Source organism: Ursus maritimus, unplaced genomic scaffold (genome assembly GCF_017311325.1).
Source record: "Ursus maritimus isolate PB19 unplaced genomic scaffold, ASM1731132v1 scaffold_2, whole genome shotgun sequence".
NCBI lineage: Eukaryota > Metazoa > Chordata > Mammalia > Carnivora > Ursidae > Ursus > Ursus maritimus.
In genome coordinates this window covers 45734487-45804655 of record NW_024424452.1, presented here as the reverse complement: position 1 = coordinate 45804655, position 70169 = coordinate 45734487, and the positions used below count along the sequence as shown (strand labels likewise).

Below are 70169 nucleotides of genomic sequence, written 5' to 3'. Positions count from 1 at the left end.
AAAATACTTGTTGCTTAATATCAAAACCATTAATGATTCCTAAACATTGTATTATTTCTCAAACCTCTAGCCTAAAGGATACTGATACCATCATAACATTTAGGCCCCATGATATGTTTGAAAACATAATACAGTTAATTCCTAAATTATGAACATACAGAAAGTTCATTGTTATGTCAGAGATTTGGAATTTAGAACTCATGTTCCCACAGAAACAATGTTATAAGCAGTACTCACTTTACCAGGACAGTTCATATATGGAATACAAATTAATATAAAGCACTGTGGGACTCGGACAGAACGCTAAACTCTGAACAGGAAGAACAGAATATGGAGCCCAGGGCTGGAACATCCAGTGGTATGATCTGGAGCAAATGGCTTCTGTATCTGGGCCCCCAGTTTTTCATTTGTAAAAAAATAACCAATACGCTAACGATCCTCATAGAATTGTTAGGAAATTCAGTGAGATTGTGCATTAAAATACGTTAACTACAAAGTATTAACTGTAAAGCTTTATGTAAAGATTATCATTAAACTTATACTTGTCGTATTAGTAATATTATAGGATGTAGTGTAACTAAATCACTCTGCTTTTTTGGAAATATGTATTTATTCATTTTATCAAGCACTTACTACCCACCAGGCCCCAGGCTAAGGTCAGTAAGTATGCAATACTCACTAGCACATCTGTAGCTATGACAATAAATAGTAGCATTTAAGGTACCAAAAACGCAGGAAGAGGAGTATATTAGAGATGAAGTAAACAGCGTCCCCTATGAGAATCATTATAAACTGAGCACTCTTAAATCAGGATTAAGGACTCCAAACAAAAGCACTGGTATACTTTACCTTCCATTCCTGAGATCTGACTGTATGTTTCAGTTTCATTCCTGAGAACATTTCCAGTAAAATGATTCCTAGGCTCCAAAGATCAACAGCTGAGGTACATTCTGTATCACTCTGCAGGCCAGCCTGGGCCAAGCAATTCTGCAGTTCTGCTTCTGGAGCCCGATACCCGTCTGTCTGAATATACTTCACATCCTAAAGAAAATGGGTAAATATTACAACCAATAAAAAACTGTTCACTTTCCTTCCATTGCCATGGTGTAGTTACTTCTCTAAGAGTACAATAAACCACTGCCAAACTGAATGCCAGAAAATGTTTAGTCCTTGGTTACCCTAATTATTTGGCTCATTAACTGGGCACTTCTCACAGGCAAGCTGTACACAGCAGCTCATTTCTTTAGATAGTCTCTTGTCTGTTAGGCACAGCTGATAAATAAGGACACTCTGCAAAGAGGTGACAAACCACGGAGAATGGAGGGTTTGCCAGAACTGTGACATGTGCTCTGCCATGAGATAGAGAGCCAACACTGAAGGCAGCAGTAATAATAATTACCTGTTAATTACGCTACCTAACCCAAACATACATCCTTTTTTTTTACATGGTGGAAATTATATTCTTTTTATTTACTTCATCCCCGAGCATTTCAGTATTTTAGAAAGAAATATCTCTAAGTGTCGACCAAAGCACCCCTGTTATTAAAGTATTTCTTACCTGATTGCCTTCTTTGAAGCTAAGTCCAAAGTCAATGAGTTTAAAACATTCATTCTCTGCACTCCACAATATGTTACGTGGTTTGAGGTCTGCATGGACATAACCCTCATGATGAAGGAAAGCAAGGGCCTCCAGAACATCCCTGGCACAATGCTGTATCATCCACATGGAGCAACCCTGATGACTGGAATATAAAAGCAATTCCGAAACACTGACATCCAGGAGTTCAAGCAACAGACAGCGTGATGGCACATTCGGAGAGAAGTGGATTGTAAAGACTCCATACAAAGTCACTAGAAAAAGAAACGAGTTATAATGCTTTAAAAATCAGACGCAGAATAAGTTACAACTAACATAGATAACTCCGCGGTGCAAATCTGGGGTACTCTAGGCAAGGAAAACTCAGATGAGCATCATGTTTCCACTGTAATTTATCTTTCCCAAAAGTAAGATTTTTTGGCAACTGGGTTATTTTAATGAAACCAGATAAAAAACCTTCCACAGCTCATTACTGTCAAAGATATTAAATATGGCACAATTCAAATTGTATTTCGTTAAGCATTCAGCAGCAGGTGAATATACACTCAGGGTACAAGCAAAAATGATTAAAAATAAAATCCAAATATTATGGACTCTTAAAATGGATGTCACAACCTGCAAAAACAAAACTGAAAATTGATTCTTGATCCAAAATAGCATTTAATCTAAATATTAAAAGCAGGGGGGATAGAAATAAATATTACAAGATTAAGTCTTTCAAGATGACAATTTAACCTAATTTTGCGATCCAACAAGTCCTCAAGCTTGCAAAAACTGCAAAAAAAATTTTTTTTTTCACTCTTAAATATCAGGGTTATATACATCATTTAGCAAGCTTTAAAAAAAAAAAAAAGGCAACACTAGTGGTTAAGAAATTCTTCTCCAAAGTGGTAATCTAAAAAAAAAGCAACTCTTCAAATTACACATAGATTATGCTTGCCAGGAAGTTAAGCCATTTCTTTATTAGCCAAAGCTAGAACCAACTATAAACTGAGTGTACTGACAGTGAAGACCCTTCATAGATCAATCATCAGTAATCATCATACGTCCTATATTTTGAATATCTAAATCATGTAACATAGTCTTATCAGGGTAAAAGTATAAAGTGTTCCTAATTTTCACACTTCCAGAGGCCTCCTATGTGAATACTGAGTCATTTCTCCCAAATCCATACTAAATATGTATCAGATAACATCTGTACGAGTTACTAGCATTATCACACGCCCCAGAGGATCTCTCATTTTTTCACTGGTACGCAAAGATTCAAAATTTCCATACAAGAAACGACAAATGTGGCAAAGATATGGCTCCTTTCACTAGAAAAGATAACTATGCTAATAGGTGCTGCATTCTCCGATGCAAAACAGAACTTAACTGAGCATCTATTACGTGACACTGGGCAAAGCCGACCACCAACTCCACCCTACTGCAGACAGAGTAAAGGGGGATGGGAAAGGGGCCTGGATCGGGTGACCACGAGAGGGCCAGACCCACGTCTCCCGCCTTAAGGACAGGAGACGGAAGGCCAGGCTGAGAGGGGGTGTACGGCTGGGCCGGGACCTGGGCAAGAAGGGAAGGGAGGCAGCGGCAATTACCGATGTTCCTGTGACCCTGCAACTGCTCCAGCGCCGCCCTCTCTTTGCGGAAACCATACTCCGCGGCCGAGGCCGCAGCGCCGGTGGTTCCCGGCGGTAAGAACTGCTTAAGGGCTCCGGGGGGCGAGCCGGGAGTGCCGCAGCAGCGCACCCGGTACACCGAGGCCGAGGAGCCGCTCCCCAGGCGGCTCTGTACCTGCCACAGCCGCCCGAAGGCTTCCAGAAACCGCGGCGGCTCCGCACCCCACGCGCAGCCAGATCCCGCCATCGGTGTGGACGGAGTGCACTGGCACAGCGGCTGAGGCGACGCCCGGGGCAGGCCGGCAGGGCCCGCGGTCACATCCCCGCCTGCCGGACCAGCGGCTCCGCAGGGAGGGGCCTGCAGCCGCCTCTCCGACTGCCGGGACCTCAGGCCGCCATGACACCGGAAACCGAGTGCACCCGGGTCCAGAAGCCGGAAGTGGAGGAAGAGCCAATCCTGCAGGCTCGGGGAGGCGGGCCCAGAAGGGGGCGGGTCTAGAGCTGACAGAAGGAATTGGGTTTTGGGGAAAAGCCCCGAGCGTGAGCTGTTAAACCCTGCTGAGTGCCTTCTGCTTCAGGCCAACACTAAGTGTTTTCTCAAACGTTACCAGAAACTAGGACTGGTCTTTTTTCTTGTTGAGGCGCGTCCCTCCCACTGAGAACCTAGGAGAATGAAGCCCGGCCTATATTTCTCCTAGACGGTATCCCAAGGGAAATAGACCAGTTACTGCAGGAAGGGCTTCGCCACCGCCACCGCCCCCACCCCCTCCCCGGGTCGTTAGAAGCCGTAATTCTGGAAGCCCAGCCTCTGTGCTCCTTAGTCCACTTCGCCTTATCAAAATGCATCTGCCCTGGGCGAACGTGGACCTTTTACAAATTTGTATGTTTCATGTATTCATGCAATTCTTTTGCTCGTTTAATAAAGGTTTACTGAGTAACAGATGTGGCAAACAAGAATCCCGATCCACAAACTAGGGCGTGCAATAAGTGAAGCCTTCCTTATTTTTCTGTAATTCAACTTTACCTACTTCAAGCTCCATTCAGATGGGGTGGCAGAAGTTTAGTTTCAGACAATTTGCCCCCATCCGCTTTTGCTCAGGCTTGTCTAACTTCCCAGGCAGGTGGGGTAACTTATGTGGCGCAAAGTGGAGAGGCCAAGGAGCCATCTGCTCTTCGGTATCCTGGGTCATCAACGTGTCTGGTTGCTGCTGATATGTGCCTTATTTCTGTCTACATGGGCCTTTCTGGGTCTGGAGCAGGGAGAGGTCTGTGCATTCTCCCGCTATTTCTAGCAAGCATTTTTCTCTATGTCTGAAGTCAATACTAATCTCTCAAGCTTGGGCTTTTGGAATATAAAAATCAAAAAAACTCACAGGCTCTTCTAAGGCAATGAGCACAGGCGTTTATCTGCTTGTATAAAGGGAAGGCAAAGTGGGGAAACTGGAGAGTGGGAGAGAACTTAGGTCCTGAATAGAGAAAAGAGACAAAATAGAAATGAACTCGGATTTCAAGTAACTCGGAGTGAATAGAATGAATTAGACATGTCTATCAATATGATCCAAGGAGTCGAGGTAAAAATGCTCTAAAGGTGGTGCAGATAAATTGCTAGGACTCTGTAAAAGAACTCTGAGCAACTCACATCTTAGAAAAGTGTGAGTAAAAAGAAACATTTCATTCCAGTCTATCTTGTTGAAAGATTATGTTGTAATCAGAGAGAGAGTAAATCCTGAGCTTGTAGAAGGTGACTAGGACCTCCTTGTGAAAAATAACCATTGTTATAATCCATATCTTGGTTACCTATGAGCCCTTCTCCTGAATGCTACAAGCAGAAGTTACCAGTTCGAAACCAATCTCCCATAAACCTTTATTTCTTTGTGCTTTTCCAACGTCTCTTACACTGTGATGTCTTCCCATTGCTCCCTTGCTGACAAACAAGGTAAAGAAACTAAATTGTATAATTGAGCCGCAGTCAAAATTGGTTCCAAGAATAACCCAAAACAGATATGCCTTGGCATCCCTTTAACAGAAGGGATATTTTAATTGTTGAGCTCTTGAAGATCCAAATCCTTCAAGCCTGAAAGTAGCGACTCTGTGGTGCCAATCTCCAGAATGGCCCTATGATCCTTGTCTCCTAGTGTTCACGATCTCATAGTTCCTTTCACCTTGAGGAGGGCTGACCTGTGTAACCAATAGGATATTGTGGAAATGATGGGGTGTGACTTCCTGGGTCATAAAAGACATTGCAGCTTCTACCTTGCTATCTGATCCCTTGTTTTTTGGAAGCTAGCTGCCTTGTCGTGGAGACCCTCTAGACTTCTCCAGAGGAGGAACTAAGGAACTGAAGCCTCCTGCCAACCACTATGTGAGTGCACCATCTTGGAAGTGGCTTTTCCAGTCCCAATAAAGCCTACAAGATGCTTGTAGCTCTGGCTGAAAACTTGACTGCAAACTCATGAGAGACCCCTAAGCTAGAACCGCCCATCTAAGCCATTCTGAATTCAATTCTGCAGAAATTACGTGTGACAATAATTATTTATTATTGTTTTCAATTGCTAAGTTTTGAAGTGATTTTTAAATGTAGCAATAAGAAACATGAACTAGAATGGAATAAATACTTAATGTCTGCAAAATTGAACATTATTACAAAATTGCTCTGTAAACCAGTTGCATACATTTATGCTGTAATTAGCAAAGAGTACATGACTTACGATGCCCATATCAATATAAAACATTGCTATTAAAATTTTGTCTTTTTAATTTTATAAGCAAAAAATAATATTTTGATAGTTTTTGTTATTATTAGAGTATACCTTTTTCATACTTTTATTAGATATTTTTATTTTCTCTCCCGTAAATGTGCTTGCAAGATCACCTGGTTGATTTCCTTTTTCCCTTTAATTTCACTCCTGTTGTCCTTCTGCTTAGATCCTCTTCTTTTTAGCTGGCCGGGAAATACCAGGGAATCACTTGGAATTCCACTTTTTAGCTGGAAGGAATCCACTGTCCCTCTCCAAGCCATCCTTTATTCTCTCCTGAGCAGTATCTCTTTGCAATGTGCTATGGATTGATTATTTGTGTGACCCCTTCCAAAAGAATTAATATGTTGAAGCCCTAATCCCTCATATGATAATATTTGGAAGTAAGGGTTGAGGAGGTAATTAGGCCATTAGAGTGGAACACTCATGATGGGAATAGTCCCTTTTTAAAAACAGATACCAGAGAAGGGGGCACCTGGGTGGCACAGTCGGTTGAGTGTCTGACTCTTGGTTGTGCCTCAGGTCGTGATCTAGGTTTGCGAGATCAAGCCCCAGATGGGGTTCCGTGCTCAGTGAGGGGTCTGCTTGAGATTCTCTCTCCTTTTCCCTCTCCCCTCCTCTACCCTTCTCGAATGTGCACACCCTCTCTCTCTCTAAAAATGAGAGAGAGAGAGATACCAGAAAGCTTGTTTCCTCCCTCTGCTCCCCACCACTGAAGACACTATGAGAAAAAGGCTATCTGGAAACAAGAAAAGAACCTTCACCAAGAACCCAACTGTGCTGGCACTGTGATCTCAGAATCCAGCCCCCAAGATCATGAGAAATAAATGTTTGTGGTTTCAGCGGCCCAGTCTATGGTAATTTGCTAAACAGGTTGAACTGACTAATGCACAATGGGGTTGACATAAACTTTGGCTGCTGAGGTTTCCTATAGAGAATCGTTTCTTCCTGGCGTTGTAAATACCTATTTTAAAAGACTTTGTTCTTATTCCCTTCCTCTACACCTCCAGGTAGGTGAGCCAATTGGTGGTCTGTCACAACATTTCCCATCTTTTCAATTTCTACATTCCCTTTAATGTCAGAAGCAGCTTTAGAAAGAAGTGGAACCAGGTTTTTGGGTGCTTTCCCTGTAGGTCTGAAGAGCAAGCCCGGGCTTCAGAGTCAGACCTAATTTCAATCTCTCACTGATGTCTATGTGACCCCAAGTAAATGAACCAAACTCTCTTGGTCCTAGTTTCTTTGGCTAATTTTAAGATGGGATGGAATATCTGTTTTGTTATAATGAAGTAAAACAATGAATGTAGATTATCTCAGGACACCCAGTGGGTTCTCAGCAAGATTTGTTCCCTTTGATGGAGTTTTGAACATAGGTGACGTCCAGAGCTGAAGACCAGGAAAGAATTCTTGAAACGTCTTTGTTGCAAAAAGGTGATTTTATTAAAGCACGGGGACAGGACCCGTGGGCAGAAAGAGCTACACTGGGGTAGTGAGGGGTGACTGATTATATACCATGGGGTTGGGGGAGGTAAGGAAAAAGGGAGGTGTCCAAAAGGACTTTCATATGCTAAGGAGGATCCTAAGGATACTGGAGGCCTGGCAATTACCAAGCTAAGGTTGTTTCTCCCTCTAGCAAAGCATTAACAGTAAGATAGTTGGAAGTTTCCTGGGGGAATAGCACACTTATCCCACCCAGGAGTGTGGGGGGGGGGGTTGCAGGGTGTCAGCGTGCGCTTTGTCCTGGGCTAGGCTTCTGCTCCCTCATCACTTTCACTTATTTAAAAAAATTTTTTAAAGATCTTTTTATTTATTCATTTAACAGAGAGAGAGAGAGCATGCGTAGGAGAGCACGAGCGGAGGGAAGAGTCAGAGGGAGAGGGAGCAGCAGACTCCCCGTTGAGAGGAAAGCCTGCCGTGGGCTCGATCCCAGGACCCTGAGTTCATGACCTAAGCTGAAGGCAGAGGCTTAACCAACTGAGACACTCAGGCACCCCTCACTTATTTCTATAATTCCATGCTTGGACTTAGCCCATCAGAACAAAACAGACCCTTACCTTGACTCCTCCTCAGGGGACTGCAGAGACACCACAGATGACTAATTGTGTCCTTTGTCACTACTTCTAAACATTTCCTCAAGGTTTTCTGTCCCCTTGTGTTATCTAAGGGACCTGAATCCTATCTCCTTTCCCCCGTACAAGTTTACTGCCCTTAGGAAGGAGAAGGGTAACACGTAGTGCAGGAAATGCTTCCAGAAAGCCAGCATGGGCCCAGCCCCTACGACAGGGAATTCCATCACTTCCAGAAGGCTGAATTTGAAATCGGAGTGTCTGGAGACTACCGGTGACTCGAGATCTGGGAGGAGTTCGGAGTTTCATTTAGAGAGTGTACTGGTTCCCTCTGTTGTCGCATGGAGACATTGCAGTCGCTGAGCGCCTAGAGGCAAGTCCCAAAGCAAGGGAGAAAGAGGCTCCCCACTCAGGGTACAACGGAGAGAGGGAGGCTTTTTTCTCCAGCCTGTAAAGGGGGTGGCTTACCTACTGGGTCTAATCCCGGGATCACTGCCCCCGGTCAAAGGGCGCAAGAGCGTTAGGCAGGTCCGTTGATGTTGGGGCTGCAGCATCAGAGCCCAGGGAGGGGTACAGGGACTTGGGGAGAAAAAGACAAACGGATCTAAAGGGAACATTGTTGTGAGAAAATACGGAAACTAAGTTGACAGAGCTCTTACTGTGGGCTGTTACATGGCGAGGGCCCTTTGAAGAATAGCTCTTCATAGAAACTACAGAACTATTGTTTCCTATCTACGACCCTATAGCGCCCTCTGTGGCCATCTTCCCCCAAAGAAGCCCAGCAAAACTTAGAAGCCTTTTCTCCAGTCGGCTGGGGGATGGAAAGCCAGAGGAGTGAATCAAAGGGGTGGGAAGGAGGGGAGCACCACAGATATGCCTGTGGTTAGTGATGCCTTTTCCAATTCTCACTTCTGCCAGGAAAAAAACAAGGTAGTATGTGTGCATAGAGTTTGAAAGCCACAAAGTGTGTCATTAGTATCATGTTCCTACAGAGATGCCCTCCCTCACTCTTTCTCAAATAAATAAATAAAATCTTAAAAACAAACAAAAAAAAGAACCATTCAGTTTTCCCAAGCAAAGAACTCATAGTCTGGTGGGGGAGACAGACCCCTCTGCAAGATGAAGGACTTTGCTTAGAACATAAGGGAAAGCTCATCCTGTGAGATTGAAGAGAGTCACAAGATGGCGACTCAGGGGAAGTGAGCGGATGAACTGAAGAGTGCCCATGACCCCAAGCTTTTCCATTAAGGTGTGAGAACATCATCATAGAAGGAGGGGAGAGATAGGGGTTGGAAGACAGAATAAATTCACTGAGAAGCATGCTGGGGAGGAGGGTGGGTTTAAATAGAATGGCCTCGATCTATCTCTTGGCTGGATTTGGGATGGGCTCTTTGATAACATTCAGCAACAGTTCTGCACTAGACACATGGCTGGGGAGAGACTAGGGGCGGGGGTATGTCTCAGCACCCCGCTTGTCAACTGGCCCCAGGAACTATCCGTCCTGGAAATTCTGACTGGGGGACGTCAACGCCAGCATTTTGTTAGTATCTCAAACTCAGTATATATTAAACTATACTCCTGATCCCTCTCCCCAGCTTGCCTTCTCCACGGCCTCCTCCAGCTCCGTTCATGGAAACTTGGTCCTTCCAGATGTTCAGTCCCAAATCCCTGAGGTCACCTTTGACTAGACTTTCTCCCACCCTCAAAACATACTCAGATTCTAGCCACTTTTTTTTTTTTTTAATTCCCTGGTCTGAGCCCCCATTGCCTCCCGGCTAGATGATTGAAACAACGTCCCACCTGGCCTCCTTGCTTCCACTCCTGCCCTGCGAGAGTCTACTCCCAACACTGTGGACAATGATCCAGTTAGAACAGAAGCCACATCCGCCCGTGCCTTTGCTCTCTCGTCTCACTCAGAATTAAAGCAAAAAAAAAGAAAAAAAAATCCATAAAATGGACCAGAAAGCTTTACATGACTGAGACCCCATCTGACCTCTCCAACCTCCTCTCCTCCCACGATCCTCCTCGTCCACTCTGGCCCCAATACACCGGCTTCTCGAATGTTCCTCCAACACACCAAGCGTCTGTTTTCTTCAGGAAGGAAACTCGCTGAGCCTCCACCTAGAACCATCTTTCCTCAGACTTCTACATGGCTCACTTGCCCTTTTTTTCCGGTTCCTGTGCGAATGACACTGAACCAGTGAGGCCTTCCTTGAGCGCCCTGAAACAAACTAGCAGTTCTCTACTTCCCAGGCTTTCCTCTTACCCTTACATTGCTTTCGTCTTTATCCATAGTGTTTTAAAACGGCACAGTGTATATTTTCTTTTTCTTTCTCTCTTTCTCTTTCTTTCTTTCTTTCTTTTTCTTTCTTAGTAGATCCCTCTGCCTAAAACATAAGCTTAGTGAGGACAAGTTTATGTCTGGTCACCGCTGTATTTCCAGTGCTTGCAACAGTGTCAGGCACATATTAGGTACTTAATATTTTTTTAAATGATTGCCTGTTTTTTTCCCAGAGGCAGCAACTGAGGCCAGTGAATGGAAAGATGACAGTCAAGAGGAGGAAATGAAGAGATCCCGAGGCGGACTTTAACCAAAGGCATTATGTCCTCAAGAGGAAAGAAGAGTAGAAAGAGAATTTGGGGAGGTAGACTTTGAAGAGAGGAAGAGATCGAAAGGAACAGGGAAGTTGAGATTGGTGATATCCATGCCGTACAGGAAGAAAAGTCCGCGGCCTGTTGATGGGGTTACAAAAGAACGAGCGAGAGCCCCAAGGAAAAGTTCAGTCTGCTCTGAGGTCAGAGACTTTATTTCATCTCTTCCCCCTTCCCCCTGACTGAAACAAGAACTTCCTACACCAGTGATTCTCGATTCTCAGGTCACAGACCCCAGAGGGCTGGCTGGGGGTGGAGACGCGCTTTCCATCCACAGCCTCGGCTCCAAGGGAAGCCCTAAGTCCTCTCTGGAACGCCAGTCTGTCTCTTGGACGTGTCAAGTGTAGGACTGTGCCGCAGGGGGACATCTTCCCTGGTGTAACAGGGTGATGAGCTGTTTGTTAATACTGGCTTTCCCCTAAGGAACCAGTTTTTCTCTTTGCATCTCCATGAACCGGGTTTGCTACGTCACCGTGGAGCAGACGGAGCAGAAGCATCTGCAGCATCCGAAGGGAGGACCCAGGCCCAAGTCCTCCCCCCCCCCCCCGCCCCCGAGGACTGTAGTCGTTTCCTAGGCAAGGAAGGCTTCAGTGAGTTTTTCTCATCCTCAATCCTGGACCAAGACAATTTCATAAAGGACGGAAGGACACTGCAGGATGAAAAATGGGAAGGAGGATGGGGAAGCAAAAGTGATTGGGAAAGAAGAGGCTGAAGAAGTGGGGTCTGGGCAGATCACGCCATTCGTTTCACCACCTTCCTTCCCTCCCTTTCTCTCCCAGCCCCAAGAAGTACAAAAGCCATGTTCACAGACAGTGACGTCTGCGGGAGGTGGATTTTCCAACCTCTCTGCTCTGTTCTCCACCGCCTGGTGGGAGTGTAATAAACAGTGAAGACAGGATGATCAGCAAAGACCAAGGAAGGTCCTGATAGTCCAGAAACTGCACGATCATTATATACAATCGAGAATTGTCTGTAGATTCGAAAGTGTTGTGTTTTTATTCCTGATCTTGAAATAGTGAAAGTTCACAAAAGAGATCCATAAACTCAGATTATTTTACGTCAGCATTTGTCACTATTTTACTTGGTGTCACAAACTAAACTGCCTTAATTAGGAGCTTGCACTAAAAGCTGCATTGTTATTATTATTTCAAACAGCTTTCCCCCTGAAAATTTAAGATTCTGCTTACGAATTATTGTTCTGGGTCTTACGGCCTGCGCAAGTTTCCGTTACATCCTTTCTGCTTCACGAGGACGTGTACCATATTACTATGTCCTAATATTATTTGAGTACCATGTATTTTATTTTTTTAAGGTTTATTTATTTGAGACAGACAGAGAGAGAGAGGGTGCATGCATGTGAGTGGGGAGAGGGGCAGAGGGAAAAGGAGAGAGAGAGAATCTCAAGCAGACTCCCCACTCAGCCCAGAGCCCAACGTGGGGCTCGATCCCACCACCCCGAGACCAGGACCTGAGCCAAAATCAAGAGTTGGATGCTTAACTGACTGAGCCACCCAGGAGCCCCAGGAGTACCATGTATTTTAATACTATATCTTTTAATAGATTTTAATATTGTCTTAATTCTTTTGGAGAAGGGTGGACACAGAGAGAGATTAGCGGTTTGAGGGATTTCTTTGTTTGGGTTATGCTGGAGCTGTGTTATAATATAAAGTATTGATGGGGGGGCACCTGGGTAGGCTCAATCGGTTAAGAGTCTGCCTTCGGCTTGGATCTTGGTCCTGGGGTCCTGGGATGGAGTCCCTGCTCAGAGGGGAGCCTGCTTCTCCCTTTCCCACTCCCCCTGTTTGGGCTCACTCTCTCCATCAAATAAATAAATAAGTCTTTAAAAAAATAAAATAAAGTACTGATGGGATTTAGGCAAAGAAACCTGACTGGTGTGCAGTGGAAAAGGGTAGATTTGCATTCTACCCACCCCACCCGCGAATCCTAATGAGAACTAGCAGCAACAGTCACTGTACACAGCCGGACTTCCCTTGTTACTTGAAACACAACAAGACCCTTTGATTTGCTTTTTCCCCTACTGACATAAGCGTAAGAACGGTTTCCTTCTTTTCCCCTCTCGAATCTAGATTTAATGTTTCTAATGAAGAGCACAAAATTTGGCCTATTTCATAGTGATAGAACAGATTATTCCTTTCTGAATATTTTTACATATTTTAAGTGCTCTTTATAGTCTCTGAGCATTTAAAGCATATTTTAGCTAATCTTAATTTTGAATTTATTATATATATATATAATATATATATGCAACATATTCATGGTGGTAAGACTTGCATAATTTAAAAGTCACATTATTTTTGAGACTCATTTTCCCACAGAAATAAAAGGAAAGTGGGGTCATACATATCTAGTGAACATAAATGCACCGCTCCTACGATGTGGTTTTGCTCTAAGGTTGTGTTGTCTTTTGTCACCATTATCTGCAGCATTTAGTAGAGTCCTTTCTTCCAAGTTAACAGTATTTTTTTTAAAGATTTTATTTATTTATTTGAGAGTGAGAGAGCACAAGCAGGGGCAACGGCAGAGGGAGAGGGACAAGCAGACTGCCCCCTGAGCAGGAAGCCCAGCTCGGGGCGGGGCTCGATCCCAGCATCCAGGGATCATGACCTGAGCTGAAGGTAGACACTTAACCGACTGAGCCACCCAGGCGTCCCATCCAAGTTAACAGTATTTTTATCGCACTGATTGGCCTTACCCGTACTATTTCACCTCTACTAATTTCTTCCCCATAGTGCCTAGTTTTTCAGGGTCAGTTTACTCTAGCACAAATTATTGAACAAAGATACAGATATTAGAAGATCTTAAAAATAGATTGGGATAGGCCGGTGATGGGTAGTAAGGAGGGCACATATTGCATGATGCACTGGGTGTTATACGCAAATAATGGATCATGGAACATTGCATCAGAAAAAAAAAACAAGATCTTAAAAATAGTTTGAACTATGCAATACTACATGCTAAAGTAAAATCATAGGAATAAGAATGCATCATAAAGAATGATGTCAGATCAAAAAACAAGAAATCTATGGATCAAGGAAGAAAAAACCTGTAGCATTTATTAGAAATAATTTTGTAAAGGTGGCTGCTGACCCTGATTCAGCTGCTCAAAGATAGCGCCAAGGTCCTGGGCTCTTCCCAGAGCCCCTGGGGCGTTTCGGTGGGTTTGTTTTTGCCCTTGGGCTTGTTGCATCTCAGGCGCTCCATCTCCAGGCACATCTCCGGTGAGAGCATTCGGGAGCTGGCAGGAGGGATGCGGCCAGGCAGTCAGAGACTACTCCCTCAAAACTCTCCTTTTATCAAGGAATAAAATATTTGTATCTAATTGGCCAAAACTAACTTATAACCCAAAAACCGGTAAAACAAAGATATTACTGGACTTGATTTAGACCAGGTATGATTCTGCCTATTGTTTACCCGAATAAAATCAAATTTCTGGGGCCCCTGGGTGGCTCAGTAGGTTAAGCATCTGAGTCTCGATTTTGGTTCAGGTCATGATCTCAGGGTCGTGAGATCGAGCCCCGCGTCTGGCTCCTCGAGGAGTCTGCTCTCTCTCTCTCTCTCTCTTTCTCTCAAATAAAACAAATAAAAACTTTTTTTAAAAAATCAAATTTCTGTTAGGAAGGACGAGGGGGAGAAGAGTTATAGGATAGGCAATGAATACTTTATGGCACCTCCATGAAAATGTGCGAGATGTCACGTAATTCACATCGTGTTTCAATTATTTCTTGCTTCATAACCAAACACTCTAACAGTTCAGGGTCTAAAACAACGATGTACTATTACTTCTGATGGTTCTGAGGGTCGATGGGCAGTTCTTCCTTCGGGTCCCTCATATGCTTGCAATGAGATGGCGGGTGCGGATGGCGTCATCTGAAGGCGTCTTCTCTCTTCCATCTGACACCTCAGATGTTGGGAACAGCTGGGGCGAAGAGCATCTCTCTCCCAGTGACTCAGATGGGCTCCCTCGCAGTATGACAGTCTCAGGACAGCCAAGCTGTTTCACAGTGACTAGTTACCTCCTGAACAAATAGTCCAAGAGATCTTTTTGGGAGCTGCCTCTTAGGGCCTAGCTTCGGAAGTCACCTCATGTGACTTTGCATTTTTGTTGTCAAAGCAGCCACATCGGCTCATATTCAAAACAGCAGGGGAATAGATTCCTCCTCTCAGTGGGGAAAAGGCTTTCTCCCACAGGAGGGGAAGAAAAACATGTGGCCATCTTGCAAACAAGCCAGCACACATTATAGTACTGGTGTGGACTGAATGTTTGTGTCCCCCCCCAAATCACATGTTGAAATCCTAATCCCTCAGATGATGGTATCAGGAGTTGGGGCCTTTGGGAGGTTGGTTAGGTCATGAGGGGGTGAGGAGTGTGATTACTGTCCCTTATAAAAGAGACCCCAGAGAACTCTCACCCGTTCCCCTTGTGAGGACACATCGAGAAGCCTGCTGTCTGTGAATCAGGAAGGGGATTTTCACAGGACACCAAATGGACCAGCACCTTGATCTCAGACTTCCAGCCTCCAGATCTGTGAGAATAAATTGTTTAGGTCATCCAGTCCAGGGAATTTTTGTTATAGGAGCCTGACGGAACCAAGACAGGAGAGTGGCACAGTATGGCTACTGGAAAGTGATGCTGAGATTTTAACATGAACGCCAACATGGGCTAGCATAAACATGGTGCATAATTCATATTCACCAGCGTTGTAATTATCCAACTCTTGATGAATCTTTCCAATTTAGGGGGATTTGCACTGATTGAGATTTTAGAGAATATTTACTCATTCGTGCCACACTGTTTTGAATTTGTAGGATTCAAAATATTACTAAATGTACCCTCAGCACATTTCATGTACAACTCAACGATGTCATCTTTTTTGAGTTTTCTTGTCTCCTTTCCCTCCTGTTTTTGTTTGCTTGATTGATTTGCCCATCACTGGGTATAAGGAAGGGGTCAGAGAGCGCCTGAGGGATGGGCTGGGTGAGAAGACACTCTGGGGATCAGAGCAGCTAAACGGGTTTCTGTTACTTGTGGAGCATGCCAGGCAAAACCTCTCCTCCTCCACCTCCTTCGCCAAATCTTCAGTAAATTCGACCTTGTTCACTGATCCTTTCTTACAGTGAGTTTTGATTTTGGCAGGGAAGGGTATTGGCAAAAGAGTTGCAGTATGGCTTTCTGGCGCCACGTGGGGCAGGGCTGGGGGAGGATGGGGAGCCCAGGAGCTTAGAGGCCAAGGGAATCATGAGAAAGTAAGTCTCTAGGAATTTACAAAACATTACAGAAGCTTCCTCAGGGCATGGACTTGGGGAATTGAGGTAATTCTACCTAAATTTCAGGTGTTGGGGAGGGGTCCAGTGGAAGCTGTGTTAGACTCCACTTACTCCTGTGTCAGCCAATCAGGCAGCTGCAATGTCCCAGAAGTCCCCAAGTAAAATAGCATTCTACACTTGGGAGAAGCTCCTTAGGCTCCTACTATTATTAGTACGTTTGGGTGACTGAGTAACTAATTTAGGCAACGGCCTCCTGTCCAGAAAATCTCTCCGAACTCACCATGTTGACCACTCGTTGCCCCGGGGAAATCAAACAGATTTGGAGAATATTTGTATTAATGTCTTTTCATTTTCTATATTCTGATCTTTTGACCTTGGGGGCCTTGCTGACCCTGGAGGGACTGCCCCCCGCCCAGGACTAGCCTGGTAAACAGTTTGCCCTGTTTTTCAAATGCAAACCAACCACTCCAGAACCCACACTCCCACCCACCCCCTCCTTGATCTCACCTCAGCCCTGTCCACCCTCAGGGCCAGGTACCAGGCAACTAACTAGCCACAACCCCTTTGCCTCAGAGCCGCTGACATTATTCAAACTAGCCAATCCCAGTCCTGCCTTGCCTGTCCCTGCCCAGCGAAACCACGATAAAGGCTCTGGCCTGGGGTTCCTCCCTTTCTCCTGCCCTTTGACCTACCACAGTGCTTTTCTTTGTCCCCCATCTCTGTCTCCCATGGAGTGGCATGACCCCTCCCCTTGGGAACTGTGAGGAGTAAACTTTTTTCAGCAGCAATCATCTCCCAATCTGTGAGCCTTACTGAATCTTACTTTCCTATTAATACACTATATTTTAAAACACCACCACGCTTGGATGTGCCAAATTCCCAAGATACCCAGGATCACAAGAAATAAAAGCACTTTTCCCAGGAGAATCCACATCATTGGGCAGGAAGTACCTGCAACTGCCTTGAAACCTGAAAAAAAAGGAGACAGAAAGAGGGCAGAGCGCTCACGTGAAGGGTGTGTGCGTGTGTGCTCGCGCAAGTGTGTGTGCGTGTGTGTGTGCGTGTCCCTTTCTCAGCACTCTCCATGCCTTCTCAGAGCATTTCTCAAGGGTCCCAGAGATGCTAGAAGGGACGGTCATGGGCACAAGGCTTCCAGGAAGGGATGGCGGGAGATCACATGGGGTTTAAGACTGCGCAGGTGTAGGCCTGGTCCAGGTTGCAGAGACTGAGGAGTCACGGAGGACAGACCCTTCCTGGGACACAGACCACCTCCACCCCCCAGTCCTATTGGCATCCACCTGTGTGTCTGCTCTCTCCTCTTCCCTTCCAGGAGCCTCAAGTATAGCACTAAGCCCTGTTCTCAAAGACAGTGGCTTCCAATGTAACTGGACGCTCTGTTAGCTGTCCTGTTGGAAGCAATAGTGTCTAGAAAATGAGAAGAACAAACAGGGGCCTCCCTATGTCATTCCACAAGAAAAGGAAATAGAAATGAAGGGAAAAGAAAACAGAAAAGATTCCAGATAGTTCTGCAGAGTCTTCTAATCCCGGCCCCTGAGACACAAAATGGAAATAGAAATAGGTCATCTGAGGTCACTCAACCATCTGCCAGGATCCATCCATAAGTGCGTTTTGGTCACTGAGATGAATCCCTTCTCTGCTCTGGAGTTTCTCTGAGGGCCTTGGGCTTCACTTCTGCAGTTTCTCTTTGGATGGAGCTCATCTCAGAAGCCAGCCAGAGGTTTAGAAGAGGAGGAAGGAGGAAGTGAAAGAATTGGGGAGGAGGGAAGTAAAATTCATGTCTGGCCTGGAACTTCAGAATATGACCTTATATAGAAATAAGGTCATGGCAGATGTCATTAATTAACATGAAGTCATAGTGAAGTAGGATGGGTCCTTAAGCCAATCTGACTGAAGTCCCTATAGGAAGTGGAGAAGAGACACAGCAGAAACACACAGGGAGAACCTCACGGATGACCTTGGAGCAGAGTTTGGAGTGATGTGTCTACAAGCCAAGGAATGATAAGGATTCCTGGCAAACACCAAAAGCTAGGAGAAATATGGAAGGACTCTTCTTACGGGTTTCAGAGGAAGCATGGTCCTGACAAAACCTTGGCTTCAGACTTCTAGCTTCTGTGAGAAAATAAATTTCTGCTGCTGTCATCCACCCAGTTTTTGGTACTTTCTCATGGAAGCCCCAAGAAATTAAAACAGGGAGGGAATGAAAATTCCTCTCAGGAAGTGCTCTGGCCCCACCGGCCATGTCAGCGGCACAGAGGGGCCACTTTTAATAAGAGTCATCCAGTCCCCAAGGCCTTGAGGAGACCTTCCCAAACTTGTCATCGGTGATTTTCTTTATGTCCCCACATACTGAAGCCCCACAGATTAAAATCTGAGAATGTTCTAGAGGCCTTTAAAGTGATGTGGGCCTTTTAACACAATTGGAATGCTGTGCTGGATGGAGCAGAATTGGGGGAGGGGAGTGTCTGTAGTCTTTCAGTATCACTCAGGCTGATGTTTTCTGCTATTTTTCTTTTGGTCTGACGAGAGCAAGAGATAGACACCCAAGAAATTAGTTGATGGTATGAAGCTGCTCTCCTGCAGGAGCCTTTGGGGAAGAGATACCAGCTCTTCCAGACTCCCGTTCACTGCAGGAGGGATTCAGTTTGTGAAATTATTTCTTGTAAGCACAGAAGATAAACTTCTACAAGACTGTCTCTTGCTGCCACACACATGGGAACCCTGAGAAATGGCAGGCAGAGGGCGCCTGGGTGGCTCAGTCAGTTAAGTGTCTGTCTTTAGCTCAGGTCATGATCCTGGGGCCTGGGATTGAGTCCCATGTCGGGCTCCTTGCTCAACGGGGAGTCTGCTTCTCCCTCTCCCTCTGCCCTTTCCCCTGCTTGTGCTCTCTCTCTCTCATATATATAAAATCTTTTTAAAAAATAGAATTAGCTGTTTATTAAAAGAAAAAAAATGCCAGGCAGAAACTAGTATTCCCAGTTAGACTGTGGCTGGAGCTGGAAATGGCCAATAATTATAATTTCCTTCCTACTGAGATCTCTCAGGGGGCATATCACTGCTCCCCATCTCAGGGGCTGGGCTTCCACCAAGGGCCAGGAAATACAGCTAAAAAGGTGGTAGAGAAGACAAGGCCCTATCAAACACCTGGGCATCAAGGCAGACATCTGCCACTTCCTCAAGCTGACCACTTAACCACCATAGTTTTGTTTTTTCTTCTGATGGTTGCTGACATTTGCCTTGGTAACTTTCAATTCTAGCTCTTCCTTTGACCATGTCTCTAATGTGATAACTGAATAATGACCTCCTAAGCCCTGGATCCTGTATATATGTTAAGTTACTTGACAAAAGGAACTTTGCAGATGGAATGAACACTGACTGCTAATCAGTTGACTTAAAGTAAGGAGGTTATCCTGGATTGTTGGATGGGTACAGTGGAATCCTAAGTGTTCATAAAAGTAGAACACAGTTGGTGGTTAGAGATCAGAGGAGGGAGGCAGAGGAAGTGTATGAAGTGTGGGAGAGATTTGACCTGCCATTGCTGATTTTGAGGACGGACGAAAGAGGTCACGAGCCAGGACATGCAGAAAGACTCTAGAATCTGGGAGTAGTCCTCAATTGACAGTCAACAAGAAAGTGGGCTGCAAGTCCTACAACTGCATGAAACTGAACTCCACAACAACCTGAATGAGCAAGAATATGGACTCCCCCCCGCCCAGAGCCTCCAAGAAGGAACACAGGCTGACATCTTGACTCGGGCCTTATGAAAAGGTAAGCAGAGACCCAGTCGAGGCTGCCAGACTTCTGGCCTAAGAGGACTGAGATTATGAATTTGTGTTGTTTTAAGGCACTCAGTTGGTGGCAATTTGTTGCAGCAGCAGTAAGAAACTAATACACCTAACAAATCTGGTTCCCTCCGGAAGTAACTCCAAGTTTCTCCTGTGGATGATGAAGTAGATAGCCTCAACTTTTCTCTCTCCACTCACCGGCCTTTACATTGCAGAGGTGATCCTCTTTACAGCGAATTAGCCCAGCAACAAAGCCTTGTTGCAGGAAAAGGATTTTAACCCCAGGGTCTTTCATGTTGTTCCAACAAAACTCAAACCTGTTCACTTAAAGTAAACTGTATGGGGATAAAAAAAGCAAAAGCTACCTAATGTTTACTTGCCTAATGAGCACACTTCCGAATCATATCTTCTTCTAAAATTTATACTCGCCAGGTTTACCTTTTATATTTGACTGGAGTCTCTTAGCCCCTTTTGAGATTTTTGTTTGCACTCTAGGGATTTCTTTTTCACTTTGTTTACTCCTGAATATTGCAATTTTAAAATAAAGCAATGCATATAAAAATGATTTTCCAACATATAAAAGAGTTACAGCAGTGAAATGAATATATAGTTGACCCTTGAACAACACAAGGGTTAGGGGTACGGACACCCCCCCCCATGTAGTCAAAACCTGCACATAACTTTTGGCTCCCCCAAAACTTGATTACTAATAGCCTACTGTTGACCAGAAGTCTTACCTATAACACAGTCAATTAACACATATTTTGTATGTTGTATGTGTTATGTATGATATTCTTACAATAAATAAGCTAGAGGAAAGAAAATGTCATTAAGGAAATCATAAGAAAGAGAAAATACATTTATAGTACTGTACTGTTTTAACAAAAAAATCGTGTATATATGTGAACCAGCATAGTTCAAACGCATGTTGTGTGGGGTCAACTGTACGACCTGTATTCACCTATTAAATAGCTCAAAAGTTTACCCGTATGTCATAGGTATGTGTAAATAGGTAAATACTAATTTAATGCCAAACTGTTATTTTCCATAATCAATCGTTATAACATGGCTTTTATTTTATTTTGTTATTTTATTTTTATTGTGTTCAGTTAGCCAGCATATAGTTCATCATAAGTTTTTGTTGTAGTGTTCAATGATTCATTAGTTGCATATAACACCCAGTGCTCATCCCAACACGTGCCCTCCTTAATACCCATCACCTGGCCCCCACCCTTCTGTAACCTTCAGTTTTTTTCCTGGAGTCCAGAGTCTCTCATGGTTTGTCTCCCTCTCTGATTTCTTCTCATTCAGTTTTCCCTCCCTTCCCCTGTGGTCCTCCCTGCTATTCCTTATGTTCCACATATGAGTGAAACCATATGATAATTGTCTTTCTCTGCTTGACTTACTTCACTTAGCATAATCCCCTCCACTTCTATCTATGTCGATGCAAATGGTGGGTATTCATCCTTTCTGATGGCTGAGTAATATTCCATTGTATATATGAACCACATCTTCTTTATCCATTCATCTGTTGAAGGGCATCTCAGTTCCTTCCACGGTTTGGCTATTGTGGACATTGCTACTATGAACATTGGGGTACAGTGCCCCTTCTTTTTACTACATCTGTATCTTTGGGGTAAATACCTAGTAGTGCAATTGCTAGGTCATAGGGTAGCTCTATTTTTAACTTCTTAAGGGAACTTCATACCATTTTCCAGAGTGGCTGTACCAGCTTGCATTCCCACCAACAGTATAAGAGGGTTCCCCTTTCTCCACAACCTCGCCAACATTTGTTGTTTCCTGTCTTGTTAATTTTGGCCATTCTAGCTGGTGTAAGTAGTATATCCTTGTGGTTTTGATTTGTATTTCCCTGGTGGCTGGTGATGTTGAGCATTTTTTCCCCATGTCTGTTAGCCATTTGTATAACATGGCTTTTAAAAATTTATTTAAAGATTGACGGGAGGAGAGATGGGGGGTAATCTGTAGTAGAGAGACTGAAGGAAAGCTGATAAGCCAAGGTTTGAGGAAATCAAAAAAGCAGTGGAAGTTCAACATTGTTGTGGAAACTTTGACACACTATTAGTAGATGGAGTAATTACATCTCAATGAGTAATTAATTCCAATTATAGATGAATAATTATAATCCCCAAATCAATGGAGATAGTATTCAAAGTAATTTAAAAATCCAAAGCCATATGTCTTTATACTATTAGAATCCCTTTTTGCTGCAACAAGGAGCCCCAATTCAAATGCTTAAATGGGAAGGAAATTTATTCTCTTACCTGACTGAAAGTCCAGAGGAGAGTAAAGCAGCTCAGTGCAATCGTCAAGGACCCAGATTCTCTCTTTCTCCACTCCATCCTTCTCAGCAGGCAGCCTGGCTCCTATGGTCCCAGGATGATTGCCAAAGGTCTAGGCATCTCATCCAGACACACACCAGACAAAAGAAGGACAGTCTTGCCTGGAATTTCTTACATACAAACAGTAACAGCCAACTGAGCCCTAACTATGTGCCAGGCGCATTATGAATATATCTTCATTCAATGCCATCAACAACCCTACTACACCACTCACATAGCTGATTCTGCCTTTAATGTCCGGAGAGCTCAGAAATACTAGGATTCCTCCTTAGAGCGTGTTCAGTGAATAATGCTGGTGTGATGGGTTAGCTATTGAAAGAGACAGAGTGCTATGTTCTAAAATAAGATACCAGGAACTAACTGTCTGCCCAAACAAGGCATCTTGTAATAAGCACTATGTAAGCACCCACCATGCTGCTGTGGCCAATGATCACCTGGATCTTCTGGCCTTGACACCCACTGTCTAGTTTCTATATGGCTACTTATTCATGTAACTATGTAGCTCATATTTAGCCTTATGCTCTCTTGGACTTGACATCAGAATTTTCCATGTAAGGCTGGATTTATTTGACATCCTTAGTAGAAAATAAAAACAAATGCCAGGTAGCTTATGACAAAAGGAGAATGTACTAAAATGATGAAAAGCTCAAGAGAGGGGAAGGCAAACCAAGAAACAGACTCTTAACTCTGGAGAACATACTGATGGTCACTAGAAGGGAAGGTAGGTGGGGGGATGGGTGAAACAGGTGATGGGGATTAAGGAGCACACTTGTGATAAGCACCAGGTGTTTGTGGAAGTGTTGAATCACTATATTGCATACCTGAAACTAATATTACACTGTACGTTAACTAAATGGAAACTAAATAAAACATTTTTTAAAAATGACAAAACCCCAAAAGCAAGAGTGTATGTAGCCAGACCTAAGAAATCACTGGATCGAGGAAATAAAAATCCCGGGGAACCTAAGTAGGCCTGTGTCTCTCTGTTTTCTTCCAGTTTTATTGAGATATAATTGACATGCAGCGCTGTGTAAGTGTAAGGGTACAGCACAATGACTTAACTTACATATATAGTAAAGTGATTGTTGTCATAAGTCTAGTTTATATCCATCATCTCATAGATATTAAAAAAAAGAAAAAGAAAAAATATTTTTTCCTTGTGATGAGAACTTTTCAGATCCACTCTCTTAATAACTTCCCGACATACCGTACATCAGTGTTAGCCACGGTCACCATGCTATGCATTATATCCCCAGTGCTCACTTATCTTGTAATTGGAACTTTATACCTGTTGACCACCTTCATCTGATTCCCCCACCCCTTACTTTTGGTAAACAGAAGTCTGATCTCTTTTTCTGTGAGGTTTTTTTTTTTCTTAGATTCCATATATAGGTGAGATCATACAGTATTTTTCTTTCTCTGCCTGACTCATTTCACTCAGCATAATGCCCTCAAGCTCCAGCCACGTTGTTGCAAATGTTAAGATTTCCTTCTTTTTAATGGCTGAATAATATTCCGTTGTGTATATATACCACAAGTTCTATATCCATTCATCTGTCGATGGACACTTACATTCTTTTCATGTCTTCGCTACTACAGATAAGGCTGCAACGAACTTGGGGGTGCACATATTTCTTCAACATACTGATCTCCTTCAGATATATACCTAGAAGTAGAATTGCCGAATCATATGGTAGTTCTATTTTTGGATTTCTGTGGAACCTCCATACTTCTTTCCATAGTGGTTGTACCCATTTATATTCCCACCAATAGTGCACAAGGATTCCCTTTTCTCCACATGCTCACCAGCATTTGTTATCTCTTGTCTTTTGGTGATGGCCCTTTTAATGGGTGTGAGGTGATACCTTGTTGTGGTTCTGATTGACATTTCCCATGGTTAGTGATGTTGAGCACCTTTTCATGTACCTGTTGGCCATTTGTACATTTTCTTTGGAAGAATGTCTATTCAGGTCCCTTTCCCATTTTGAAATTGGACTAGTTGGTTTTTTGCTATTGAGTTGTATGAATTCTTTATATATTCAGATACTAGTCCCTTATTAGATACATGATTTGCAAATATTTTTTCCATTCAGTAAGTTGCTTTAGTAGGACTGTCTCTTGACTCTGCTTCTCTCCATGAGTCTACTTCATTCTTTATTTTGTGGACCAGTTCTCTCTCTTCTCCTGTCTGCTAGGTCCATTCCTAGAGAACTCATTTGCATTCTTATTCCTCTCTCTTCCTTCTTTTCTTCATTTCCTCCAAATTCCTTGGTTCAGATCTCTGGCTAGTTCATCTTGGGTCAGCAGCCTACCCTTGGTCCAATCAACTATGGCTAAAGGGATAGAATCACGTTCTACAAACATGACTCTAGGCTTTGATTGCTGTGGATGAAAGAAAGGGGAATCCACGTAAGAAATTAAAGATGTTGCTGTGTACTGTGCAGCTATTCGCAAAGGTGACATGGATCAAAATAACATGAGAATGGAAGACTTTGTCATAAAAAAATTTTCAACACTTACAAAAACAGAGCCACTAATATAATGAACCTCACCATCACCCAGCTATGGATATTTTCTCACATAAGCACAATGCTATTACTACACCTAACAGAATCAACAATATTTCCTTGGTGTCATCTACTATCCCATCGATATTTAAATTTCCCCAATGGCAGGAAACTTCTTTGTATTTGTTTTTTTCAAACCAGGATCTAAACAAGATCCTCATGTTACATTGGTTTTATGTGTCATAAATCTCTTTTCACATAGAGCAGCCTCCCCCCCACACTCTCTAACTCAGTTTTTATGATGTTGACCTATGAAGAAACCATGTTAGTTGTTCCTACCAAATGTCCCACATACTGGATTTTGTCTGTCTGCTTCCTCATTATGGTCTCATAAATAGAATTTAGTTAAAAAGTCTTGATTTATTTCAAGTTCAACATGTTCTGAAAGTACACTTCATAGTGGGGCTGTGTGTTTCCTGCTGCTTCAAGTTCATGGTCATTCAATGTCTAGTTGTCCCACTCTTAGTTATGCTGACTGATCAGTAGGTTCAGGTGGTGACAGATTGATTTCTTCCTTGTAAAGGTCATTATCAAACATTTGCCTAAAATTTTCACCCATTGACTACTTTTGCCTGAATTATTCATTTCATTAGGTACAACAAAATGGAAGTGAGATGATTCTATTGGGGGTCGAGTGCCTATGAAACTTTCCTCGGTATTGCCAGATTCTCCTCCATTGGAGGTGTAACCATTTTGTATTCCAACCAACAATGTACAAGATAATATTATTATATTTCACTCCAGCATGACCAACCCATTATGTTTTCAAAGTTCTGATCTTCATTGATATGATAGGTGAGAGATGTTATCTCAGTGTGAATTTAATTGGCATTTCTCTTATGATAAGTGAGGATGAGGGGACTGGATTTTGAAAAAGAAAAAAAAGGCAAGAAGACCCCAGTGATGATAAAGATTTTGAGCATGCACCAACTTATTTCCTCCCTTTGGTCAAAAAATATCCTCACACCAAGCTTGGTACCCAGTTTCCCCTTTTACCAGTAAAAATTCTTTCCTCCCCTGTCATAATTCCTAGGAAATTCAATAGCACATGGCGGTAGGCCACACAAGATAAATTAGGATTTGAAAGCATATCTCTCCGATAACAAGTTTCTTGATGAATGTCAGACCATTACACCAACAGCAGAGCAGTGGGATTTCCAAAGAAGAACAAAAATCTGCTACAAGGAAGTTCAATGTAAGACAGATTTCCATGAGTAGGTGGACAGCTGAAGAAAGCAGCAAGACTGAATAATCTTCTGGTTAAGAAGGCATTAGGAGAAGTAAGGATGAATCTTGAGCACATAGTTCTTATTTTTATAAATACATACTTGAGATATGTAGCAAGTCCTATAGAGATTTGAATAATGCAGCTGCGTACAGAGAGCAATTCACATGGAGTTTACGCCAATTGCCATTGTACAGTAGTGATTGTGGGAGTTAAGTACCTGTGATCCAATTTAAAATATTGGATTGCAGATGTGCTCACATGGTTTATTCTGTCTTAAATTAATTAATTAACAATATGTAGGTGGTTTGATTGCTCAAAAAGGCCTTGGAGCACATGAAAAAGTGCTCAACATCATTCAGCAACAGGGAATAACAAATCAAAACCACAGTGAGATCAACCACCTCACACCAGTCCAAATGGCTAAAATTAACAAGTCGGGAAATGACAGATGTTGGTGAGGGTGTGGAGAAAAGGGAACTCTTACACTGTTGGTGAGAATGCAAGCTGGCGCCGCCACTCTGGGAAACAGCATGGAGGTTCCTCAAAAAGTTGAAAATAGAGCTACCCTACAACCCAGCAATTGCACAACTGGGTATTTACCCCAAAGATACAAATGTAGTGATCCGAAGGGGCACCTGAACCCCAATGTTTATAGCAGCAATGTCCACAATAGCCAAACTATGGAAAGAACCCAGATGTCCATCGACAGATGACTGGATAAAGAAGATGTCACACACACACACACACACACACACACACACACACACACACACACACTGGAATATTATGCAGCCATCAAAAAAGAAATCTTGCCATTTGCAATGACGTGGATGGAACTAGAGGGTATTATGCTAAGTAAAATAAGTCGATTAGGGAAAGACAATTATCATATGATCTCACTGACATGCGGAATTTAAGAAATAAGGCAGAGGATCATAGGGGAAAAGAGGAAAAAGTGAAACAAGACAAAACCAGAGAGGGAGACAAACCATAAGAGACTCTTAATCTTAGGAAACAAACTGAGGGTTGCTGGAGTGGAGGGGGGCTGTGGGGGGATGGGGTGGCTGGGTGATGGACATTGGGGAGGGTATGTATTGTGGTGAGCGCTGGGTGTTGTGTACAACAGATGAATCACAGACCTATAACCCTGAAACAAATAATTTTTTTTAAAAAAAGCCTTGGAGGGGCGTCTGGGTGGCTCAGCTGTTAAGCATCTGCCCTCAGCTCAGGGCGTGATCCCAGGGTCCTGGGATCGAGCCCTACATCAGGCTCCTCTGCTGGGAGCCTGCTTCTCCTTCTCCCACTCCCCCTGCTTGTGTTCCCTCTCTTGCTGGCTGTCTCTCTCTCTGTCAAATAAATAAATAAAATCTTAAAAAAAAAAAAGGCCTTGGAGGAAACAGGGAGATGTTGTTCAAAGCGTGGAAATTTACAGTTATAAGATGAATAAGTTCTGGGAAATCTAATGTACAGCCTGGTGATTACAGTTACTAATACTGTACTACATACTTGAAAGTTGCTAAGAGAGTGGATCTTAAATGTTCTCATCACAAAAAAGAAATGGTAATTAGGTGACAAGATGGAGATGTTAGCTAATGGTATGGTGGTGGTCACTTTGCAATGTATAAATATATCCAATCAATGCCTTGTACACCCTAAACTTACATAATGGTATCTGTCAATGATATCTCAATAAAGCTGAGAGGGAAGAGACCTTAGAAATTACCCTTAGGGACAGGGCGCCTGGGGGGCACTGTTGGTTAAGCATCTGACTCTTGGTTCAGCTCAGGTTGTGATCTCAGGGTGGTGAGATGGAGCCCCATGTCGGCTCCTCACTCAGCACAGAGTCTGCTTGAGATTCTCTCTCCCTCTCCCTCTGCCCCTCTCACTCATGCTCTCTCTCTCTCTAAAATAAATAAATAAATCTTAAAAAGAAAAGAAATTACCGTTAGGGCTAACTCTGACCCTCAGATGCCAGAAGCCCTCTTTCCCAAGAATATCAGCTGGTAGATATCTATCTTGGTAGAAAAGGGTCAGGAAGAAAGGAAGGGAGGGAGGGAGGGAGGGAGGGAGGGAGGAGAAAAAGAAAGGGGGAGAAAAGGATTTTTTTCATCAACACCAATTTGCCTAAGGAGGGCTCAGTGTCTCTGGCTGGGTAGACTCTCCTTGGTCTTTCTTCATGGGGACACATCACTGCTGTCCTCCAAAATGGGAACTTCAAAGGACCCGAGGATATTCAAACCAAGGCTACTGTACTCTTTTCTTCCCCCTAGAGATGCAAGCCTGAACTAATTTTGCACACTCAGATATCCCTCCCACCTGCACCGGCTCCTTCCCTAAAAAGCGTGATGCCAGAAGACGTTAACAGCAGCCTTCGTTCGTCGATGGCTAAGAGCCGCAACCAGGGACGGGCTGTCCTCCCCCATTGTGTTCAGCTGCTTTCTATTCCCATGGATGCCTTCCATTTTTCATGCCATTTGACCCATGGAAGCCCTACATTTCAATTGTTCCATTACTTCGGGACATACCTGGATTCATTCAGCATCTGAACACTTTTCGATCACCTGGTATGAGCTTAGCATAGCATAATCAGAGGCAGTTTCCGCAGGCCACAGGCATCCATCACAGCAGAAGGCAATAGTGTGCTCTCTGAAAGGAACACCAGCAGCCAGAGACGCTGAAAAACGGAGGATTTAGGGTGCTATACAGGGCTGCAAGCCAGGTCCGGGGAGCTCGGCGTCAGCCCTGCAGCCCCAGCCACGAACATCGCTGAGGATACTGTGCGCTCAAACTGCTCTCACGTACTTCTGTGAATCACACTAGGGTCATTCACAGCTGACACGTGTGGTCACTTCACCACCCCACCCTTCTCATTTCCTGAATCTTGCAAAACTGCCTGCGTCCCGCAGACCCGCCTCGCCTCACCCCCACCAGCCAGCGGACCGCGAGCTTCCACAAGCTGCCTTAGGCCCCTTCGTCCAGTTCCCTCCAAGGAGCCGGCCCGGACCTGGGGATGGATTACAGGGTTCCCCAAAGACCCTCCGTGGATCTGCCCTATTACCATGGCCCTCTGTCCAAGAAAGACTGCGAGACCCTGCTGCTGGAGAACGGCAGAGACGGCAACTTCCTGCTGAGGGACAGCGAGTCCATGCCCGGGGTTCTGTGCCTGTGTGTCTCGTGAGTAGTCTTGGCTTCCATATATCGGGAACCTTACCCTGAGTGGGGTCCTGACAGCTGGATGCCCGAGGGGTTGTATTTCCCTCTGACCTTGCAGCCCCAGTGAGCAAAGCAGGCCCTGCTTGACCAGCATGCGAGGGGTGTGTCTGTCCCAGCTCTGCCCCCTGCCCTTCTCTCCCCGGAGCAAATGCCACCCCAGCAGAACCCTCTGCAGCCGCGGGGGTGGGGGGCTATGAAGGGAAGGGCTCCAGGAAGCATGGAGGTGAGGGGGAGACAGGCAAGGTGCCGGGGAGAAGGGCCCTTTCCTGGACAGGTCGGCTCAGTTGCTATGGAAGAGGCCAGACGTCCTTTATGAAATTTCAATGCGAGAGACTAAGTGTGCACACGTGTTCCGCCGCCTCCACCTGTGACACTTAAAGTATGATTCCGAATTTTGTTAGATTTGTAAAGAGCTTCAACATGCATCGTTTCCTTTCATCCTTCTTATAGCCTATCAAGGCCGGCATAAGCATTTTCTAGATGAAGAAACAGAGACCCGATTTCTCAAATGACTTGCTTGTGTTAAAATTCATCTGGCATTGCCAGGGAGTTCCCTATGAAGCTGCTGTAGCTTGTTTAGTCCCGTTTAGAAAGCAATCCTGGGGGGCACCAGGGGGCTCAGTCCGTGAAGCCTCTGCCTTCAGGTCAGGTCATGATCCTGGGGTCCTGGGATCGAGGCCCACATCTGGCTCGCTGCTCAGCCAGGAGTCTGCTTCTCCTTCTCCCTCTGCTCCTTTCCCCCTCGTGCACTGTCTCTCTCTCTCTCAAATAAATAAAATCTTAAAAAAAGAAAGAAAGAAAGAAAGAGAGAGAAAGAGAAAGAAAGAAAGAAAGAAAGAAAGAAAGAAAGAAAGAAAGAAAGAAAGAAAACAATCCTGAACAGATATCAGTAGGAAACTACTCTCTTTAAACATTCTCTTTGGAGAGATCACTGAAATGTTCCTTCTACCTGCTAGAGGAATTAAAACCCAAGTGTGTCTACAGATATGCCTCAGTGCCCCTGAGAGTGAGGACAAAAGGGACTGTCGTGACTGACACAGTAGACAGAGATCTCTTTCTTTGTTATGTGATACCAGGGATGCAGGTAAAAGAAAGATAGCCCAGAGGGGTCAGCAGCTAGAATTTTCACATTACCAGGGATGACGAGAGTGTTTTCATACATTTTTCAGCTGTTGGTAATCCTACTTCTGAGAGTTGCACAATTACATTATTTACCCATTTTTAGCTTGAGTTGTTTGTCTTCTGTTCCCTGTTTTTCCCCCAGTTTCTATGTATGAAGGTAAAACCTTTTTTTCCCCCAAAAAGGACACATCACAAAAGAAAACTATAGACCAATTGCAATTTCAATTAATATCCATTTTTAAGAAACTACTAACAAGACAGAAGCCAGTAACACATTAAAGGAGAAAATACACTATGTTCAAGTTCGGTCCGTTCCAAGAAGTCAAGGATGGTTCCAAGTTGGGTAAATTAGTAGTTTAATTACGTATTAGTAGATCAGACTTGACGAACTGCATAACTTGGTCAAATTTGCTTAAAAGGTGTTAGCGAAAATTCAACATCGATCCCTCAATTAAATACACACACATGCATGCCATACAAAGCTAGATAGATACTTTCTTTTTTATTTTATTTTATTTATTTATTTGTCAGAGAGAGGGAGAGAGAGACAGAGAGGGAGCACAAGCAGGGGGAGTGGCAGGCGGAGGGAGAAGTGGGCTCCCCGAGTAGCAAGGAGCCCTATGCAGGACTCGATCTCAGGACCCTGGGATCATGACCTGAGCCACAGGTAGCAGCTTAGCTGACTGAGCTACCCAGGTGTCCCAGATGGATACTTTCTTCACCAAAGGCCAGGTGAAGCATAGGAGAATTGCTGCTAAAATCATGAAGGAGCCGGTGATTCTCATACCAGCACTACTAGGGAACATTTTCCAAGAGATACGAGCAAGTGTAATTAGCCAAAAGAAATAAAGATAAAAATTGAAAAGGAAGATGCAAAATTATTGTTATTTGCAGTTGACATGATTTTATGCCTGCGAAATCTAAGATTTAATTGAAAAAAACCTAAAAAAGTAAATTCAAGAAAATTCAATAATAGTATCTGCTTATAAAATTGAAATTAAAATCAATAGCATTTCATTTAAAAAAAAAAACGGTAACCAGGAAGAATATATAATAAAACAGGTCATTTACATTAGCAAAAAAATAATACTCAGGAATAAATGTGATATGAAATGTGTAAGGTTTCTATGAAAAAAACTTCAGTACCTACTGGGGAACTCGCTAGAAGATGTACATGAAATTAGGGACTCAATTTGGAAGCATATCAGTTTACCGCATTCTATAAATTCGGTACGTTTCCAGTAAAAAAAAAATAACAGAATTTTTAAAGGTTTCTCTCAAGGATCATAAAGCTTACTCAGGTGGGACATGGAGCACAAGGAACCTGCTAGAATAGCCAAAAAATTTTTTGTTTAAAAAAAGGGGATTAGAGGCGCCTGGCTGGCTCAGTCAGTGGAGCCTGTGACTCTTGAGCTGGGGGGGTTGTAGGCTGGAGTCCCACGTGACGTGTGGAGATTACTTAAAATCTTAAGGGCGCTGGGGTGGCTCAGTCGGTGAAGCATCTGCCTTCGGCTCAGGTCATGATTCCAAGTTTCTGAGATCGAGCCCTGCATTGGGCTCCCTGCTCAGCGGGGAGTCTGTTTCTCCCTCTCCCTCTGCCTTCCACTCTGCCTGCTTATGCTCTCTCTCTCTGTCAAATAAATAAATAAAATCTTTAAAAAAACTTCAAAAAAAAAAAGGAGTTTGGTGCTGACAGATCAATGGAATAGAATACAGAGTCTGGTAGAAGTAAGGCCAATTACATAGGAATTAAGCATATGATGAAAAGAGTATTTCACATCAATGATGGTGAACAACCATGAATGATGTTGCGGTGCTTGACTGGTTATCTAAAAAAAAAAAATACACCTGAATTCCTTTCTTCTTGAAGTAAAACTAATTCAAAGTGGTTCTAATGTGTAAGTTTGTTTTTTTTTTTTAAACATGAAACCACACATACTAGGAAGAAACAATGAACTTTTAAAATATATGCCTGGGGTTGAGAAGGGCCCTTCTAAGCAGGATGTAAAGCCCAGAAGACGAAAAAGAAAAGTCTAATGAATCTGACCACTATTTTAAAAACCTGCTGATAAAAACAACTTGAAAGACTATCGGCAAACTGACAGGACGAGTGAATGAGTGGTTTTAAAAATCAACACAAAACTAGGTAAAGGGAAAGAGAAGGAGATTTTTGGAAACAGAAGTGTGAAAAAGAAAGAAGGAGAAATGCTAGATCTCACTCATAACTAAAGAAATAGAAACTGGAAGAATAATGAGATACTATTTTTACTTGTTCAATAGGCAAACATAAAGTATGCAAATACCCAGACGAAGTTAGGGTGTCGGGAAGCAGACCCCCCCACACAGGTGAACACAGTCTCTTCGGATGGTAACGTGGCCCAAACATAAAATGCATGGATGGAAACTTTGACCTAAAATTCACTTATTAGTGAATAAATAAGCCTACCCTGGCTGGCTCAGTTGGTAGAGAGTGCAACTCTTGATCTTGGGGTTGTGAGTTCAAGCCCCCATCGGGTGTAAAGATTATTTTTTTTTAAGATTTTACTTATTTATTTGACAGAGAGAGAGAGATAGAGACTGAGCACAAGCAGGGGAGCAGGAGAGGGAGAAGCAGACTCCTTGCTGAGCAGGGAGCCCGACATGGGGCTCGACAGGGACCCTGGGCTCATGACCTGAGCTGAAGGCCACCCTTCAACTGACTGAGCCACCCGGGTGCCCCAAGTATAGAGATTACTTAAATTTTCTTTAAATACCTATTTTTTTTAAACACCTACCTTATATGACCTAATAATAGCTTATCTTATCTTACTTATGACAGCATGAGTATGTGCAAATTGATTAATAAGATTGGGTAAATCCATATATGGTATGAAAAAACCTCCAATATCTATGGTAAGAAAAAGGCAAGATGCAAAGCATGATCCCATTTGTGTAAAAAAAAAAAAATGTATGCCTGGATCCTTGTATATTCCTACACAATTTCCAGAAGGTATATAAGAAACTTGTCATAGTGGTTACAGCTGGGAAATTGAGAAAGAATGACTTAGAGGAAAAGTTGTGGATTTTATTCATTTGATAACTTTGTACTGCTTAAGTGTTTTACATGTGCAAGTATGACTTTTATAATGAAAAAAGTATATAAAAAAGTATATCTATCCTGCTATATATTCAAACACTATGGTAGGGCCTAGGGAGATTCCAATAGGGAACCTGCAATTTTTTTTCAAGGAGATCCAAAGCATGTAAATAAATTAAAAAAGGGTAAAGTATAAATTTAAGAACAGATAATTTTATGCAAATTGAAGGGCAGAAAATATAAGCAGGAGAGTCTTCTTAGAGGAGATGGTATTTGAGCTGGGACCTGGAAGAGTGGTAAGATTTGATTACATGGAAATGAGATGGAAGGCATGTCAGGGAGGGCAGGGGGCAGAAACAGAGGTCTCGAGGTAGGATGTTTTAAAACACATCTGACTCATACAGGTTCCTGAAAGGTGGCTTGGAAACCAGCTTTTGGAAAAGTACGTTTGGGATATTATGGGGTCTGAGAAGAATGAGCCCATAGATAGCTGGGAGATGTAGATGGTTTCCAAGCAGGAAACTGGTAAGACTGGAACCCTCCAAACTTCCAACCAGAGTCTTAGGAATTCCAATCTGATACATGGAGGATGCCCCATCTGATGATGGCGGTTGAGACTGTTGGGTCTATGGGAGATGGTGGGGAGATGGTGAGGAATTAGCGTTGGGGGGTGGCAAGCAGTGGGAATGGGAAAAGAAGGTGCAAGGGATGTCATTGAGATAGGAAGACTTTGATCCAGATCTCAGGGTAGGTAGTCTCTACTGGGATTCTCTTTAAAAATCAACATTTCTTTTCAACTGTTTCGTGGAGTATCAACCCAGCTTGTATGTTCTTCTAAAATGAAAGGCACCAAGGAACATAAAAAATAATATTAAAATCCAATAAAGAGGGAAGAATACATATTTGGGGGGCACCTGCCCATAATCAGTCCTCACCCTCTTCCCTGCCCATGTCCCTGAAAGGCAGACACATTTCAGGTATCCTCAAGCTTAAGGCTCGGGTCAAATGGCCCCCATTGAAAGGGGCCTTATCATGATCTTTGTGAAATTTTATTATCACACAGATCAGTACAAACCATTCAATTCTAGTTGTTCAACAAGTATTGGAAGTCTCTTATATGCCAGGCATTATGCTAGGCACTCAATTGGTGCCTTCAACACAGCTCAAAGCCTAGTGGGGAAAATAAAGAAATAAATGGGGGGGGGAGTACTGTGGAGTGTGTGCTGATGACTACACTCCCATTGGGGCGTATGGGAACTGAGAGCAAGAAGGGACCCACAATGAGGTGTGGAGAGCCTTGACGGAACTGAGATTTGGAGGATAAATAATAGAACCTTTATGTATTCATTCAACAAGCATATACCAAGCGCCTCTTATGTTCCAGACACGGTTCTAGGCACTGGTGAAATAGTGATGAACATTACAGGCATCGGTCTTGCCCTCATGAACACACAGTCCAGCCAGAGGAGACGATATGATGAAAACCAAACACGGTTATAGTATAGGGAGGGATAGAGAGGCTACTTCCAGTTGGGTACAGGAAGGGTCCTCTGAGGAGGTCACACAAAGCAATTCATGCTTCAATACACAACCTCAGTGAGCAAAGCCAACACGATGCACAACACAAGAATTAGCTTATTTTCTGCATCAATGCATTCGCAGCCACTATGAAAGTGCTTTCTATGAGCCAAACATTGTGGTTGGCATGTCACATTCCTTATCTCCTCTACCCTTTGCAAAGCCATTTCTAGTAGGTGACATTATCCCTAATTTGTGGGGAAAGAAACGGGAGCTTATTAAATAACTTGTCCAAGCCCAACTTGTCAACATGTCATTATGCCTCCTCTTACCAATGTCCCCAGTGCCATTGAAACATGTTCCAGGTAGTCACCTTGGAACTGTGTTATGAAGTATTCAAGCAGGGGACTCGAGGGCTTGACAGCAGACCCTGATCTGCGCGGTCTTGCCATTCTGCTTCCGAAACCTGGGCGGCCCCTTCTTCTCTGCTGCGTTAGAATGGTAACATCTCAACTTCCATGCTTTCGCAGACCTAAACAAAAACATGATGGGGAAGTTTAGAAAGAGTCACATGGAGAGTTGGCCCAGCAGCACAAAGTATTGAGCAGAAAGCTCTGCGGTAAATGTGGACAGGAAATGTGACTTGATTGCAGAGCCTGATAGAAAACGCCAATGGGCCAAACCACTCTCTGTGCAATGTGACTTTGTGAGTGTGAGAAGCTGAAACTGGGTCTGCTTTTAGAATCAGTAGAGTCAAAATAGAGTAGATGTGGGGAGATTCAAGGGCCGCAGCTGTGGGCCTGAGGGGACAGGAGGGACTTTCTGTAGCCAGCGGAAGGCCGCAGGTGAGAAGAAGATTCTGGGCCTTGACTTACTACCTGCCCTCACTGAGGAGGACACAGCAATAGGAAGGAGGAGTGGGAGACACCTGGGGGGAAAGGGGGAGGAGTCTCTCAGATTCTGAGATCTTTGGAAAGACTCTAGAACTTGCAGAGAAAAAGATATTTCAAACGTTTTTATTATTTTAGAAAAATCTATTGGAGAGAAAGGTCTAAAAAAGAAAGCAGAAATGTTCTCAATTCACCACATGGAAATTACCATTTCTAATATTTCAGTACACATGGCTCCAGACTGCACTCTACGCCCGTGCGTGTCTAAGGAAATATATTTGGGTACACACATGGTTCGTTACACGTGATGGTTTGCGAACTGTTTTTGTCAATGCATTGTTGGTATCTTTCCACATCAAAGAAAGCCAATACGCATCATCTTTTCATGATCGCTTATTACTTTATTGATCAGATCTATCATAATTGGTACATAATCATACATTCAGGTTATTTCCACTTTGGTCCAATGGACCCATGTAATTTGAGACAATTAACATTTTTGTGCCTACATCTTTGAAAGTTTGCCCAATTCTCTCCTTAAGATAAAATCCTAGAATTTTTAACATTTTAACACACACTGACAAGTTAGCGCCACAAAAGGTTGTACCAAGGCAGGCACAGTCCAATCAAGACAAGTGAGAAGTCCGGAAGTCAAAAGTCTTAAAGCACTCTCCATTGACGTGCGTTTCACACTTGCGTCAAGGCACGGAGAAATGCAGAATAGACCTAGTTGACATCATAGGGCAGTCAATTCCATTTCCTTCAACTGACCTTTCAAAGTTTGGTTTAAAATAAAACTATAAACTCGAAAGTGAAGAAGTTTCCCTGTCACACTGGTCACAGCATGAGACCGCCTGCTAATTATGGATTTGTCATGAATAGAGCAAGAACAGAGACCCTTGCACAGCGCCTCATCTGATGGCCATTTATAAGGCTAAACCTGTTGAAAAGAGTAAAACAGTTCAAAGATAGGCAGAAGCTCAGAAAACCTATATTCTGACCTTTTCTTTCTTTTTAAAAGATTTTATTTATTTATTTATTTATTTGAGAGAGAGAGTGCACAAGCAGGGGAGGGACAAGGGGAGAGGGAGAAGCAGGCTCCCCCCTGAGCAGGCTCGATCCCAGGACCCTGAGATCATGACCTGAGCTGAAGTCAGATGCTTAACTGACTGAGCCACCCAGGTGCCCCTATTCTGACCTTCTCCCGCTGAAAATTTTCGTCTCAACTGAAAGGTAATGCCAAAGATTTAAAAATGGTCTTTGTAAGCCCTGTGTTTTCTCACATCTTAAATGGGGTCGAAGATTTCCACGGGATAGGAAGAAAGTAGGCATTTCAATACACCAGGTATTATAAACCTTAGAAATGATCGAGTGCCTGTCTGGATCTCCTTCCTTGTTGTCACGTCCAGAGCAGTCCTCCACTGTGGGTCACTCTCAGGCTGGAGGTCAAGCCACCGCATGTTTACTAAGTACCTGACAGCAAATACAGGAAATATTTTTCTTCTAAGGCCAAGACTAACCATGAAAAGAGTCATATATGTAAAATGAACTTAAATTCGGTTTCTATATTAGAGCAAATATAAATTCTATTGATATACCTTTTTATGTCATGATCTTTATAGCTTTATTGAGGTATCATTGATATAAAATGAAGTGTACGATTTCATGAATTTTGACATTTGCATACACTCATGAAACCATCACCACCGCCCAAATAATGAACATTTCCATCACCTCCAAAACTCCCTTGTGCGCCTTTGTGATCTCCCCTTGCCACACCTCCCACCCACGCCCCAGAGCACCGTCATCTGCTTCCTGGCACTAGAGGATCCTGTGTATTTTCCAGAATTTAATGTAAATCAAACATAGAGTAGTAGCCCCTTTTGCCTGACTTCTTTCATCCAGAATAATTACTTGGAGATTCATCCGTTGGGTTACATGTGCCAGAGTTCGCTCCTTTCACTGCTGAGTAGTATCCGTCCCAGGGAGACATCACAGTCTGGTGGCTCAACCAGAACGATGGCAGCTGAGACTGGCGTGAATGTCTGTGAGCAATCTCGTGGGCATATGATTTCATTTCATTCATATGTGGAATTTAGGAAACAAAACAAACGAACCAAGGGAAAAAAGAGACACACCAAGAAACAGACTCTTCACTCTAGAGAACGCACTGCTGGCCCCCAGAGGGGAGGTGGGTGGGTGGGGGGGGAACAGGTGATGGGGATGAAGGAGGGCGCTTGTCCCGATGAGTGCCAGGGGATGCGTGGGAGTGGTGAGTCTCTATACTGTGCCCCTGAAACTAATAGAACACTGTATGTCAGCGACACGGAAATGAAAATTGAACCCTTTTCAACTGTTTGCTTTGTTCCTGTGTTTGGATAAAGACCGCGCCAGAGCGGTCGGTGAGCAGGTGGAATCCTAGAAACATAACCGCTGACGTGACTCACGCTTAAGCGGAGAACTCCGCTTTCAGTAAAAAGATATCAACTCCTATAAAGATCCAAAAGGTTCAAAACAGGTTTTTTTAAAGTTGCAGAACAAAGGAGGAGATTGAAGGTGAACAAATCAAAGGAAAGTGTTCAGCATTAGCTTAAATTTTATGGCCTCAGCATTCCCCAACGGTGTCAACAGACAATGCTTTTCCAATGGATGGAAACATTTGCATAAAAAATCCTCAGAACTCAGTGATGACCCCCCTGATTCACCTTCCCTCCCTGCCTTCTTCCCTCCCCGTCCCTTCATCCCTACCTCTCTCCTTCCCTTTTTTCACGTCAAAATTGTACTAAAGAAACCTATTTTACTTTAAATTTTTCATTATTAACGAAAATTTAATAAGGTTTGGAGTGTTTGGAGTGTTTGGTTTTTTTTGAATACTACATGTCAATTAATTGATTTTATTATTTATTTATTTATTTGAGGGAANNGAGAGGTGGGGGAAGGGCAGCGGGAAAGGGAGAGAGATCTTAAGCAGACCCTGCACTGAGCTTGGAGCCTGACATGGGGCTCCAGTCCCAAGACTCTGGGAATCACTACCTGAACTGAAACCGAGAGTTGGACGCTGAACCCACTGAGCCACCCAGCTGCCCCAATTAATCTAATCTAATGATAGTTTATATTAGAAAATATCTATTTATCTTGTTTTCATTAATTTATACTTTTACTTAATATTTTATCATATATTTATGAGTTATAGATTATAAAGGTATTTGAATGTATTAAATATTTAGTGTCTGTGATCCTCGCTTTTTTAATAAATGATATAATATTGGCGTTGTCAGTGTTGTGCCAATATTGCCAATCTCAAACAGCACGCACTTGGGCTTACAGATTGTATGCATTTCTGCTTTACTGAACTTTGCCAAATTGTTCTCCAAGACATTGTATCTAATTACCTTACAACCCCATTAGTTGTAGGTAGAACTTTCTATGGCTTCACATCACAGCCCATATTTTCCATGAGTAAACTCTCATGTCTTTGCCAATCTGGTATGAAATGATATCTAATTGTGGTTTGACCTGTATTTCCCTGATTGATGGTGAAACATCTTTTCATATGTTTACGGACATTTCATTAGCCTTTTTTATGGTACATTAGTGTTCTTATCATACAGTAGTGCTGCGGTGATCTTCTCCCCGTCTGTGGACTTTCTCACTTTGTTAATAATGTATTTTGATAATTGGAAGTCTTAATTTTAATATAGTGAGTTTATTAATCTTTTCCTAGGGCTTGCACTTTTTGTGATGTAAGAGCTCCTTCCTTAACTCAAGGTCATGAAGTTGTTCACTTATACTTTCTTCTCCTAAGCTCACTGTTTTGTTCATTCACAGTTAGGTCTTCAATTAGAAGGTGAAGTAGGGATCCGATTTTATTTATTTCCACATTAATGGGGGCGCCTGGGTGGCACAGCGGTTACGCGTCTGCCTTCAGCTCAGGGCGTGATCCCGCCATCATGGGATCGAGCCCCACATCAGGCTCCTCCGCTATGAGCCTGCTTCTTCCTCTCCCACTCCCCCTGCTTGTGTTCCCTCTCTCGCTGGCTGTCTCTATCTCTGTCAAAAAAAAAAAAAAAAGACATTACCATTACCATGTAACAAATAGTCCATCCCTCCTCACTGATCTGCTGTGTTAGCTCTGTCAAATACAAAGTTTTCAGATGTATACGGATCTGTTTCTGGGCTCTCTATTTTATCCCATTAATATCTTTTCTACCCTGGAACTAGTTCTCGCTGTCTTAATTATCGCTTTGTAAGAAGATTTGAGACGTGTTAAGACAGAAATACCCCCTACCATCCCCTCCCCCCCCACACCAATCTTATTTTTCTTATTCAAAATTGACCAGATTTTGGGCGCCTGGCTGGCTCAGTTGGAAGAGCATGCAACGCTTGATCTCAGGGTTGTGAGTTCGAGTCCCATGTTGGTTGTAGAGATTACTTACAAGTAAAACTTAAAAAAAATTGAGCATATTTTTTTGCGGAGGAGGGACATGACCCGACTCACATTTCGGGGGGCACACCACTTGAAGGCACTTCTTAAACATTAGAAGAAATAAGAATCGATGACAAAATACATTATGCTGAAATCAAAAGCAGATCGAATGCAAGTAGATTACAAATATTTATGCTATTTATCTGTCTGGGAAAATCTTTCGCACAAGTGGGAAAAGTTAATAAAGCTCTGTAAGTCAAAAAACATCTGATTCCCTTTTTCAAATAAGGGCCACTCTGGCTGTTGTGTAAAGAACAGTAATTAATGACATCAGAGAGAGAGGAAAAAATTGCTAGAACTATGTCCTTGAATAGATGACAATGGGTGGCCTCCAGCAGAAGAGGGATTAGTTCCAGAGAGCGGCATGAAAAGTTCTTGCATGGTTATAAAGGCGAGTATGTGAGCCTCCGTGGTCAAGGCACTGATGGGGTCAGCGAATAGAGGGAAGGATCTGGCAGTCGGGGCCCAAGAGTGGGATGTGTGAAATTCACAGTATGAAAGGGTTGCAGTTATGAGCAATCACAAGTTCAAAGTTATAAGCAGGCTGGCTTCATGACTTGCAACCCACGCAGTTGCCCAGAGCCCGGCGTTCATAGGGCCCTGCACTTGGTTCAATACTCCGCTGTCCCCACCTCAAAATTTCTAACTGTTTGGGGTTTTTATTGCTTTGTTTTATTTTTTAAGTGCATCCTTTTTTTTTTTTTTAAGATTTTATCTGTTAGAGAGAGAGAGAGAACATGGGGGGGAAGAGCAGAGGGAGAAGCAGACTCCCTGCTAAGCAGGGAGCCCAATGCGACGCTCGATCCCAGGACCCTGGGATCACGACCTGAGCCAAAGTCAGACGCCTAACTGACTGAGCCAGCCAGGGCCTGGGCTCTGGCTGTATTTTCATTTTGCGCTGGGCCCCACAGTCCTGGTTATGAACACAGAGTGAGGGGCTGATGTAGGTGCAGGACGAGCCCACTGGAGAAGAGTTGGAGGACCTGAGGACCTGGTGTGTCGGAGGGTAGTGTACACGTGAACCGCAATCGCTGGAGATTTAGGCAGGAGGAGCACTGAAGACAGTGACCGTGAGCTAAGAGCTGGACCCTAGAGAAATGAGTGGCGATGAGCCGGGCCGGGAGCCGCTGCAGGGGGAGGGGTCGTAGGTGACGTCATCTAATGCCATGAAAAGCACTGGGTTTGGAGGAAGGAGGGTGACAACCCAGAAGAGCCCTGACAACAAGAATACTGGCCTCCCCTCCAGGCCCTGCTGGGAGGGGGCTTCGGGAGAAAGAAGCAGCCTTGGACATGCGGCAGGGGTGGTGGAGTCCTGGGGCAGAGCCAGGTTTCTCTTAGAGCAAGAAGGTGACAGGGATGTTCAGAGAACAGGTTCAGAACCTATAAGACTGGGGCTCTTGTAATGATGACAACAGGGTTGGAGGGTATGATGAGAGTAGCCCGGGAGGTTCAAGGCAGAGTGGAGGCAAAACTGTGAGCATTGGTTAGAGAGGGCTCCTCCGTCACCATTGGTGATGGGGCGAAGACCTGGGGTAAGCATGGTCTTTTTATGCATGTTTAGTGCAAATGCATGCTGAAAAACCCTGTTTCTTTTATGAATTTTATAAGTGGTGTTTATAAAATAATAATTGGAACAGGGGATATTAAAAATAAGTTTTTATGTTTACCCAATGACACTGTAGTCCTATAAAGGAGATACTCATCTCACTGCTGCATAATCTCTTACAGAGTCTTTTCCCCCTAAACATTCCAAAATAAAGGCACATAGCTATCACAAGTTCAATAAATTGATTTCTTTGCAAAGCACTGTTGCAACGTGGCTTGTTATTTCATTTTAAATGCTTTGCAAAGAGAAAGATCATATTTGGGGCACCTGGGTGGCTTTCGGTGAAGCGTCTGCCTTTGGCTCAGGTCATGATCCCAGGGTCCTGGGATCGAGCCCTGCATGGGGCTCTCTGCTCAGTGGGGAGTCTGCTTCTCCCTCTCCCTCTGCTGCTCCCTCTGATTGTGCTCTCTCTCACTCTCCAATAAATAAATAAAATCTTTAAAAAAAAAGAAAAAAGTTCATATTTGAGCAAAGTCTGTCTTTAGAACTTGAAGTATATGGCTTTTAGACTAGGTAACATAGAAGCTCCGTTTGTTTTTAGTCTTTCGTGTTCCTCTGGTGGAGTTTTTCTTAGCTGATAATGCAACAATGTAATTAAAAGTGAAGTCATTTCAGAATTCAACATACGATAGCTGTGTTTCAAAGAACAATGTGATTGGCCAAATACAACGTATGGACTCCGTTTGGATCCCAACTTGAATGCTACCTCTGTGAAAAGAACCTTTTGAGACCTCTTCCCAGATGTGGGACACTGTATCACATGTGGACAAGGACTCATGTGAAACGTTTTGTTACTTGTGATGTGATTTAGGGGAACCCACTGGCTTATTCTGGCCTCAGGAATGCCCCCCTCAGGAACAAAAAGGATTGGGATTTGAAGTCAATTGCCAAAGCCTCCAACAATCAGTGATCAAATCTTCTGTCCCTTAAAGCTCTAAATTGCTTTTTAAATTCCCAGTCAGTCACATGATTCTTTGGCCTAGATGCAAGCACGGGGTGGGGTCGATCGTTAGGTAATTTGAACCTCATGTCAATGTCTTTCATTCTCTCTTTTTTTAACACTTTTTTTTTAAAAGATTTTATTTATTTATTCGACAGAGATAGAGACAGCCAGCGAGAGAGGGAACACAAGCAGGGGGAGTGGGAGAGGAAGAAGCAGGCTCATAGCGGAGGAGCCTGATGTGGGGCTCGATCCCATAACGCCGGGATCACGCCCTGAGCTGAAGGCAGATGCCTAACCGCTGTGCTACCCAGGCGCCCCTCTTTTTTTTAACACTTTCGTATTTCTGGGGAATCAGAACGTGTTGAACAGTTGATAGAGACATTTACTGTATCCATTTTCTTCCCGGGAAGCTGTTGTTAAATTGATCCCTTACAATTAATGGCATCTTGGAATTGGAGAAATATGGTAATGTATGTATGCCGTGTCTTGCTTGGGAAATTGCTGGATTGGGTCTGTTATCTAGATTCTGGTTAGATAACTTAGCCAGTGGCACCAGTTCCAATGAAGAAGGAGAGCACAATACATCATTGGGCGAAATTCCCAACGTTCTCTGTTTTAATTAACACTAACTATCTCCATCAAATTCAATGACACGTCATTTAGTTAACAATACAGGGATGGCTCAATGGTGTTTATGTTGTATCAACTTAGAGCTCACTGAAAAAACTAGAGAGAAGTACCAAGACCATGGAAATAGTAAATTCTCTTTCCTTATCCTCTTTGCTACAAGCCCAGACTTCCACCATCAGAATAAGGGTCCCCGTTTCCAAGCCTTTGTCTCTTTCAAATTCCCACAGGTGAGAATGCCTGGAAATTATCAGTTTCTTTTGGGGACCCAAGATTGCCAAAGGCATGCGCAGAAAAGAGAGTGGTAGAGGTGACCTGGTTTTGCATATGAGAACATTACGATTCACACAGTCATCTTTCCACAGGTTTAAAAATTTCGTCTACACATACCGAATCTTCAAAGAGAAACATGGGTTTTACAACATACAGGTAAGAATGTATGAGAACTCCTGTAACAGCAGCCACAAAAGATTGGGGGAGAAGAACCTGAAATCATCTCTCGAACCTGAGATGTGGCCACGGAGAGGCATTTTAAAAAGAGAAGCAACATACAGTGTTAGAGTCAGATCCATAGCAAACCTTGTCTTTCTCTGGGAGAAATAGGGAGAGTTTTTGAATACTCAAGGCTGTTATTCAGACGTGTAGAGGCACACTACCCTGGTTGCCCCAGTGGTCAAATGCACCAGCCTGGACTCCAGGCGTGGCCACTGTTCAGTTAGAAGACACAGTGACCTGGGTGGGCTGGAATGGGAAGGTGGGGAGAAGTCTGAACACGTAGGAAGACAAGTGATCTCCACGGTTGTATGAAAATATAAAGGGAAGCATCAGTCAATGGGCAGTCTTAGGGGTTTCTTTAATTTTTCTGGTTTACTGAGCACTAAGCAGGAAATCCTTTTTGTTCTGAAATAATTTTTCTGGCTTAGGAAGTAGAGTGTAATAAGTTTAACTGAATCTTTACTAACAGAGAATCCTGAAATAATCTTTTTGAAACACTTGCAGACAAGGTCAAGCAGATTTTTCACTGCCAGATTTCTCAGAATCTCCAATATGCTAATATTCATTGTGAATTTCTAGAAGAAATTAGACTATACCCTGATCCCCAAACACACACACACACATACACACACACACACATCACACACACATGTATATGTTTAAGCATATATATATATATATATATACACGTGTGTGTGTGTATAATTTTTCTTTTCTTACAAAGGACATTATTGAGGCAACTGACAAAATTTGAATAAGGTCTATAGATTAGTAAGTAGCATCACATCAAGATTAATTTTCTCATTTTAATCACTGTAATGTGGACATGTAATATCCAATATTTCAATATTTCACTATTCCAATATTTTTGGAAATATTGATGTATTTAGGGTTAAAGAGCTATCATGTCTGCACTTAATCTCAAAATATTTTTTAAAAAGATATATACACGTATCCCTAGGTTTGTACGTGTATACACATGTACATTTAGAAAAAGAAAATGAAAAGCAAATATGTACAATATAAAAGTTAACATTTGGAGTATAAGGGGTACCTGGGTGGCTCAGTTGGTTAAGTGTCTGCCTTCGGCTCAGATCATGATCTCAGGGTCCTGGGATAGAGCCCCGCATTGGGCTCCCTGCTCAGTGGGGAATCTGCTTCTCCCTCTCCCTCTGCCTGCCACTTCCCCTGCTTGTGCTCTCTCTCTCTTTCTGTCAAATAAATAAAAAAAATTAAAAGAAATAATTAAAAAAAGCATTTGGGGTGTTGGTGAAGGATATATATAAAAATTTTAAAAGTGTGTTCCCAACTTCAAGTCTGAAGCTTTTTCAACATAAAATGTTTTCTAAAAAGCAACTTATATTAACTCTTTCCTTTGTTGTGCATGCTTTGGGAAATTGCGGTCACTCCTTAATACGCTGTTTTGTCTCTTGTCTGGACAGAACAGAGAGGCATGGGAATCAGTTATCACTGGGACAGGGGCATTTCACCAAGGAACAGCAATGCACTCAGAGCCTGTCGTGAGGGTTGAAGTGATGACTTTATATGGAACCTTCCTGCAGCCGACTTCAGTGTCAGCCTGCGTGTCTGATGGAGGTTAACCACACCCTATGTCAGAGAACCTTCTGGTTTCCACCCCTCTCTGTAGTCTGACATGGAGCCATGGGAGAGCCCCAGGGATCATTGAGAAAACCAGGCACAGCGTCTGGCATCAGCTCCCAGTGGGCTACCGTCTGCAGTACAGCTCTCAGAACTGTCCCAGACACACTTGCCAAGGATGGGGGCTCGCTCAGTACTCTAGACCTAGGTGGGCTCCCTTGATGACGAATCCTCTTTACTCGCAATAGCTCAAGTCGGGGGCTGGTCTTAAAAACAAAGGTTTCTGTGTATTTCGCGTGGTGTCAGCTCTTAAGCATGATCTGCTCGCTGCTGGTTTTGGGTCTGCAAGCTCAGAGGCAGCCCTGCTCTGAGGGCTCACACCGCTGCTTTGAGATGTGTCACATTGCACACAGGTGAGGAGTGAACTTCTTGTGTTTTGGCAGACCGTGGAAGGTGCTCCCAAACGGCTCTTTACAGACCTAAAGGAATTGATCTCCACATTCGAAAAACCAGATCAAGGGCTGGTGGTTCAACTTGGACATCCGATGAAGCAAGCCAGCTTCTGCCCGAGATGGAGAAGATCACAGATAAAGTTGGATAGTATTTACGGTAAAAACTCTCACATGGGGGTCAGACAGGAACTTTAGTCCCATTTCTTCCACTGGCCGACTTTGTAGAATTTATACAGATACACACGGTGTTCTGCTGTCTTCTCTCTAAAAGCCTTTGCCCACAAAAAAGCAATGTCAGTCTTGGTGGGAAGCAGCGTCTTTGAGCCCCTGAAGGTGGCCAACGCATGGGGCGCTCTGCCTGGCTAGTCAGAAGAGCAAGAGTGGTCCCCGGGCATTCTGGGAGAGCTGACTTCAAACTCAACCTGTGACCTTGTGTGAACCACGGGTTTGAGAATAGACGGACAAGTAGAGAAAATTTTCAAATGAGAAAATTGCTTCAGTGCCCTCCCCAAGGCCCATACTGTTACATTTTGCTCAATATTTGCTGAGCATTCATTTATTTAGTGTTAGGGGACAAATTATTTCAGACATATCCCTAACGGAATTAAGCCATGGTGGAAAATGAGAGATGGTTAGTAAATTTGAGTGCAGAGAATCTACGCTGAGGCCTCTCAAATCGTATCACTAGCAGCCACAGTGACTTATGACTCCCCTTGAAACCTGCCCTTAGAAAATCATCTCTCTAGTATTTGTCAGTTACAACATGGTTTGAATTGAACACGGATTTGCTGAGACATTTACGGTTTACTCCTGTTTTCTAACGGTGGCATGTGTGGTCACGTATCTAAGCAGAGGGATTTCAGTTATCTGTAGCTGGGCGGAGGGCACTCGGGGGAGACACGCTGGCTAGGGAGAAGGGCAGAGGGCAGAGTTCCAGGGAGCCTGCAGTCTCCCCACATTCTACTGTCTAAGTCACCCTCTGGGCTGCCAGGGCAAGCTTCTCACCTCCCAGCAAAACTAAGCATGGGTTTTAATGATTAAAATAACCACCCCTCCTCTGCCCCCGCCCCCTGCCGAGGACTGTGCATCCACGTACACGCAAAGTCACTTCCTACAGATTTAGTCCCATGGCCCCATTCCACCGAAACTTACAGGAACAAAAGCCCCAAAGGGGGCAGAGCTAGAAACCCAGGAACGTCATGTGCCGCAGCCCTTAGGAAAACCTGGAGGAGTTGCTGAGGCTGGTGGGGACGGTGGTCGTATCTGTCCAGCAATGATAAAATAATCACCAGTGCCAAGGGGAGAGTCCTTTCAAGATCTTTCCTAAGAACTGGGCAGGAGTCTTACCATCCCGGCTGCCCGTGCTTGATTAGCTCTGGTAGGTAACTCCAAGTCTTCAGCTACTGAAGGGGAGACATCCTCTCCTCAGCGCACTGGCTTCCTCCCCTTCCCTTGGCCTCCTTAGAATAAGCTTCAGAAGTTCTCATGCCGAGGGAGACACAGGCTTTCTGCTGGTGAGTGGAGGCATCTGGAGTGGGAGACTCGGATGCCTAAACTTATAAAGAGACCCCCTATTTTGCCAGGAGAGCTCCCTGTGACACACCAGCTCTTGAAGATGTCACTCTGATGTGGCATCGAGGTCATCCTTGCCTGGGGAAGAGAGGTCTTCTTTCCTTTGAGTGAGGTTGGTCCGTGTGACTCCTGGGCGTTGAGCCTCACGGCTGGTCTTCTGCTTTTTTCCCTCCAGAGAACAGTAACAGCGACTATGTGGAGGTCTTGCCTTGAAGACAGAGAGACTGAGCAAAGCAGTTAGAGTAGAGATGGGGTGACAGCTCTTACTGGGAACCCTGCCTCTCCTGCCGGTGTGGATCTGGAAGACTGAGCTCTAGGGGACAATTCAAACTCTCCTGGTCTGGGTGACTGAAGATGTTCTGTCCACCAGCCTCAGAGAAACCGCTCTCCAGATCCCTGCCTCCCATGCATACACCACGAGCAGCTTGGAAACTCCTTCCCCCCTCTCACTCTTCTTGCTTGGAATAGGACAGCCTGAACCTATTCTCCTTGACTTAGTAAAGACAGCATTACATCACAGTTGACGGCCTCCCGCAGACCAGGCGATCGGAGGCACAGCTTCAGACAGACGAGAGCACGCTTGGCCATGAGTTCTGAGCCTGAGTTCCAGTCCTGTGGCTCTGTGACTTTGGAGAAACCTCTCCCCTGTCTGGGGTCTCCACTTCTTCATCTGTAAAGCAAACACAAGTTCCCGCTCTGCTGAGCCCGGATGTGGCGGGTGGAGTGGAGGAGTCCTGGGGTCATGGAGCTGCACCCGGGAGTGGCTCTGAGTCCCAGCCTTCCAAACAGCCTTCATGGTCTCTGCACCGGCCTGTCCCGGTCTTGGTCATGGTGGGGGCCCTGACCTCCCACCTGTCCTTCTCCCCTGCATTCTAGCTCTTCTCCTTCTTACTAATCTTGATATTCTTGCCAGACACGTCCACAATTTCTCCCTGGTTTTGCCCGATTTCGTTTATGCACCAACCACTTCAGCAGCACGGATGTAATTCTGTACCGCAGTGATATCTTTTATTTGAAGATATTCTCCTTTGTGTGGTTCCTGTTCCCATCTAGATTTTAAGTGCCACCAAAGCATGGTTGGGTCTCCCTCATATTCTCCAATGTGGAGACGTGTGCTACGTAGAGTTGTGCCCATTCGCAGGATTTTGACTAGAACCACATTCCCAAAGGGTTTGTTGAATTTGTTCTAAGTCCTTTGCGTTTTTCTGGCTAGTTAAAAATTTTAATCGTGTGCGGGTCCCAGTGTTGCATGGAATGTATAGAAACTTTCTCCATTTCAGTACCATGTTTGTTGTAGCCTTGAAGACAACTATTTTAGTTTTCATCAGAAATATCTTGGGGCACCTGACTGGCTCACTGAGAAAAGCGTGCGGCTCATATCTTGGGGCCATGAGTTTGAGCCCCATGTTGGGTGTAGAGATTATGTAAACTTAAAAAAAAATGCCTTGAAATTTATTAAGTGATTTGTTTCTGCAACTACTGAAATAGTCACATTCCTTTTATCTTCATTCCATCATAGACGTGAATTAGATTAATAAACCTGCTAATATTATACCACCTTTTCATTGCTTCACTTGATCATGCTGTATTATTTTCAATAAACTGATGGATTTAGAAAGTTAACAATTTAAGACTTTCGTGTTAAAGCTCATAAGCCAAGCAGAACTATAATTTACTGTATCATGGGTACACTATTCATATAAAGTAAATGAAGCAGGCTTTCCCCTTTGTCTCTTTTCTGCTACAACTTTGTGAGGTAAGGATGATCTGATGCTTGAAAATGTATTAGTACTCTTTTACAAAAATGAGTTTAAAGCTCTGGTGAAGAGGAGAGGGGATTTTTTATTACTATTTAAATATCTTCAATGCTTAGTGGTATATTCGATTATTTTTGCCAGTTTTGGCATTCTTTGTTCTCCCAGGAATTTATCCATTTTATCCAAACTTTTGCAATTATTGGCATATAGTTCATATGATTTTTAAAACTCTGTTGTGACTGTAGTCATACCTCCTTCTTCACTCTCCTGCCTTCCTTTTTTATTAATCAATTTTATCCGTCTTACTAGTCCTGTTAGAGCCAGCTTTGAGTTTTTTTTTTTTTTAAGATTTTATTTATTTATGTGACAGAGAGACAGCCAGCGAGAGAGGGAACATAAGCAGGGGGAGAGGGAGAGGAAGAAGCAGGCTTCCGGCGGAGGAGCCCGATGTGGGACTCGATCCCGGAACACCGGGATCACGCCCCGAGCCGAAGGCAGATGCTTAACGACTGCGCTACCCAGGTGCCCCAGAGCCAGCTTTTAGTTTTGTTAATCTTGTTTTTAGATTGCTATTCTTGATTTCAGTGATTTTTTATACTTGTTTTTCTAAAGTTTATCTGGCTTATTTTCACATTTTCTAATATATATATATGCCATGACTTTAGCTCATGGTACTATTTTAGTGGTATCCCACAAATTTTAACATGAGGACTGTTTATTGCTGTTCAGGTCAAAGTATTTTTAATTTGTATAAAAATGCCCTCTTCAATCAAGGACAATGTAGTTCATAATTGTTTTTAAACATACATTTCAGCTCTTATTTATGTGTTGATTTCAGACTGTAGAGCGTTATGGTTAGATAACATGGTTTGACTTGACTTCTGAGGCTTCCTTGGTGAACATTCTGTGAATATTTCATTTGAGAATTGTTCTACTCATTTCAAAGTTCATTCTCAAGACCCACACTATGCATTTAAGATTACAAAACATGTAAAACAAATATTTTTATAGATTTTTCACTTATTTGACCTATGAAAGAGAAATGTCTCTCATTTTAACTCAATATATAATAGTTTCACCTTCTAATTACAATAGTTGGTGTACAGATTTGTCCCTATGGTTCTGCCATTCCTGTTTTAACTTTAATGTTATACCTTTAGGTGTATATCTTTCTATAATTATAATCATCTTAATCTATTTCTTTTATATGAAGTGCTTTTTTTTTGCCTTTAATTTTATTTTGCTTCATATTTAAATTGCTATTTTGGCTTTCTTTTCATTCATACTTTCCTAGCATATAATTTCCCATCCCTTTGTTTTCAAGTTTTCTCATATCTTTTGTGGTAACTCTGTCTTCTGTAGACAAAATATTGCTGGATCTGTTAAGATTCTTTTTGTTTGGTGAGTTCAATACGCTTACATTTATTACAATTTGTTCTATTGGAGTTTATGTCTGCCATTGTTCTGAGCTGAATGTTTGTGTCCCTCGCCCCCCATCATATGTTGAAGCTCTGCCCCCCAGTGCAATGGTGTTTAGAGGCGGGGCCTCTGGGAAGTAATTAGGTTTACAGAAATCCATGACGGTGGTGCTCTCATGACGCGATTAGGACCCTTATGAGAAGAGACACCAGAGTCTCTCTCCTGTGTAAGCACCAAGAAAGGATTTGTGGGGACACAGTAGGAAGGTGGCTGTTTGCGCCCCTGGAAATGGCCCTCACCAGACACCCAACTTGCTGGCGCCTGATCTTGGACTTCCCAGGCTCTGGAACCGTGAGAAATAAAGTCTCATAAAATGTTCGTTGTTTAAGCCACCTGATTTATGGTGTTTTGTTACAGGAGCCTGAGCTAAGATAAAAATCTTACTCCAGTCTTTCCATTTACCATATTTTGTTTCCTTTTTCTGCTTTCTGGCAAACAGATCAAGTTCACCTATGCTAATCTGAAGGCTCTATTTTCTCCTAAAGACATTTTTGGTGGTCACCCATACCTTATTAAGACCTGTATTTTTGTTTTTCTCTACAATATTTAAAATATTTCGATTGTTATCATTAAGCATACTCTCACTTCTCATCCGTTGCCATCATCACCCTTGATGTTCTGTTATCTAAAATTGGAATTATCATCTATTCCTACACCCTCAACAATACAAAAATCTTAAGCCATTATTATTTTGTACCTGGTATTCTTATTGAGATGTCTAATGTCAATCCGATTCTCTTTATTAGCTCATTTCCCCCCCTGAAAACTTTATTATTAACATTTTATTTTTCAGGGGCGCCTGGGTGGCTCAGTTAAGCGTTTGCCTTCAGCTCAGGTCATGATCCCTGTTCCACAGAGAGTCTGCCTCTCCTTCTGCCCTTCCCCCACCCCCTGCTTGTGCTCTCAGATAAGTAAAATCATTTTTTAAAGCATTTTATTTTTCAGTAATCTTCACACCCAACGTGGGGCTCAAACTCAACCCCAGAGATCAAGAGTCATGCGCTCCACCGACCGAGCCAGTCAGGCGCCCCTCCTGGGAACTTTAAAGATGGTCTGTCTTTACGGTCTTCAATGTCACAGTAATGTGTCTGAGTGTGAGTTTTTCCTTCCCTATCCTGTCTGAAAGTCTATATGCCATTTTCTCTTTGTTTTAACCTTTCTGGACTTCTGGAAATTTTCATTTTTTCTCCAAAGATATCCTCCCCTCTATTTTCTCTCTTTTACTGGAATTCTTAGTTAGGAAGGGCCATCTCTTTTGGTTTTTTCCCCCACATACTATTTGTTCTTAGGAAATGATCTTAGGAACAAGACAAAGCCACCTTTTGCAAAAATTAGTTACCAGAAACTGCAATGCCTAAAGTAAGCCACAAGAGGTCAGACAATAACCAAGAAAACAAATGGTGTGCATGTGTTCAAAAAAAAAAAAAAAAAAAGCTCGGTGATGAACCCTGGTAGCTGTTAAAACCTGAACCATTCCTCGGAATAATACCTCTTACTTAAATGTTTAATCTCCAGTGTCAATAACAGGATTAGTGTATAAGCCAGCCTGCCCCCCCCCCAACCCGCAGTTTGAAATTTGAAATGCAGAAGTGGGATTGTTACTTCCGCTTGGGGCTGAAAATCTTGCAAATTCTAGAGATTTCTACCCAAAACCCTTGTGAACGAATATTTTCAAGCGGCACTAGTGTCAGCTCTGTCGCTTACTGGTAGAGTGACCTTGGGCAAGTTGCCGAAACTCGCTTAGCCTCTGGTCAGCCTCCCCTGCAAAATGGGGTAATAGTTCTCGCCACAGAGAGTATCGTGGGCAATCAGAGACCACGCCAGTACAGGAGAACACGGGAAAAATGCAGCCTTTGCTCTTTCCTCTTCCGTAAAATGAGGGGGGTTGGTGAATGGGTCTCTCAATTCCTATCCTGCACGAATCTTCAGAGTTCAATGGAAAAGGTCCATTGGAACCCCTGGAAAAGGTCCAACTCAAAAAGTTATTTCTGGGCCATGACCATTTCCTGAGGATTTTTATCAGTCTGGTGTGATGGAAACAGAAGAGCCATGTGGAGAGAAAACACCTGGAGACCTAGGCCTCCAGGTCCTGCCCTGCCCTTCATGCGTTTTTAGGATTCAGGCTCTGCTGTCACTGCCTCAACCTCGGTGTACCCATCTATAAAATGGGGCTGAAATAACTATGTCAAGAGATGTGAGAATTAATGAGATCATGGGTGCAACTCTCTTGGAACACAGTGAGAGACTGTATCTGAAAAATGGGCTTCACAGGACTTCCTTTACAGGGTTATCAAGAAAAACAAGGGAGATAATGAATGCAAATTGATTAGCACAAATTCCTGGAATATATAGGAGCTTTAGAAATATAATAATAAAGCACCAATTGGGCGCCCGGGTGGCTCAGGCGGTGAAGCGTCTGCCTTCGGCTCAGGTCATGATCCCTGAGTCCTGCTCGGTGGCGAGCCTGCTTCTCCCTCTCCCTCTGCTGCTCCCCCTGCTTGTGCTAATAAAGAAATCAAGTCTTTTAAAAAAGAATAAAGCACCAATTAATAGCGAAGCCCAAAGTGGTAGAGAGCGAATGTTAAGCATCGGAATGCAGTGCTGGAGAAGCGGCCCCCGGAGGCGGGCAGGTGCCTGGTGTTGAAGTGTGCCCCTTCCTGCAGGAGGCTGGACATGCGTGCCGGCTTCCGCTGGCTCCGCGGTGAGGTGGCACCTGTCCAGGGAACTGAATTAATGGAGGCTCCGGCTGGAGATAAATGACCTACACACTGGCCCGTTAATCATTCTCCACTCTGCCAGTGGCTTCCCTCAATCCTCTGAAGTCCACGATCAGGTGCAGGGACTGCGTGTGGGCAGAGGCCCTGAGGAAGGGGCTGGTCGGCTCCAGACCTCAGTGAGAGCCCCGTCTAGTCAGTTCCACACAATTTAGCACCTGATTGTGTGTGGGGGACATATTTATAAAATCTCCTGAAATAAATGAGAAGTTCCTGGACTTCAGTTCACAGCACATCTTTACTGATTACTGAGCTCCTGAGATGTGCCGGGCCCTGTGCTGCAGGCTGAGGCCTTAGAGATGGACAGGGCATGGCCCCCCTCCTTGGGCTCAGGGGCCTGGGGGACAGACCAGGAAACACATGCTTTCCACATCACACGGCAAGTGCCAGGATGAAGACCGCACGGCCGGGGGTGGCATCTGGGAAGGACTCCCAGAGGAAGGGATGCCTGAGCTGAAATGTGAAGGATTAATTAAGATAGCCTGGCAAAGTCAGAGGAGAGAGAAAGGCAGGCAGAGAGGGACCAGGCAGATGGACAGCCTTGAACGAAGTCATGGAAGCAGTTCTGAGCATGTCGGGGGCTGGGGTACTGAGGCATAGAGGCGGTAGGAGGAGAGGAAGCTGGCGAGGGGGGCTGGGCTGGGGGCGGTGTGCGGAGCAGAGAGCCCGTCTCACACCTCTTCAGGCTGTTCACAGAAGGTCTCGGCCTCCTCACAGCAGGTATCACCCACATCTCCGCTGGGTGATGAGCAAGGTCTTGGGGTGAGGCCTGGGCAGGGCTGCCGACCACAGCCGCATCCTTCAGCTTTATTACACGGCGGGGGGAGGGGGGTGTCACTTCCCAGACGGTCTCCATCCCCCGTCCGGAAGACCCAGCTCCTCGAAAATGTCTTCCCTTGGCCCGGTCTAACGACAGTTCTCCAGGTCTGCTGCAAGACCGTCTGACAGTTCTTGACAGAGAGGACCTAGGACTTAAATTGAGCAAGGAGAGTGGACAGAATTTACTGGATACCTGGAGAAGGCTGGGGAGGTAGTACAAAGATGGGTAATCCAGACTCTGAGCTCTCCTATCCAGCAACTGGGTCTGTCCCTGGTGGGCTGAGGATGCAGAGGGAGCTCAGACCCTGGAGCTGCGAGCGCTAAGCCGGTGGGGCTCACTTCCTTCCATCTCAGAAGGCCAGGCTGCTCCACTGGCCTCCCGGTGGCCTGGACCACCCCGAACCACTCCCATGTCACCAAAGGGAACATCTTCCAAGTGCCGTGAGTTAGCCCGTGAAGCAGGCCGAACACGCCTCTGCGCTTAACCACCAGACCGACAGGAGTCAGCGAGCACACAGGGATCCAGAAAGAACAGGGTGGCAAACGTGCACGGGGCTTTAAGGAAGAAGGTAGCAAATGGCCCTGAAAACGGCTAACTGGTTAAATAGTAAAAACGAAACAAAACCAGTTGCAGTTTGTTGGGGGGTTGCTTTTTCATTTGGGGTTTTTTGGGTTTTTTTTTTTTTTCCCTTTCTGGCCATTTCCAGGGAACAAATGCTGGCCGTGTCTGCAGCGGACACATCGCTCAGGCACCTCCCACGAGAGAGAGCGAGCAGCCTGGTGCATCCGAGTTGGTCTTTCAGCATTCCGTCAAGCGTGCTTCCCCGTCCATGTGGGCCATAACCCAGGGGTCCGGTCCGTGCGGCAGGGCTGGCCCGGGCTCCCTCGAGTGGCACTGTTTATCACGGCAGCAGCTGGAGATAAGCTGGACACAAAGAGGATTTGTGTCTGAGGAGAGACGAGCCCTAGATACCCAACGCGGAGGAATTTTCTCATTAGTCCGTGCTGGGGACTCTGGGCTCTCACAGCGCGTCCCAGCGCGAAGGGCAGCGGGGTGGAGGGGGTGCTGGAGGGGAGAGCACTCGGAGATGCTTTCCCTGAACAACCTAAATTAAAGTTTCCAGAGTGCATTTCCGTGGGAGAGCTGAAAGACACGAAATGCCATCTGCACGTAGGACGCTGTCCGGGGGGAGGCAGGGAGTCATCCACGGGGGCTGAAGTTTTTTTGTGCAGATTTAATTACTTGTTCCCGCTCCCAGGGGAGCCGCAGCGGAGGCTCCGCGTGGGGCACCCCACATGCTGCTTGCAGAGTGAAGCCCAGGGGACCCTGAGGGCCCAAATCTCAAAGATAAACCGTTGCCGAGACATCCGCAGCTGCCAGCTGGACTGCAGAGCTGGTGGGAGAGACGGGGGTGGATAGGACGCCGAGACAAAGCACGGAGAGTTCTAGAACACTCCCCAGATTCGCTGACCTGAAAGGAATTCCAAAGCCTGAGAGCAAATTGAACCAGAAGGCATTCTCGGAGTTGGGAGCAGCGTCTGAGGTGCCATCCTGCACTAGCAAGTTCCATTAATTCTGAAGGCCAACCGGGGTTCCCAGCAGCCCATGCACAGACTTCAGGAATGAAGTGGGTTTCGTCAAGACCTCTGCTTTGTTGGTTTTCTTCAGCAGTTACTCAGATGACGCTCTGAGGAAAAACACTACCAGTTGAAATTCATCGGGCCCCCTGCTTTGGCGCTTCCGCTGTATTTTGATATCATGCTAACATAGCCCGGTCGTCGTAGGAGGGCAGGTTCCGCGGCGTCCTCACCCCTTGCGGACATGGAGAGAGAGAACGAGGTGCCCCTTTCCCACCAGGTGACTGCTGTGCACCAGACAGCGCTCGGCTCCTGGCGGGGCTCGGATACGTCCTCCGAATAAGTGCATTTTTGTGCCTCGACTTCTAGACCAGAGAACTGCATTAAGAGTGACATATGCACATCCGGTTTTCCACTTACAAGTTTCCTCAAAAAAAAAAATTTTTTTTATGCTACAATTTTCCATATTTGATCTTCGCCCAAAATAACTGCTTTGCATCACAGTGGAAAAGAAAGGCACGTGGAAGGCGCATCTCACACCCGAATGCCTGCAGGAGCCCATCCAGGAGCCAGCCAACGGGAAAAGGTACCTGAAGAAAAGTCGCTGGGGCTTAGCCTTACAGAGAAGGTTGTCCTGTAAGTAATCTCAATGCTTTCTCCCCGTGCATGGAACGTGCTGGATTGGTGTCCGCGTTTCTCCTGCTTTCCCAGAACAATGTGCTGTCCCCCACTGCGGAGCAAGCCGGCCACCTTCGAGCACCATTGTCTTCTTGCATATCCTCTGAGGAACTAAGAGTGGGGTTCGACACGGAAAAGGCTGGAGCCTCCTGCCCGAGGCATTTCGGATGTGCAGCCCGCCCGCCCCCCGCGAAGGACAGAGCTGGGCAGAAAGGCCCCATCCTTCCTCCTTTAAAAATGTGCATGGTTTCTATGAACAGACTGAAGGCCTCTTTTTCTGCCCCCCACCCATCTCTTCTCCACTTCCTCCCTTTTGAGATGGTTAGAGGCCTGGCCAATTCTCAGCTGTGAGTGTCCTCTGGGTCCCCGGGTTCGACACTCGCCTGGGGGCCACAAGGCTTCGGGCCAGACGTGCTCCAAGTCTCCAGTCTCTCCGAAAGTGAGCTTCGAGGTGGCCCTGGGGCAGGGAAGTACCTCCACCAGCAGCTCTGGTCCCTCCGAAGGTCTGTGCGCACAGGCACAGCCCTGTCCCCTCCCCTGTGGAAGAGGGCCGTACCCCAGGTAAGTCACCACCTAGAGGACAATCTAGGGGTCCAACTTGCATTTCCTCCTGAGGAGGGGCTTACCCGCATCCATCATGTCACCCCTGAAACAGCCACATGATGGTCAGGTTGGAAGGGGGGACCCTATGCGACTGTCCAGTTAGAGGGACAAATGGGGGGGCCAACCTGAGATCACTTCCCCCAAGGGCCTCAGGTGGGGGGTCAGCAGGCAGTGCCCACCTGCCTCACATTTCGACCTCTGTCTTGCCAGTCCAGACCCCTAACCCAAAATGCCAATGCTCTCCACCCAACAAGCCAGCCTTGAGAAAACCAACCACTTCCCATCAGTCTGGAGAAACCAAAACCAAACCGGCAAAACCAAACCAGATCGTTTTATTCTGCAGTTCCCTTCTACCAGAACACTACTAAAAATATAAATATAGAAGCTCTAGAAAATACTCGGAATAGATCTGTAATCGTCCTGCCCCAGACCGGGGCCAACCTCTTTGTTCTCTCAAAGTCCATTTGTCTTCATACCATCCACGTACATCACACAGATACATTTCCCTCTGTGCAGGGGAACACGCCACCCTCCTGCCAGCTTCTGGAAGCTCACCTGTGATTTATAAGGGGAAAGCTACGTGCTGACCAGGGGAATACAGTGGGGCTGAGGGGGTAACAGGGAAGAGACTCTGTGCCCCCAACTTCCTTATGCAGACCCAGAAGGTGGGTCCTTTGCTTCTCATTATCCTGCATCAACTGGGCCACCAAGGGCAGAACTCCCAGAGAAGCTGGACATAGGGGGGGGTGTGTGCATGGGCGGGGGAGGTTGGCTGCCAGGCTGTGATCACAGGAAGGTCAGGCTGTTGCGACAGACACAGGAAGCTGGTCAGAGCCCCGGCCTTCAGCAGGACTAGAAGTTGTCACTGCTGCCGCCTAGGGGCAGCACTCAGCCCCCGCACCATGCAGTGTCACGGAATCCAGGACGGGACTTCAGGCTCCAGCCCCCCTCCCCCAGGTGGCAGCTTCACCCCTGCGGGAGGACAATGGCCAGGGTGGAGATCATAGGCCAAAGGTTGGAGCAGGGTCCCGCCGGCCCTCGTTTGGCATCAGACACGAGCCTGAGGATCTCCAGCGTCACCCTGGTGATGGTCCTAGGACGACCTGGGATCCCCGGGCTGACCCTGAGGCTGGGCCAGGACCTCAGCAGCAGCTGGGGGTGGCATGGAGAGCAGGGTGCTAAAGCCAGCCGGGGCCCGCCAGCTCTTTGCACAACTTTGCACATCACCCGGCCAGGGCCACCTTGATCTCTGGGGCAGGAGCCCCAGGGGGGAACGGCTCTGCTAAGTTTCCCGCCAGAGACGCAGACGGAGCTTCTGGCGTGGAAGCTCCCAGCACACATCTTTAGGTTCCCTGCCTCCACCCCCAGCTCTGTATTGGGTGCAAAACTCCTAGCCAGTCTGGGAGGACTCACAGGCTTCCAAATGCTAGTCCCGAGAACTTCTGAGTCTCGGGGTCAGAGGTCATACCTTCCTGATGTTCTTGGAGGAAGGCGGCAGGATCTAGACCTTCGGTAGCCGCTCTGCCCACTGCGCCCCGGCCTGCAGGGTACCCGGCCTGTGCAGCCCCTTTGGTGGGGGGGGGTGAGGGAGCAAGGCTTTGCTGTGAGCGTGCCGTGCAGCCTGGCTTTCCGGAACAATGGAAGATGGGGTGAGAAGGCTGTGCCAAGGTTACAGGGCTGCAGAAGCAAGGCCATGCGAAGGGCAGCCGGCATCCTGGCCAGCCCACCCCCACCTCCCCAATCAGGCTCCCGGGTCCAGAGAAGTTGGTTGGATGTTTCACACGGCAGAGGTGGGGGCGAGGGGAGCAGGAACTGGGTGATGGGGTAAAGTGGGAAGTGAGCAGTGTCGGGGGTGGGGGCAGGGGGAGCCGAATGGACAGAAAAGGGGCGGCAGGAGTCCCAGGAGGAAGACTGCCCACCGGCCTGCCACAGCTAGATGTGCCACGCCAGCCTTCCCCCAGGGAGCCAGCCACCCTGTTCAACAAATGGGAGGTTCTCTTCTTGCTGCAAAGGCCCCCAGGGTTGGGTTCACCCCCCGACAGGGTCTCCTGGCCACAGGAAGACAGCATGACAGGATCCCTGGTGGGAGACAGGAACATAAAAGTGGGTTAACCCAGGAGGGCAGGAACCAGTTAGGGTTGGATGAACCGGATTGGTCCCAGACATGGATCCCGAAGGCCGGGATGCAGAGAGGACCATGTGGCATCCAGGCAAGGAGAAGGCAGGGCAGAGGCCCCTCAAGGGAGACCCAGGCAATTTCAGCACAGGAACAAGGCACCTCTTGCCTAGTGAGCGGTAGCTCGCCCCACGGCTCCTGCCACATCCCAATCTCACGTCCGTCACCCCGGCTCTGGCACTTACCATACCCGGACCCTACATCTGCCTCGTTTCAGGCCGTGGGGTGGTCCCCGAAAAGCACTCTGACCCCCCAATGGCTGCTCTGTCCTCATCCTGTCTTTTCCACGACTTCTGCTCCAGGTTCTCTCAAGGCCAGCTGCCTGGACGCCAAGTTCCTGGGCCCGCCCCCAAAGCAAGATGGTAATCGGCCCCGTTGCCTCTGCCGGGGCGTGTCCAACCCTGTCCTCACACGGCAAGGGGTGCCCTGGCCTCCCCTTCTGCGCAGGGAGCCCACAAGTGGCGGGTCATACCCCCTTCCCTCAGTGCCACCTCAGTGATGGGCTCTGTGCCCTGCCCTGGGGGGCTTGGTGCGTTCCCCAACTGGCCAGATGGGAAACAGCCGGAGAAACCCCCGTGACCAGGCTGCCTCCAGGTCTCAGGCCTGGTGTCTCCTCTGGCCCAACTCAAAGGGCAGAGGCAAGGCAACCACCTGGGGCCTCCATGGTCTTGGGACCGAGAGGAACAGTGGCTGGGCGGCACTCAGGGTATGCGGCTTTCCAGGACTGGGCCCATCATCAGCCAAACCCATCATTCCCCATCAGCCAGATTCCCCCACCTGAGGCAGGAGAAACGAGTCAGGGCACAGAGGGAGAGGGGCGGGAGCAAAGGCAGCCCATGGGAGGCAGACAAGACCCTTCATCCCGGGCCGGTGGCCCTGGGGTCCAGTGGGAAGTCAGGGCAGCTTGGGAGTAGAGGTGCTCCAACATCCTGGGGCTGCGGCCGGCACCCAGAGGAGCTTACAGAAAATGAGCCTTTAAGGAGGACGACTCAGGGACTCCTGGCCCTGCACAGCCCACATGGGGGGACCGGCTCTCTGCTGAGCTCTGCACGCAGAGCTGGGGGGCAAGGGGTACCAGGGAAGGAGACGGCAGAAGGGAAAGGGAGGCCTGGCAGGGAGAAGAGGCCCTACTCAAAGGAGAGCAGGTCTGGGTGTGGGCCCTCATTGTCAAGGCTGGAGGTCCGTGCCCGAGGAGGGGGGCCGCTGTCCTCCAGCGGCTCGTCCAGGTGGATGGGGCTCAGGCTGAGTTTGAGGCCATTCCTCTCGAGGAGGCCAGGGGAGGAGGCCCTTCGGCACTCAGTCATCTTCAGCTTGGGTTCGTCCTGGCCGTCCTGGTGAATCAGGTCAGGCACGGACAGGGAAACCTCTCCATTGGGCAGAGCCTCGCCCCCATCCGCCACTTCCATGGGGGCCTCCAGCTGGGCAGTTGCAAGGGTGTCCGGGGGCTGCCCAGGAGATAGCTCTGTCCCATACTCCAGGCTGCTCAGGACGGGCTGGGATGAAATCAGCATGTCCTGCGTGGTCTTCAGCGCCCGAGGGGTTCGTTTCCTGGTGACGGGAGGCGGAGGATCCAGCCGAGGGAACGCTTCTTGCTGTGCGGACCTGTGAGGGGAGGGTCAAGAGTGGGTTGATGACAACAGGCACGTGTGCTTTAAGGATGGTGAGACCCCAGCGCCCCCAATTTCCTTCTCTAGCTCCCACTGCATGGCAGCTCACCCACCCAGCAAGCGCTCTCCTGCTGGGGCCTCATCCTCGGTTTGGTGTATGGGTTGCGGCAGCTTGAGCACTGCTGGCTTTCGCTGGTGCCCCCCTGCCCCCCACCGCCCGCCCAGGTTCAGTGCTGACAGCCGCTCAGTGTTGCCGCTGGGACCACGGGTGAGCTGGGTCACATCAGAAGCTTTGCAGTGAGCCCTAGGAGAGACACTGCCCGCTCAGGAGCATAGTAGGTGTTGAAAACAAGGCCTGGAAGGGACCGGTTGACCCCAGCAGACTTCTCCCTCTCCTGCCCCGGTGGATCCCACGGATGCCCACGTTCCTCCACTACCACCAGTGGGGCAGCGGGTCGGAGGTGTGGCTGGGTGGGAGCTTCCGGCAATGCCGGGGTTCGAATCCAGCTCTGCCCGCAACTAACTTCGTAACCGGAAGCTCCCCACCTTACCCCTTTGAACTTAGTTCTGTGCCAGATGGGAATGATCCGATCCACTTCAGGGCCGCTGCAAGGGTTAGGGGAGCAGGTGGCCCGGCGTGTGCGAACATCTGACGGGCAAACCTCGGCCGTGGTGACGGGGTGGCAGCCAGCAACCAGGCGCCAGGCCCAGCCCTGTTCTCCACATGACAAGCTCGCGTCCCCGGCTCAGGGCTGCTCTCTGGAGGCACGGGTTCACCCCGGGGCTCTGCGAGCACGCCCCCCGCACTCACCTCTCCTCCTCGCCAGCAACTCCGCCAGCCAGCCGGGCCCCTGCGGTCCTGTTGATCTCCATGGCGCCCGCACCGTCCAGGCTCAAGGGCTCTTTTCTCCGCAGGAAGTCATTCACTTTGGCCCCCACAGCTCTACCTAGGTTCTTGAGGTGCTGGCTGCTGCCCACCCAGAGTCCCGGCCCACCAGGCTCCACCGACCCCAGAGTGGCAGAGCCGGGGGCCGCCAGCCTGGACAAGTGGGGGAAGGAGCAGCTGGGCTGCAGCTTCGGAGCGTGGGCCGCATTCAAGTTCTCAAACATGCCATGGTCCACTGCAAACAGAGGGGAAGACGGACACAGTGAGCGGACACGGGTCACTCTGCCTCTTCTCCTTACACCATACCCACGGCTGGCACTTCCCGAGGCTCTGGAAACATTCGGGAGAGAACCAGCAGACACACTCTTGACCCTTCCCCTCGGTTTTCCTGATGGGATGTGGGACTAGCAGTACCAGCTCCGCCCCGCCCAGTTCATCGGTGACAAGCTCGAGCCATAAACCTCTAACTTCAACCGGACTTATCCCTTTAAACCTGCCTCCATGACCCCTTCCCTTGGGGTCACCGAGCCCTCTGAAGAAAAAACGATGAAGTCATTAACTATGGTATTTTTCTATCGCTGTGAACACAAGCTGAGCGGACGCCAGCACTGGGACCGAAGCTGGAGGAGGCTCGAGGTGGAAGCCCCCCACTGAAAGCCGCCTGTGGAGCCCATTTTCTCTGCGGGAAAACAGGCCCCCTTTCTCCTGAGGAGGAACGTGGGAGAACGGGCAGCTGCGTGCAGAGAGATGCCAAGTGGGGGGGTCCAGCCCGGCTCACGCCAAATTCCTGGTGCCAAGGGAGCAGGAGGAGCTTGACCAGCACCCCCAATAGCCCGAGACGGGCTACGGTAGGGATCCTATGTACAGACCAGGAGGACAGGCTCAGAGTAATGACTGCCTGCCCGGTCTGAGGTCGCAGGGCCATTACTGGTGGGGCTGAATCAGCACTCTGGTGTTCTCACCCTCTCCAGCACTTCCTTTCGGCCTGGGATCATGGAAAAGCTGCCTCACTGATGGCCCTTCTCTCCAGATCTTCGGTTGGAAAGACTATCTCCAAGGGCTGCAGGTAGACCCGTTGGGTTGTCAACATTGGCAGGGCAAAGGCCAGGTCTCATTCATCTTTGTATCTTTAAAGGCTAGCCTGATCTGGTATACAGTAGGTGCTCAATAAATCTCTCGAACTGGCAGACCCATTTTGCAGATGGGAGAATTGTAGAGGACAAGATCATAGCTCCAAGGTTTGTCACTGGAACGACTGGCGCTCAGGGCTTTAAGCCACACCATCCACACGCTTGTACCAGGGCATTCCCACCCCCACCTGGAAGTCAAGCTCAGTCCTCCAAGGAGCCAGATCCATTCTGTGGCCTTAGAAGCACACGGGAGGTTTCTGTCCTTATCAACTACTCCAGATACTCTGTCCATCTGGGGGAAGGAGAGATTACACTTGGTCATGGACTCTGTTCTTTGTCTACGCCTCTAAGTGTCTATTCACGCTGACCCTTCCCAAGAGTAAGTGAGGTTGGGTGTGCTGCTTCTTGCGTTGAACTTGGCCTAAAGTAGCTCTCTCTGCCCTGCATTGCTGAGTCCCCAGCCAGGGGACGCATCTCCCTTTATTGCGGTTTTAACAGACATATCCTTTCTGCACCAAGTAGCTACAGAAGCCCTATTGTAAAGGTCTTCGGGCAGCAGCAGGAAGCTGTGGGGAGAGGAGTGGATGAACCCCACCCCCAGGTCTGCACGTCTGCTGCATACACAGGAAAAGCACCACGGTGGGGGCCGTGCTAGGGAACTGGGTTAGAACAGCCCTGGGGTCTGGGGCACAGAGCTGACTGGCTGGGGTGGCCTGGGCGCCAGGTGTGGCCACACCACGCTAGCGGGACTTCCAGCCCAGCCCACAACGGGGTTATCAGCTCCTCTGACTCTATTCCGAGCGCTATCTCGCCACACCACCACCCACTTCTGCACACTTTCCCTATCACATCCCGTATCCTTCTAGTTTTTCTTTAACCATAAAATCTGTGGACTCGTAGAGAAGCCCTTCGAAATGAAAGCATTTAACTATTCCCCGCCCCCCAAACCAGCAAGTATACTTGGGCCACCGTGGAACCAGGGCAAATGTTCAAAAGAGGTTCTCTGGGGAAGGCAGATCCCCCACCACTTCCTGGCTCAGATACATCCGTGGTGGTCTCCTTACTGGTTTCGAGTTAAATCTACAGTGCAGACGTGCTCTTTGTGAAAGTGTAAGTAACAAACAAACACCTAACAAACAAACACCTAAGTGACTTGCGAATTGTGAGCTCCTCTTATTTGAAAAACATTCTAATAAACATAGGTAACTGACGGATGACGCACCATTGTAGATTTCCTGTATTCTCGCTCTCTACCCTTCCGAAGGCCTATGCTGAATTCTCAAGTCATTTAAAGATAACCTGTCCCAGGTGCTCTTGACAGCTCCCCAAGTCTTCCTGGTATACGCACCTTGGCTCGATAATGAAATGGTGAGCTCCTCAAGGGGATGCAGCATTCCAGTGATTTTTACTTTCTGGAGTGCTCAGCATAGGGCCGGCACGAGAGTCGGCATTTAGGAAGTTTGGCTTAACTGAACTGGCTTTTTACAGGAATACTTAAAACCTGACCACATTATGGGCAGAGAGTGTAAAGAACTGTTCCCGAGCCTTTTTCCATTTACGAAAGCCACTCATAACTCCTGAGGTCAGCCCGGGAACGACTGCTCTTCTCTCAGAAGTGGGACTCTGGGGGGGCTTCCTTCATTTCCACACCCGAAGGATGTGCCATAACGACCCCCACACTCTGTCCCTCCCTCTGGACTAGACGTGGGGTGGTTCGAAACATAATGGCGATGATGGAAAAAAAAAATGAGGAGCCCCCAACCTGGTGGCCCGCCCCGTGGCATTCCCACATGCACACATCCGTGCAGAGCAAAGCATCTGTGACGTAAGTCGTCCGTAAGGAAGACGGTATCTTACCTGTCCGAGAAAGGGGCTCGGAAAGCAGGTGGGAAACAAACGAGAGAGAGAGACACATTTTATGTAGTGACCGACCACTTTGGGAGTGTCACCTCCTGCCCGGGCCACCAGCAACAACATACCAGGAGCATATAACATGTGAGACAACAGCCCCGCTGCCAGGAATATCACCAACCCCGGATAACCAGGTGCCCGCACACTGTTCAATACCTAGACTGGAAGAGTCATGTATTTAAAAACTCTACAAACAGGCACTAACACAGCTTCCCATGTGTTCCCCAATATTTTGAGCCCCCTTTCCAGGAAGTCTCTCTGAAGTTCCCAAGCTGGCACCCCCCGCAGGATCAAGTTCAAAATCTTCTGGATCCCGTGTGCAACGCTCATTACTCTCCTGTCCCATTTCCGCACATAAATCACCTGATCTTAGACCAGGGAGACATTCATCCATTCCAAGCGTCTAAATGAACAAAACAGGAGGCCATGGTGGCGGGGGAGGGGGGGTTGCCTAATGCTGCATAGGTCGCTAACGGCAGAGCGGGGGTAAGGACTCACGCAAGCCAACTCGTAGGACCCCAGGATCTATCTCTGCACCACGAGGGCTGTGTCGAATCGCCAATACCCTCAATGCTGCCAAAGTCCATGGTGTCCATTAAATTCCAACTCATTCTAAGCTTCCAAGCCAGGCCCTGAGGGAGGCAGTGAGGTCCTCCACCCTGTCCCGCAACGTCAAAGTCCTGCGGGCAGATACCAACGGGAAGACGACTCCAGGCTCTCACACAGCTCACTCACACGTGCACCTGCTCCACGACCGGGCCACGTCTTTCCACGCAGCCTGAGCATACACACGTTTAGAAGAATGCACTCTGTGTACCTAGCCTGCACCTGTTGTGACGCTGTAGAAAGGGGCTTATCGTCAAAGCGGCTTGATCACCTTTCACCCTTACTCACAGCCGTCCACCGGGCGAGGCTGTGATAGGACAGAAGCAAAGCGGAGACAAGAGGCAACCTGGCTGCTCTGGAGGGCAGTCTCCCTGGCAAACTGCTTATAGGGAGCAAAATGGTGTTGAGTAAGCCGCCCGTCTGTGTTTTAGTCATTTGCTAAAAATAGACAGCGCCGACCATTTAAAATATTATCTGGTCCCTATTCTTAGGCAGCGCACACTGAAGTATTTAGACACAAGGGCCATGGCGCTTGTAACTTACCTTGGAATAGCTCAGCAAACCAAGTACAGGGTGGAGGGAGGAGAAGTGATAAAGCAAACGGGGTAAAATGTTAACGATAGGAAAACCTGCATACAGAATACACGGAAACTGAATTTAGTTTTGCCACTTTGTGTCACTTTGAAATGATTTCCAAAGAAAATGTATTATACCCCAAACTTAAAAACGAAAAGAACAAAAACGTCTGATGGCAGAGGTGAGGCAGATGAAGGAGAAGCAAAGCAAGAAGCTTATTCAGAGAGTACAGAGGTCCCCAGAGCTGGGGGGGGTGGTTACAGCAAGGACACAAAAAGACACCAAAGATCAATGGGGCGGGGTCAACAGATGACATTGCGGTCACATCTCTGCCATAGGCTTCCTTCCCCCTGGGCATTCTCAATTGAGGCAGGCCAATGAGCAATGACAAGTCCAAAAAAACCTTTCCAAAATTTAAGAGACTCCATCCGTCTTTGGAAGGGACAGCCTGGCCAGTGCGTGGAATCATGTGACCTTCTTGTGATGTCAACTGTACTCAGAATGTTCATCGTCTGGACAACCCAAACAGCCTCTTGGGAGCAGACGTGTGATCTCCATACCTACGGTAGTCAGAATATGGAGAACTTCTCACTCCTCAGCATTTCTGGACCTCGAATCTCTTCCTCAGCCCTGAGCACTTTTCCCGATATTATGTCCTCACGTGCCACCAGCTTGCCAGGTAAACTCTGGTGCCACTAGGGCCACAAAAATGTGGTTTTTTTAGAAGCTTTTGAGTACTCTACCAGATCATGTTACAGGACTACGATTTAGTGAGAAAGTCAAATTACACATGGGGAGAAAATAATTTTTCAAAATGCTGCATTCATGGTAAGTAGTTCCTGCTGTTTATTCATTTCTGGCAAGGGAATGATGGGGGAAAACATTTGTTATCCAGTTTGTCCCCCCTTCACTAGAATCTCAGGTGACTGTCTATATAGAGTAGGGGCTAGTTTTAGCCCTGTTTGGACAAGCTGGAGAAGAGGCAGGCTCACCCACCCCTCAGCAGGGACGTAGGAGGCAGGGTCCCCGAGTAGCACAGCAGGGAATCAAGGCTCTGAGGACGTGCTACTCCAAGCATGGTCTGTGGGCCTCCACGTCGGCCTCACCTGGGGCGTGTTAGCAGTGCAGGATCCCAGGCTGCCCCCAGAACTGCGGAATCAGAACCTGTGTGGGTAGCAATGCCCCCGGGTGATTTCTGGAGAAGTGTGCACATTAAAGCTTCAGAAGGCTACTCTCCTAAACACCCCTGGGCCTGTCCAGAGAACCCTTATACCGCGGTTTCCCAAACTGAGCTCCGGTCCCCTTCTGGGATTTGAGGCAGGCTGGCTCTTTATTAAGCGTTAGCAGTCATCAGGGTGTTCATGAAGCTAGAGACCACCTGAACGCTCCCCGGCTGTGTGCGGGAGATGTTTCAATTGGAGAAACTGGTTTCTCATCCCCAAAGGGGTCATGTAACATAGCTATGTGGTCCATGACTAGACTCCCTCCCCTGGATCCTGGAAAAAGCCCAGAGGCTGGAATGCAGACAGACAGACAGACAGACACACACACACACACACACACACACATGGTGAGCTGCAGTAAGGTCAAGAGTAGGATGGGCCAGGCAGAAAGCTGTCATCTGGTCTGCAGCGAAAATTCTCCTTTGGAGAGAATCTTTCCCAGATCTCAACGAAAATGCCCCATTTGGAATTCCCCCGGATGCCACCAGAATAGTTCTGCTTATCTGGGTGCAAAAGAGGGCACTGTTTTTCTTCAGCTTTGCAATGTCTTAAAGTCCCAAGGTAGAGCCTTTTAGGTATGTTTGGAGGCGGGGTAGTGGTCACTAAGAAGAGGACTCCCGACCTTGCACAGCTCACCAGAGCGTTTCTTCCATAACCCAGACATTGCAAAGACTGCATTACCCACCGAGGTGTCCAGCCCAGCGCAGGGCCTGCCAGCCCAGCACCACAGCAGCGCCTTCCGGCATGGGGTGCAGAACACGGTGTTCTCTCCAGGTGAGGCCTTCTCGGCCTTGGGCGGGCACCTGTGGGAAGCTGGAGGGGCGAGGGCTTCTCCCCTACAGGAAGGGTGCCTCCCCCCACCTTCCTGGTCCTTCCTTCAGCAGACCTCCACAGGCCTGTCTCCCGAGCTGGGGTGAAACAGCAGCTTCCGCCTGGAGTACGCTGTCGCAGGCAGACAGACCGTGAAGCTGGAAAAGTGGCCACGACCACTGGTGGCGGAAACGGGGCACTGGGAAGCCAGAGGGCTGGCTGTTCACTGAGCCACCTGCCTACCCTGAGTTGAGGCGGAGGCAAGGTGCCTGCAGGGAGAGAAGCACCTGGCAGATGCCGGGGCTCAGTGAATGCAAGTGGAGTCTCTACCCCCCACCCCCGGAGACCAAACTGCCATTCGTGGGAGCAACAGGAAGGCATGCCTCGGGCGGCTCTCACCACCCCAACTCCTGCCTGCTCTCAGACCTGCAGTCAGAGGGGGGGACCCCGAGGCCACGCCCGACTCCTGACCTCTTGCCTTTCTGCTTCTCCCGTGGCCCCCGGCCACCCCAGGGCCTCATGCTCAGACTCCACCCTTTCCTCCGCAGACTGCATTTTGGGGGACCCCCAGAACGGGGAGCAGCTGAGACGCAAATGCACCATCTACCGGCCCTGGTTCTCCCCTTACAGCTACTTCGTCTGCACGGACCAGGACAGCCACCTGGGGGCCTACAGCTTCCCAGAGGGGCAGCGGGACCAGGGCAGGGGGGACAGCTGCCTTCCCGAGGACTTGGCTGACAGCGTCTGCTCGTCCTCTTCCTCCCCAGAGAACACCTGCCCCCAAGAGGCCACCAATAAATCCAGGCACGGCCTGGACTCCACAGACTACATCACGTACCAGGACATCCTCATGGCCTCCAGGTGGCACCCGGCCCAGCAGAGCGGCTACAAGTGCGCGGCCTGCTGCCGCATGTACCCCACTCTGCACTCCCTCAAGAGCCACATCAAGGGGGGCTTCAGGGAGGGCTTCAGCTGCAAGGTGTACTACCGCAAGCTCAAAACCCTCTGGGGCAAGGAGCAGAAGGCCCAGCCGGGAGATAGGCTCTCCTCAGGCAGCGGCCAGGCCTTCAAGTAGCCCGGCTGGAGGGCGGCAGCTGTCCTGTTTGTGGACCCCTCAGGTGAAGAGGGCATGAAGCCTATTTGTGTCTCCAGAGAGATGTCAATAAACCGAAGTTAGTCACAGCCTTCTGTCAAGTCCGAGGTCATCCTGACCCACCTGCAGTCCTTCCCGTCCCCGGCCCCCATCCCATGCCCCTTGGGCAAATGGCTGCCTAGCAACCCCAGGCCCCCCTCCCTCTCCCTCCCACCTTCCCCTGCCCTCTCCTTGTCAAGTTTGAGAATAGCCTCTATAGTGGGGCTTTTCAAAGTGAGGTACCCAGATCAGCAGTGTCAGCGTCCCCTGGGAATTTGCTAGAAATGAAATCTCAGACCCTTCTCAGATTCACTGAATCAGAAACTCTTGGGGGTAGCCAGGCAGTCTGTGCTCTCAGCAGGCTTCCGGGTGATTCTGGGGCAGCTCAAGCATGAGAACGCTGCTTTACGACACTGGCTTCCCATTGGTCCCCCTGTGATCAGTCCCTGCCACACCCCGCGGGAGAGCTCGAGCAAGGGGAGGAGAGCGGACGCCCTTTCCTGCAGGCACAGGGAAGCTTCCCCCAGCAGCACCTCTGCGCCGTCTGAAAGCCGCTCGGGTGTCAGATCTCTCACGGGGTGGAACGGGGAGGACCACATGCCCCCCTGCGTAAGGCAGAAAGAGGCGCACAAGGCTGGGCCCACGCCCACCGCGTGCACCACAATCCTTCACTTGGAATGGTCGTGCTTCCTGACGCACAACAGATCTGCTTGTGACCCAGGGGCATCTCTACCCGGCTGTGTTGAGTCATGTCAAAGGAGGCAGGTACACACGTGAAAACTCCGCTTCCCACGACCAAGTAATGTGCCAGCAGGCAGCCCTGACATTCCTCCCATTTCTGAGCAAGTCTCACTACCAACTCCTACCCAGAAACGTGGCTGGACATCAGGGATGCAG

General features: G+C 46.7%; 4 protein-coding genes and 1 long non-coding RNA gene across 7 annotated transcripts in view; 2 read left to right on the top strand and 3 right to left on the bottom strand.

Annotated features, from left to right (window-relative positions):
- Positions 1-3955, bottom strand: part of UHMK1 (U2AF homology motif kinase 1) — a 27960-nt gene extending 24005 nt beyond the window's left edge. The window contains exons 1-3 of the mRNA XM_008685745.2: positions 3193-3955; positions 1559-1851; positions 850-1041 (exon numbers count right to left, since the gene is read on the bottom strand). Of these exons, the coding sequence (XP_008683967.2) occupies positions 850-1041; positions 1559-1851; positions 3193-3460 (753 nt within the window). The 5' untranslated portion in view covers positions 3461-3955. The remainder of the gene's footprint in view (positions 1-849; positions 1042-1558; positions 1852-3192) is intronic.
- A 10389-nt stretch (positions 3956-14344) lies between these two features.
- Positions 14345-28554, bottom strand: LOC121103974. 3 transcript variants are annotated; one of them, XR_005836290.1, is made up of 3 exons: positions 28454-28554; positions 22056-22193; positions 14345-15228 (listed from the first exon to the last, which is right to left on the bottom strand). It is a non-coding gene; the product is annotated as an uncharacterized LOC121103974 (long non-coding RNA). The 3 variants fall into 3 exon arrangements; XR_005836289.1 differs by lacking the exon at positions 28454-28554 and having other exon boundaries at positions 14345-14696; positions 15115-15228; positions 22056-22916; XR_005836288.1 differs by lacking the exon at positions 28454-28554 and having other exon boundaries at positions 22056-22916.
- Positions 28555-28918: 364 nt separating this feature from the next.
- On the top strand, positions 28919-49146 carry SH2D1B (SH2 domain containing 1B). The gene is made up of 4 exons (XM_008685723.2): positions 28919-29102; positions 43775-43838; positions 45947-46112; positions 47703-49146. The coding sequence occupies exons 1-4, from the start codon at positions 28939-28941 to the stop codon at positions 47738-47740; spliced, it is 432 nt and encodes a 143-aa protein (XP_008683945.2). The 5' UTR covers positions 28919-28938; the 3' UTR covers positions 47741-49146.
- An 8380-nt stretch (positions 49147-57526) lies between these two features.
- LOC103658289 (carboxyl-terminal PDZ ligand of neuronal nitric oxide synthase protein) overlaps positions 57527-70169 on the bottom strand; it is a 267594-nt gene continuing 254951 nt past the window's right edge. Inside the window, exons 11-12 of the mRNA XM_040635968.1 lie at positions 61810-62119; positions 57527-60993 (exon numbers count right to left, since the gene is read on the bottom strand). Of these exons, the coding sequence (XP_040491902.1) occupies positions 60519-60993; positions 61810-62119 (785 nt within the window). The 3' untranslated portion in view covers positions 57527-60518. The remainder of the gene's footprint in view (positions 60994-61809; positions 62120-70169) is intronic.
- SPATA46 (spermatogenesis associated 46) lies at positions 66476-69372 on the top strand. The gene is made up of 3 exons (XM_040635969.1): positions 66476-66786; positions 67991-68104; positions 68689-69372. Exons 1-3 carry the CDS (start codon positions 66492-66494, stop codon positions 69213-69215), a joined length of 936 nt encoding a protein of 311 aa, XP_040491903.1. The 5' UTR covers positions 66476-66491; the 3' UTR covers positions 69216-69372.

What these genes read in the sequence shown, in the direction of transcription:
- SPATA46 (XM_040635969.1), top strand. Translation starts at nt 66,492, where the DNA reads ATGACAAGTCCAAAAAAACCTTTCCAAAATTTAAGAGACTCCATCCGT. An exon ending in ACGTGCCACCAGCTTGCCAG is followed by an intron (nt 66,787 to 67,990) that starts GTAAACTCTGGT and finishes TCCATAACCCAG; the next exon opens with ACATTGCAAAGACTGCATTA. An exon ending in GAACACGGTGTTCTCTCCAG is followed by an intron (nt 68,105 to 68,688) that starts GTGAGGCCTTCT and finishes TTTCCTCCGCAG; the next exon opens with ACTGCATTTTGGGGGACCCC.
- SH2D1B (XM_008685723.2), top strand. Translation starts at nt 28,939, where the DNA reads ATGGATTACAGGGTTCCCCAAAGACCCTCCGTGGATCTGCCCTATTAC. An exon ending in GTTCTGTGCCTGTGTGTCTC is followed by an intron (nt 29,103 to 43,774) that starts GTGAGTAGTCTT and finishes ATCTTTCCACAG; the next exon opens with GTTTAAAAATTTCGTCTACA. An exon ending in AAAGTTGGATAGTATTTACG is followed by an intron (nt 46,113 to 47,702) that starts GTAAAAACTCTC and finishes TTTTCCCTCCAG; the next exon opens with AGAACAGTAACAGCGACTAT.